Source organism: Lontra canadensis, unplaced genomic scaffold, assembly GCF_010015895.1.
Source record: "Lontra canadensis isolate GAN:19392208 unplaced genomic scaffold, GSC_riverotter_1.0 scaffold3, whole genome shotgun sequence".
Taxonomy (NCBI): Eukaryota; Metazoa; Chordata; class Mammalia; order Carnivora; family Mustelidae; genus Lontra; species Lontra canadensis.
In genome coordinates, this window is record NW_022630997.1 from 29,573,888 (window position 1) to 29,644,396 (window position 70,509).

A 70,509-nucleotide genomic window follows, 5' to 3' on the forward strand; every position below is an offset into this window, starting at 1 on the left:
CCGCTTCCAGCCGATCCCGGCGTGAGGACCGGAGGCGGTCACGCTCCGGCCTTCCTCGTCCGCAGCCCGCCGAGGTACGCACGGCTCCCGACCCACTCACCCGGCCCCGCGCGCCCGGCCTTCGGGCTCCGATGCCTTCCCGGCCCCAGGCTGCCGCTCGCACAGATGGCCTGGCGCGCTTGCTGGACCCGGCTGCGGCGGCCTGGGTGCCCGGCTTGCGGCGGGGACCCCAGAGAGCCGGGAGCCAGATTGCCTGGGTTTGGTGTTGGGGCCAAGGTGGGGGCTTCGCTATCTGGGAGGTGGACACGAACCGAAGGGCTGTCCCACGGGGACCGGGCTTGAGACGGCGTTGCCCTGTCGCCTCCAGTCCGCACAGTGGGTTTAAGGCATGGCGTGGGGGGGGGTGGCTTCCGGGAGGAGGGCGCCCAGTGCTCACTAGGGCCAGTCTGGGGCGCGGGCAGAGGGAGACTTAGACTCTATCGCTGTTTGTTTTGCAGCCAGGCCGGAGCTACGCGCGCCTTGTCGGTCCAACGGGCACCCTCCCCAGGCCCCGCCGTCCAGCTGACCCGGCCGTCGGCGATGTTTTATTTCCACTGTCCGCCGCAGCTAGAGGGTGAGTAAGCGCCGCTCCTGGGGCTGCTCCGAACCGACCGGCGCTGGCCAGAAATCTCCCGGGCTGCTGCGTGGCGGGTGGATGGTTGGGTTCCCGTTCCGTGAGGGTTGCAGCCGCCAGGCAGTGGACGGGTGCCCGTGGCCTCCTTCCTACATCCCACTCCAGCCTTCCGCCCTGTCGCCACCTGCCTCCCACCTCCCTCCCCGCCTGGGCCGGTTGGCCCCAGGCTATTTTTCACAGCAGGGACCCGTCGGGTCCTCCCAGCACAGATGCTGGTGTCACGCCTCTAATCGGGTCTCCCCCGCCCTGGGGGCCGCATCAATCTTTCACGGTGTTTTGCAAACATCCCGAAAAGCCAAGCTGGACTAGGGAGTTGGGCCTCATCGTCCTGTCACCGACCATGAACTATGAAGGACCCATGGCTAGGCTGCTCTGGTTTGGAGGACGGAGCTGTCCTGCTCAGGAAAGCTTTAACATCTGTTCTGGGCCACCACTGCCCTCTGGAACTAGGTGGCCCTGCCCACCACCACCCCAAGTGCCCTGGCCTGGCTCCTCCCCTGTGATTCACTGGGTTTCTTGAGCCCAGTGGCCAACCACTCCCCAATCCCAGGGGAAGCCCCATGGCCAGGGTTTGATACTTTGAGGGTCCCCAGGCCTTAGAAGGCATTTTTGCCTCAAGATCCCTCATGTGGTGTTGGCACTGGATTGTTAGGTGGGAGTAGGTTTGTGAGAAGGGGACAGCTTGTCTCTCTGGTGCACCCCACCCCAGGACCTGGAGGGACCCCCTGCATGGGCATCAGACAAATGCAAAACCACACCTTCTGGACTTTTAGTAGCATCTTCCTCAGAGCAGGCATCTCAGCAGTGGGATATTAGAACTTTTATACCTGGGAGCCATACCAGGACTCAGCTTTGATAACCTACTCCTTTGATTTATTTGTGGGGTGGGAGAATTTGGGAGACCAGGAAATTGAGGGAGGCATGTGGGGGGCAAAGGCGGTGAAGCACTGTCTACGTTGTCTCCATTTACCAGGAGTAGTCGCTGAGCCTCGGCTGGCCAGCATGCCCAGGGATCTCAGGAAGTTTGTTTTTGTCTTAACCATGGAAGCTTTTAAGAGTTCAGTAGAATTTTCTAAAGGAGGCTAAGGATCCGTGTTTAAGCCCTACTAGCTCAGTCAGCACTCCGAAGAAGGCAAGACCAGATATTTGCCTGCACTTTACCTCCTTTAATCTCCAAGGACCCGTGCTGCCCCGTTTTATGAGGCACATGTCCTGAGAACACCCCAGGCCCAGAGGGACCTTTGCATGTGTGGAGGACACACCATCTCTGTGCTTCTGAACCTGGGGTTTGGACTGATGGGTACGACATAGCCCACTCTTTAAGTTAAAGGGCTGGGGCGAGGCCAAGATGTGAGTATTTAGTAGGCGGTGGGCTGCTTAGATAACTTAGGGGAAAAGCCTGTCTGCAGGGTGGGTTTGTAGAAGTCACTTAGGATGAGTCCTGGCTTGGCTAATAATGGTCCCAGGGCACTGAGCTGTTGGCTGCCCACCTTTCCTTCCCACGCCCCAGGCACGTTCACCCCTCAGTGCAGATTCTGAGCGCTAGGACCAGAAGAAAAGGAGATGGATCTTTAAGAACCTTTTTATCCCTCTGCAAATGTGTTTCTGAGCTAGTTTTGCAGAAAGGGTTTTTTTGTTGTTGTTTTTTTGTATCAGTTTAGTGGTGCTGAGGAGGAGGTGGTCTGCTGCACATGGAAAGGCTGAGAACAGCCCTTTGGAATATGACATCTCCCTCAGCCCAGGAGCTTTTTAATTTTTATTTGTTATTAATCTAGAGAGACATAAAGAAGAAAGCAAAGCATGGTTCATCATCTCACTTCTCAGATAATTGTACTAATATTGAATTAAAAAGTACTACCTATACCTGCTTAGGAAATTCAAATAGAACAGAGACCGACACATTGAAAAGTGAAATCCTCCTTCCTTTCCCCTTTTTTTCTAAAGATACTCACTATTGTTGGTCTCTTGTGATTCCTTCAAGAAAAACACACTTTTTCTTTCTATATATTATGCATTTTTTTCTGCTGAGATCATACTGCCATGTCCTTTAGGACTTTGCTTTTTTTACCTTGTAACATAGGTTTTGAAAATTATTCCATATCTATATATATGTATATATATACACAGATATACTGATTTCTTTTAAACAGTTGTGTAATATTCCATTATATGTTGTACTGGTGGGAACTACGGCTGTTTCCAGTTTTTTCTTCTTCTTATCATGTTGCCAGGAATGTTCTTTTTTTTCTATTTCGGCACACTTTATCTACTTCATAGATTAAATATGTATATGTGCACTTAAATCTTTGATGAATATTGTCAAATCACCCTCTAATAAGGCCGCACCCATTAATGTGCCTACAAAAGGTTAATGGACACACACATTTTCTTACACTCTTAACTGTATTAGGTATCATTATGTACCTTATTTATTTATTTATTTTTTGGTTAAAATGTTGAAAATAATAGTTCATTGTTGTGTTCTGTTTAATTATTGGCAGGGTTTAACATTTTCATACTATCAACATTTCTACTTATTTTTTAATTTTTTTTTAAATTTTCTACTTATTTTTAAGTAAAAAGCCTCTTCTCGTGTTTTTTTTTTTTTCTCTTTTCTGTTTGTTCTTATTAATTTGATGGCCCATCAGCCTTTTTTAGGATTCAGTTTGGCTCACAGTGTTTCAATTACAGATATTATATCCACACATTGTAGAAAAATTTCGGACCAGCAGATGTAAGTTAGAAGGCTGAGGCAGATAGAATGTTTGGAGCATCTCAGAGTCTGCATTCCATCCTCACCAATCAAAGGGAGACAGTTTGGTTTCCTGCAAAATAATGGAAATAAGGCTGCTTTGAGGCTATCCCTTTGAAGCTGCCAACAGCTGGAGAGAAATCTTTGTAACTAGGGTTTTGAAGAAGAGTGCAATTTGGACAAGAAGCTGGAGGGAAAGGCTTCAGGAGAGACTGGGATATTGTGGCAAAAGATGGGGCAGTGGAGAGCAGAATAATAAGCAGGAGGGACCCCCTTAGTAGACAGAATTTTTAAAAGCCCAGAGGACTCTGCTTCTTTGGGACTGAGGTCTTTCTGAGGGAGTTTGCCTGTGTGGCTTGCCAGGTCCTAATGCCGAACCTATAGTCCTTCTGAGACCAGAGCGCATGGCAGGTACAGCATTCACTGGTTAATGGGAACTTGCTCATTTGTTTTTCTCAGAAGCCATTGCACACTATTGAGTAAATGGTGCATATTCGGAAAACGACCTGAATGCACATTTGGGGCCAAACTCTGTTCTGGCTTTATAGGAGGTTTGGAGGCTGCTGGGGAGGACGGTGGAAAGGATGCCTTTCTTTTCAGGGAATCGAGAGCAATGGATCTTTTATGAGCCTGGCCAGAGAGTGGGGGGTGCCTTTTGAGAGTGGCCCTGCCTAAGTCTGCTTGGAATTCAGGACACTAGCTTCTTGGTGCAGACCTCTTGTTAATTGACATCTATATAACAGATCCACTATGGTGCTGATGAGCTGTGACCAACAGTAATTAATATTCATTTATAAACTTCTTACCTCCTTGTGTCCTGAAGTTCTAGGAGAAATGTACAGTGAAAGCTCTTGGCATTTTCTTTTCTCCCCTCCCCCAGCCATCCAGCTTTGTTGTTTATAGAAACAAGGGAAAGCAAACGAACAGGTGAGCAAACAGGAGACGTGAAGGTTTCTATGAAAGAATCCGGGACAGGGGATGGGATCAAGGCACACTGGACGCAGGTGCAGCTGGAAGTCAAAGGACAGGGGAACGCACTGCCCCAAGCCAGTGATGTTTCCTGGCCCAGAGCCCAGAATTTCACAAGAAGCAGATTTGGCCTTCTTAGGGGAGAAGGTTGCCACCTGCCCAACAAAATAAGCATAGTTGGGCCTAAAGTCAAAGGTTACTGGAGGAGAGAGAGCATGAGAGAGTGGAAAAGGAGGGGCTCCCAGGACTACAGCAGAGGAAAATGCTCTGGGAGAGACAGGACTCTCCCTGGAGATGCTTCCCAACAAACGTGTGTGTCCAGGGTCAGTGTGAGGCCAGGGAGGCCCTCTGATCAGGCTGACTGAGTTTACTCCCAGTAGGCACTGCACCCTTTGGCAACCACTCTCCAGGAGATTTCGATGATGGGTTTCTGCGCAGAAAACAGCGCCGGAACCGGACGACGTTTACTCTTCAGCAGGTAATGACAGCGCTTCCTTTCTGAGAGTCAGCTCTGTCCTGCCTCCCAAAATATCAGAGTTTGAGCAGCTCTTCTTTGTCTTTTAAAATAAAGCCAACTATGGAAACTGGATCTTTCCGTTTTGTTGCACACTTTATGTGTTAAGAAATCTGTTTGGGGAGAGAGCAGATGACTTGGACCTTTTGATCCCAGATAGGAAGGGAAGGGGCAATAGTGATCACTCACATTTGCCAGCAATATCATCTGAACCTTGGGAAATGCAGGCAGGACATTCTTAATCCCAGTAGATAAATGGGAAGACTGGGGCCCAAGAAACTGACTGACTTGTAGAAGGTATCGCCATCCATAAATGGAAGGGCTACAAGGGGGACCCTCCTACTGTGTTTCCTGGACCTGGGCTCTTTCCCTTAGATCTGTGCAAACTAGAGGAGTCATGAAGGTGGCTCAAATACCTCTTGGTAGTTTCTGTGGGACTGACACAATGAGGGCGTCTGCAAGTTGTTTCTTTTCTCCTACGTTCTCTGGGAGAAAGCTGTGTGGATTGCTCCGTCTCATAAGGCCACCCTTAGAGCCTTTGATTCCTAGGAATCTGTTTAAATGCAAAAGCACATAAATATTTGTGCTTCTCTTCTTATTCTTATTTCTTGGGGGAGCACCAATGTGGATGGATGTCTGGCTATCGATGGCGTTAGCGAGTCTTAACATCTAAGTCATCCGTCGTTATAATTTGAATTCCGTGGGATCTTCTCAAAGAGCTCTCTTCTCCCTCTTCCTCCCCCATTTGATCTGTGAAGCTACTTCCTCAACTCCTGCTCATTGCAAATTCGAAATAGGCATCTGCTTCCTCTCACCTCACCGCAGCCTCTCACCAGTAAATATTTTTCCCTTTTACTAGCTGGAAGCTCTTGAGGCAGTCTTTGCCCAAACACACTACCCTGATGTCTTCACCAGAGAAGAGCTAGCCATGAAAATAAACCTCACAGAAGCCAGAGTGCAGGTAAACCTTCTTTTTAATTATTTAACTCTCTAATATTAAAACTGGCAAACTTTTTTTTTTTGACATCATGACTGCAGAGTGCACATTTGGCCAAAGAAAGCAAATGAAGACTATCTGTCATTTTCATGATGCACTTTAATAACATCAACATAATGTGGAATATTAGATTAGGTTGATTAATCGGTCATTCATAATTAACTAGTGATAATGTTCTACACTAATTTGTCCGCGTCTCTAAGGTACTAAATTACATCAATGCACATCCATTTCCTTGCTTTGGAAAAAAAAAAAAAAAAGAGCTGAGATGCTATTCTCAAAGCAGCTCTGACCGCTCTGGGGTAAGGCCGGTCAATTGCAGAGAACTATGTTTTCAGATGGGAACAGGATAGGATCTACTTTCCAGAAATTGCATCATGTCCAACTTTTCCCCTGGACACGGACTCTTTCAGTGAAGTGGATCCGAAGAACGTGTGCAATTTAAAAATCTTTAAAGGGCAGCGGCAAGAGGGCTGCCTCCGAGCCGAGCATGGCCCGCGGTGACCGTCTCTAAGCAGGAGTTCTTTTTAGAAGCCACACGGTGATTACGTTTAAGTGCACAAACCCGTCGAGCCCAGCAGATGTGCCCGCGTGTGGGAGGAACAGATTCACAGCACCGCCTCTCCGGGAGAGCTATTCTTTGAGCACAATTATATATTCATTTTATTTATGGGGTTTCCTCCATGCTGTTTCTGTTGTTTTTTATGTAGGGGCTTGGGGTTAAGACTATGCAAAGATCTAATTGTAGGAAATATAATAGTTTGCTTTCGGTTCCCCTGGGTCATGTTAGTATCTCTTAAAAACCAATGGCTGAAGAGAGATAATGGAATTCTGAGCAGTAAATTGGGGGTTGTAAACAAATTATTTCCCCTATAATCAGATTATGTGATCCTGATTATTAAATCTGAACATGAATCATTGGTCATATGCGGGCAAATTAAACTGATTATTATTTGGAAATGAAAATCTCCTTTGGCCAGGATGTTGTCTATCCCTTCTTTTTTTAATGCCAGCTTGCCAATAGCTGCCTAAAGACCGAACTGCAAATTGAGATAAATGACACAATTATTGAGCATTCAGAAGTGGAAGATCATAACTTCTCCCTGAAAGGTGCAAGGGTGAGATAGGGGTGGTAACAATTAAGTCTGGGAATTGTTGTTCAGGCTGTTGTTGGCTATTATGCAAACAGACAATGGCTGTGAAGCATTTGTTTAGTGAGCCTCCGTGTGGGGACACGGGCTTCGGTGGCGGGAAGGGAGATGTGTTTACATTTATACCCCTTGCTCATTCAAATATGATTAATGTTCTATAAAGCAGGGTCTTAATCGAAGCTGATGTTGTCAAACAATAACTAAATAGGGAAATAAACGACTCCATCATGCTCTTTCCTCAGAAGCAGGCGAACTGTCAGTGCAAAGTCATTAAAATATGATAATGAAAAATAGCTCAATTAAATGTTGTTATAGCTGTGACCTTCATTCAATTAAGACACAAGAAAGTGTCTGCATTTTGCTTTGCATTTAACTGCCCTAAATTTAGAATATAGATAAAATCATTATTCAATGGTTGCTGATATGTGCAATTAAAAGCCAACTAGATTAAAAAAGAAAGAAACCCAGTTAAAGGAGAATGAAAATTCAGAAGTGGGGTGGGCTGGTGGAGGGCTCAGCCCCGGGACCCAGGTTTTCTCCTGGGCCAATGTGAGGCAGGAGGAGGAGAGGCTACCCCGGGGGAGTGGGAGGCAATCTAGCCCAGCCTTTTTTGAAAGCCAAGAATTATCTCCCAGGAGCGGAGGGATGGGGTTCTGCTGGGTAAAGAGCAGTAGGATTTCACTGACCTCTGGGAGCACCTTGGGCCCCGTTGTGCGGCTGTCATGCGGGTGTCCTTCTGCAGATGCCGTCCTGATTGCCAAGGCTTGAGGAAATCTACACCAGGCTCTAAGAAGGCACTTAGGGCAGGTGAATTGTAAGCGTCCTCCTAAGCTGAGGGTGGCAGGGATAAGGCTGCTTAATGTTGACCGAGGGACTGATGGCTGTGTGTCAGGAGACAGTGCGCCGCATTTTTTGTGTGTCTCTGTGCTGACAGTGCTTGGGGGTGGCCATCGTTATTACTCCCTAGGAGTTTGGATTTGGTTCCTAGCCAGGCCACCGGTCTTCAAATCGTGGGTCTGCCACTTACCACCTGAATGACCTTGGGCTGTTTAATTAACCTGTCTGTGCTTAGCAGTCTCATCTGTAAAGCAGGGATAGACCCACCTGCCTTACAGGGTCGGGGTGGATTCTAAACCAGGCCAGGCTGACTCCAGAGGCGTCGTGCCTCATGGGTGCACTGGGCTGCCAGTCACGAGCTTCATGACATGTCAGAGATGATTTCATGAGTCTCAGGCCAGACACATTCCCCGGCTAAGGCAAACCTTTGAGAATAGGGAATGAGTATTTTTGATGAGGAAACCCCAGGACAGTGTTTTACAAACTGCTGCGATGATGAGTCCACCTCCCTCCAACCATAGCAAATATGTTTCACATCAAATAAACGCACTTGGATACGTCAAAAATTTCCATGCTTGTACCTTTACTGTGGGCGATACATTTGGATACTTTCTATGATTTAACGTTTATTTAAGAAAAATGCCTGTCATGCCTTCTACACTGATCTTCTGACCCATCTTTGGGTTTGAAGCTGTAGTCCAGAGGGCACGGCTTTGGGAGATCTTTGGAAGAGAGGAGGCTGGTCCCCCACGCAGCTGCTGCAAGGTGAGCCGTGAGCATGGGGGCCGGAACCCAGGCGTTTGGGTTTTTGCTCCTGTCTGATTTTCTGCCTCCCTGGGATGTGCATTTCCATGGGCGACTCAGGTGTGGTTCCAGAACCGAAGGGCCAAATGGAGGAAAACAGAGAGAGGGGCTTCCGACCAAGAGCCAGGAGCCAAGGAGCCCATGGCAGAGGTGACGCCACCGCCCGTGAGAAACATCAACTCCCCGCCCCCGGGGGACCAGGCCCGGAGCAAGAAGGAGGCCCTGGAAGCCCAGCAGAGGTGAGGCGGGTGAGTCCCCCGGGGTCTGGAGGCTTGGCGTCTACACAGGATTGGGAACTCAGTGTGATTTTTATCTCCAGCAGCCTGGGGAGAACTGTGGGTCCCACAGGACCTTTCTTCCCCTCTTGCTTGCCGGGAACCCTCCTGAACACGGCCACCTATGCCCAGGCCCTGTCCCACGTTGCCTCCCTGAAAGGTATGTTTTGCTTCTGCTGGCTGGTGGGGTGGAGCTGGGGTTTCTCGGGCGTGGGCCTGTCCCTAAGGTGTCGCGGAGATGGTCCGGCAGTCCTGGTTTCTCAGTTCTGCCCATCCTTGTACCTTGGGCAGTGCTGCTCCTTCTCCCCTTCTGTCGGTTGCAGCCAGGGGCATGAACGGTCTCAGTGCCCCCACACGCTGTCCTGGGTGACTTCCACATGGCCTAAGATTGTAGGCGTCCCCGCACCAGCCAAGGGCTTCTCAGAAGTGGTTGTGCCACGAGGGACTACTCTGCCTTCGCAGGTGGCTTCTTCTCATTGGTAACGGTTTCCGAGAGGCCTTGATGGAGGACCCTCTCCATCTGTGCAGCGTGCCCACCTGCCTCCCTGGGGACTCCTGACGTCAGAGGTCTGAAGGGCTAGGATTGGTGATTTTCCAGGGTTTGTGCTCTTCTTAATTGCTGTTGTTGTCTGAAGGCTGCAAACCATTAGGGTTGTTTGGTCAGGCCCAGAAAGAGGAACTCCCTGGGGACTTCTGGGGCATTCCCCAGTGGATGAATCTGTCCATCCACCGTCTCTGCGTCTTGGCCTTGAACTCACTCCTTCTGGGATGAGGCCAGGCGCTGTGCTGGCCGGGAGCGGGGCTGGCGTCTGCATGGGGTCTGGGGCATTGAGGGGCAGTGCTGTGCTTCTTAGGGCCTGTCACATGGGGTCTGGGAGGGGAGACACAGGTGTAGGCTGTAGGCTTTTGCCTGATAATAGGCAGTGGGAGAGGCCCCTCCTAGAGGGTCCCCTGCTTGTTCTGCATTAGGATCTGGGGTCTCCTTCCTTTGAGGGGTCTCCCTCCAGCTAGTAAGGCAGACACACACACACACACACACAGTGCCAATCCATGGCACAAATGTGGTTTCTGGAGGCTGAATGAGGCCATGAAGTAGCTTCCCTGTGGAGCCTCCAGAAGGGAGAGAAGGGCATTTTAGGCCTAGGGAACAGCACATGCAGGGTTCCAGGAGAGGGCAGGAGAACCAGGTTTGTCTGGAGATTGGCTGGTATGGTGGGTGTCCATGGGAGAATGCCCAGAGATAAGGTGGAGATGCTTGGCAGGGGCCAAGGCTCTGGAAGCTCTGCTCCTGGGGTTGGATTTTCCCCTGTAGGAGGTGGGGCCTTGAGGCCCAGAACACTTCTGAGCTGTCCAGGTAGCTGAGCAAGTCCCCTCGCTTAGACAGCTGGCATGAGTGGATGAGGCTCCCTTCTGTCCATCTCTGGGCCCAGGCCCTTCCTCCTGCTTCCTTCAGCTCCAGGCCCCGGGTGCTCCAGAGGCCAAGTAGAGCCGCGCCCCACCCCCGCCAAGAGTGGCCTTAGAACACGCTCTCAGGACACAGTAGGCTGATCGGGAACAACAGAGGTGGAGTCCCAATTGGAAGAGGCTTCTGGAAGGAGATTACCACTGGGACTTGGGTATCATTTAAGGAACTAGTCTGGGCAGAGGAGCAATTCCGTGTCTAAATCCTCTGCTGTGGTGGGGGCCAGCTCGGTTCCTGAGAGCAACCATCTCTTTTAGAAATGTTCTTGCTTGCCCCACTCCAGCCTCATGGGTTGTACGTGACTCCCATGTCTCTGCCGTGGCCGCCTGTGGCCGGGCTCTCTGGCCAGCCAAGCTGGAGGAGGACTGCAGTGGCTCCAGGAAGGGTGAGGGGGCAGCTGACTGAGCAGGGAGGGCACAGTGCCTGCAGCTGGGAGGCCCAGGGCGGTGGTGAGAGCGAGACAGAGCAGAGTCTTGTGTCTTCTGAGTTATGACCCAGGACAGAGGCAGGGGCTGGTGGCAGGGGTTGGTAAACGTAAATGTGTCACCCCTCTTCGTCTGTCCCTGGTGTGTACTCCCCTCCAGCGCTTGCCTAGACTTTTCCGGCTGGACTGTGACCCCTGGGCCTGTCCTGTGTCTGCCTCATTAGAAACAGGCTTTCCTTCGATGCTGCCCTTGCTGAGGGGGCCGAGGGAGTGGAGCTTGGGGTGAGCGAGGGCTCGTGGCTGTGACAGAAATCGCAGTGTGCTCACCAAACTCGGGTGTGTCCTTGCCCGTTGTGGTAGCACTAGCTCGGGCAGCCTGTGTATGCCATGGGAAGTCTTCCTGACTGTGGTCACGTGCTGGGGCGGGTGGCAAGCTCAGATGTCGGGCAGACAGCGAGCGAGGTGACTGGGTGTTGGCACTGTCTTCATGTCACCATATACTAACGAGCTATTGCTCCCTTCTCTTGAGGTACAGAGCCCTCTTGGTCTGTCTGTCATTTTGAGATTTTTGAGAAAGACACGGGGAAAGGACCCATTTCTCTACTGTCAGAGACAGTGGGGCTGGGGGAGGATTCGCTCACTCAGGGGTCAGCGGCTGCTCAGGCCGGCTGATGGTGGCTAAGAGGGTGTGTGGACGCAGCATTGCCAGCACTGCTGAAATTTCTGGAGAAGCTGGGAAGCTGGCTTTTCATTTGAGATAGTCCCATCTTTTAAATGTGGGCTCTCAGTCTTCAGGCCACACCGGCACACAGTTGATCAGAGCAATCCATGGCCTGCCCTTCTGCTCTGAGAAAACAGCTGGTTTTGGTGGGGGCGTCTACGCCTTCTGAAGGGGCCTAACCCCATCTGGTGGCCCTTCTGGGAGCCGGGTGTTCTGAGCTGGAAGTCTCAGAGTCAGAATGCCCGGCTCCAGTCCAGGTGGGCTCAGCTTTCCCTGGGGGTGTGCTCGGGGCTTGGGACCTGCATCATAAGTGTCTGCCCACAAGTCAGTTTCTATTTACAGTGGGGTTCAACATCTGACTGTTCTGTGGAACATTTGTTAAGTGGTTTAGGGATGGGACAGGTTTTTTTTTTAAACATTTTTTAAAAAATATTTTATTTATTTATTTGACAGACAGAGATCAACAAGTAGGCAGAGAGGCAGGCAGAGAGAGAGGAGGAAGCAGGCTCCCTGCTGAGCAGAGAGCCGATGTGGGGCTCAATCCCAGGATCCTGAGATCATGACCTGAGCTGAAGGCAGAGGCTTTAACCCACTGAGCCACCCAGGCACCCCAGGATGGGACAGCTTTTTGTCTTTTGCAACCCACCTTTTCTTCCCAGGCTCCCCTAGGCTGCAGAAATTAAGTCCATGGGCCCCAGAGGGGAGCGGCCCCATTTCCTATCGCCTGGCTCAATGCAGGGACTTCTGGGCCGTGACCTTGCCTCCCTTACTTTTGTGAATCCCCACAGGTGACTGGGTAAGCGATGCTGGCAGAGCTGGTGGCCTGAGCCTGGCTTCCCAGGGGGGTGCTGGCCAACCTGGGGATGGGCCTCACGTAAGTGGGAGGACCTTTGTGTCTGTTGGTGCTTGAAGTCACCTGTCTGGGCTTCTAGGCCCATCCCTCTGGTCACAAATGAGAAACTGAAGCTCAGAGGAGAAGTCAGTTGCTCAGACATGACTTATTCAGCTAGGTTTCTCCTTCAGGGTCTGGACTGCCCTCCACAGGATCCTGAGGTGCCCTTTCCTCCAGACACCATGTAGTCATGCATTCCTCTGCATGGACACCTGTTCTTGGTAGGGCCTTGGACCCCTACTCTCCTTTTTTCCTCACAAGAGAGGACAGCTATGAGTCTGCTGGGTGTGAGCCCTGGTGAGGGGTCTGGACTCACCCAAGACTATCAGAGACTAGGACCACTATGAGCTGAACACCACTGTCTCTTCTAGCCCGGAGATCCCAGCCCACTTCTCCAGGGCTGTGGCAACAGGCAAATAATCCAGAAGAAAGAAATCAAACTCAGTGTCAGCTCCTAGACTCAAACCAGTGCTTGTGTCTCCTTCCCTAGGCTCTGTGGTCCTAGTGGGGTCATATGGCCCCGGGCTGAAGACAGCAAGTATCCTGTGTAGGCCACCGAGGTTCTGGCCCAACCCTAGACAGCACCAGGTTGCTCCCTCCCCAGACCAGGGCCTGAGGACCTAAGCCCAAGCTGCCGTGTGCCACAGCCAACAACTGGCCCAACTGGCAGGGCTCCCAGTGCTCCAGGGCAGGATCGGTTCTCCCATGGGGCATATGGAGCACCTCAGCCACTGCTCCCAGGGCTAACAAGCTGAGAAGGCCAAGGACTCTGAGCGGGGGTCCTTGTCTTTTGGTTCCAGGCATTGTTGTGACAGAGGCGGAGTCCTTGCCTGGGAAATGTTAAGCACCCCTCCAGGGGTGTTTGTGGGAGAGCTTGGGGGTTGCTAAGGTACAGTTTGCTCAGTTCCTCTAAGTAGTGGCTCTTGAGGGCTCTTTGTCCTTGAACGTAGCTTTATGGCTATTCCCTTGCCTGGAAATTCTTTGACTTGGGATGTGCTCTGAGAACAGGAGTGCTCTTGGATACTGGCTGTTAGCTCCTGGAGCAGGCTGCACTAGGGGAAGGAAAAGGGCATGCAGGGATGTCAGTTGTACAGGGAATGAGCTCCCGGGGCCCCTGCAGTGCTGGAACGCAGAGCTGTGTGGTAACACCCAGCCCGGTCCCCAGCGGGAGTGGGGAGGACAGGCTGGGCCCTAGAAGCTCTGTGGCTTTGGCCCAGAACATGCCAGTGATTGTAGACTGCTTTTTCATCTGTGGATTATGGGGGGAAGTGGCCCAGAAAAGGGGAGGGGGAGCTGGTCTCTCCGTCCCTTTGCTGAGCTTTGGCCACAGACTGAGAAGTCAGTAGCAGAAAACTCTGAAATATGGTTTTCTTAGAAAATTAGAAGGACTAGTTGTCATTCCTTGGAGATGCCTGTTGAAAGCAGGGGTCTGGGTTTTGGAAGCACCTAGAGAGCCAGGGAAACCAAGATGAGATTGAAAATTACCCCAGTATGTGGACAATCCACACGGCTCGCTAACAGCCACGGCCCTGAACCTCGACTTGGTGCTTCTGCCTCAGGCCTGGGAGAGGGCAGAGATCTTCCAGAGCTTCCAGAGCATCCAACATAGGATGATGGGGGTGGGGAGGGCTCTTCTGCCAGCCAGGTCCAGGGCTGGGGTCCTGGGGGTGCTTGTTCAGCGGGCTCAGTGTTGGGAGCGTGTGAGGTGCCGTGTGCAAGGAGGGCTGTGTCTGGAGAGGTCAGCAGGCTGCTCAGGCACTAGGGAGCCAGGAGAGTGGGAGGTGGGGGTGGCCCCCTCGAAGGGTGGGAGGTCACGGCCTTCTGGGGTTTCTGGGGTGGCTGATCAAGCAGAGCGTCCGTAGGTGGACCAGTGGCTGACTAGCCTCCAGGTTGCTGGGCAGGGTCCCGAACAGTCAGGGGACTGTGCCCATCAGGGAGTGGGGCAGCTGGCTACCTCAGGCCCGGAAACTGCGCACCGGGGACAGGGCGACGTCACTGAAAACCAGGCATTTGTGGGGGTTTCCTCCTTTAATTATCCTTTAATTATCAAGCAGCTGACCAGCACAGTGGCCTCAAGCAAGGACTCTGGGGTGGCCTGCCTGGTGTGAACCCTCATCCTTCTGTTCCCAGGCTGTGTTAAGTCTTGAGTACTGCACTGGGGGTCTCTCTCTCAGATCTTGATCGTAACAAGACTGAAGTCAGAGAACTGGATGAGGGGCACAGGAGCTAGAACATCTGAGGCTCTTGGAACAGTGTGTGGCACGTGAGAGGGGCTCAGCAAATACCGTCGTCATGAACCAGATCCCTTCGTTCCCGTTTCCAAGTCCCTGGGTCCCACTCACCTTTAAAGGAGCCCGTGATACGTCCGCATCTCCCAAACGTCTCCCATCTCCCTGACCTTTACGGAAGCTGTTACTTATCTTTCCCTTGCACCCTTTGTCGTTCCATATTTGGCCATGACGAGGGGGTTCCTTCCTGTCCCTGGGAGGATTTCCCTGGGCAGGACACCCATTCCTTCTCTGGGGCTTCAGGGGGCGGTGATGCATTTTGTACTTCGGGATGGTCAGAGAGGACCCCTCATGGCCAAGCATGCCGTTTGTTCGTGTGTTTCCTTATTGAGTATTCCAGGGACACTCTCGAATAAAAAGGCAGCAGGACCCTCCCTACCCCAGCAGGGAGGGTTTGCATCACAGTAATGGGTGTCCAGAGAAAGAGCCTTTGCAACACAAAGAATTTTCCTGCTCTGTCTTAATGGCCAGGCTTGTGTTCACAATTCATTAATGCAGAGGAGGTTATTAATGGCTGAGGGAGGCGCTTGGGTTTGTTCTGGGGAAGTGCTGGCCACACGAGGAGCGTGATGGGGGCAGGCGAGCCACAGTCCACGGAGGCCCCCTCTCCCTGGTGCACTTAGCCGGGCTCCCTCTAACCTGTGATCGGGAGAGCGGGTGTGTGGTGGAAGCTAATTACAGCCGCCAGCGGAGAGCTTTCATAATTCAGGCTGTGCTCACGCTTGGGGCTCACAGTCACTCTCCTGCACTGGGTGGGGGTATCCCGCCCAACTTTTCTGAAACTCAAGGGGGCAGGTGGGAGGGTGGGGAAGCCTGAGGGCAAGGCAGGCCCTTGGTCCTTAGAGTCAGACCTGAGGGGTGGGCATAGCAGCAGAGCAAGGGAAGGAGGTCTGACCTCCTCTTACCCTGCCATCCCATCCCCTCCTGGGAAGCTGAGGTGGCCCCATCCGTCCCATGCTGGAGGGGCTGGAGGCAGACAGCCCGGCTCCCACCTCCCCAGTGGAGCTGCTGCATTCAGGCCTCACAGGCTGGGAGATTTGGGAGCTGTTATGTGCCAGGGACTTGCTCCGTGTTGGCACGAGGCGGGCACTCAGAAGCTGCTAGCAGTTGGAGTAGCAGTTCTGGTCCCGCATTGTGTGTACGAGGAATAGGGGAAGGCGAGGGGCAGGGTGTCCCCTGTGGGGGACAGGGTCTGGCCATATCCTTCCAGAGAGCAAGGCACCTTCATTAGTCAAGAATGTGCCTTCCCTGCCTCATACTGGCCTTGGCCTTGGGCTCAAGCCAAGACAAAATGTCTGGATTCTGGGACTGCAGGGGCTTTATGGCCCAGTATACATCTGTCCACCAAGGCTGAACTCCGGGCCAGAGGCCGTCTCTTCCCTCTCCAGCATCTCCCCACTATTCCTCCTTAATCTCTTTTCCCTTTGGGTTGTGGCAATGAAAAAACATTAAAATTTGTTTTATTATGAAATGTAATATTCATGAGAAAAATTCATAAAACACGCAGCTAGAGTTTAGTGACCTATTTCAAGCACCTATGTAGGGACCCTCCGGGACTTTGCCTGCACCCCAGAAGCTCTCCAATCCTGGACCTCTTTTCCTCCCCCAAATGAGAGCACTATGCTGACTTTTGCCAACCACCTAAGCAGGCATCCTGAAACATTACTATTTAGCTGGACTTTTTTGAACTTTACATATAAATGAAATCATAGAGAACAGATTCTTTGCGTCTCCTTCTTTGGCTCCACGTAATGTTTGGGAGATTTATTCTTGTAATTAGGCTTAGTGGTAGATTCTTTATGATATGTGTATGATGAGGCCATCTGCAGATAAAGACAGCTGGTCTCTTCCTTTCAAATCCTTACGCCTTTTATCTCTTTCTCTTGTCTGTGCCAGCCAGAACCCCTAGCACAGTACTGAATAGAAGTGGTGACAACGGGCATCCTTGCCTTATTCCATTTCTTTTGTAAGTTTTATTGCGATATAATTCACACACCGTCCCATTCATCCGCTGAAGTGTTTGGCTTAATGAATCTTAGTATATTCAGGGAGTGGTGCAGCCGTCGCTAAGGTCAACCTCTGAACATTTCCATCACCCTGTATCTGTTAGCAGTTACTTTCCCCTGCTCCCAATGTCCCCAGCCTTGGGACACCATGGATCTCGCTGTCTCTATCGGTCGTGAACATTTTTGCAATTGCTACCGTGGACTTTTTGTAGGAACAGAATCATACCATATGTGGTCTTCAGGACCGACCCTGGCCTGTTCTTGATCTCAGGGTTTCACAGTCACGTTTGTTGTCTTTTCGTTTTGTTTTGTTTTCGATATCTTTTATCAAGTAAGGATAGTTTCTTCTCTCCTCGGTTTCCTAAGAGTTGTATTTTAATTATTATTTAAAAAATCACGAATGTGAATGAACGTTGAATTTCATTGAATACTTTTTCTGCTGCTGTTGAGGGGATCACGTGATTTTTTTCTTTCTCAAATGTATTAAGACAGTAAGTTACACTGATTGATTTTTTTAGTGTTAATCCAACTGTGCCTTCCTGGAATAAACCCACATAAGATGTGACATGTCGTCCTTCTTAGATAGAGCTGGATTCTGTTTGCTGGTTCTTTGCTCAGGAGTTTTGTATCTATGATCTTGGGGAGATTGGCTTGGGATTTTCTTAGAATTTCCATTCCAGATGTCAGTGTTGTTTTCCTTTGCCCCCAAACCAAGTATAATGAAAGCAGCAGTAGGGCTGCCTGGTTATTTTACGCTCTGTCCTGATTCCGAGGACTGGCTGGACTCAGCCAGGTGGTTCTGCTTCTGCTTTGGTCGGGCCTCTCTCATGAGTCTGTGCTCACATGGCCGCTGGGGCTGGCACCTGAAACATGGGGTCACCCTTCCCTGTCTGGGGCCTTGGCGGGGATTCTGGGAGGCTGGACGCTCTTTTTCTCTCTCCACGTGAGCTTGGAGTGGGGTTGAATGGTGGTTGATTCTCAAGCATGGAAAAGCAGAAGATGCCAGACTTTGTTGAGGCTTACACCCACAACAGGCACAGAGTTGTTTCTGATGCATTCTGTTGATTTAAGCTGGTCCCAGGGCCAACACAGGCTTGAGTGGAGGGGCCTGCACAAAGGTGTGAATGCTAGCAGGTCGCTTCCTTGAAGATCCTCTTTGGAGACTGAGTGACACAAAGATCAAGGATACTCTGGTATCGTGATATGAATTGGGGTGTTTGTTTTTGAGCCTACCTTGCTTCCAATTCTGACTATAAGCACTTTAAAGGCGATGGCCCTATCTGACTCACCTCTAGGTCCTTCCAAGCCACTCACCTCGGCCCAAATATAGAGTCTGGTGCAGAGTAAATGGTAGAGAGGTTTGGCTACAGAAGGAAAGCAGGTGAGGCTGCTCCAGGTGTGGGAGACTGACCTCACCAGCCTGCAGGGCTGGCCATCTGTTGGACCCCAGAAATAACTGGGCCCTCCTGTTCTTCATTCAGCACCCACTGAGTACCCCACTTTGTCAGACTCTAAAGCAGAGGCCAAACCTCTGGTGATGAATTAGACTCATACTGACTTCAAGGGAGTGACAGGCCAAGTGTGGGCTTGGAGAGACAGTCAACAAAGAATTTCATCTCATGTGACACAGTCATATGCTCTCATAGAGACCAATAAGGGCTGGGAAGATATGGGGGAAGCCATAAGGGGAGAGGACATTTTTCCCTGTAGGAATGAGGAAGACTTTCCAGAAGCAATGTTTCAGTCGGGCTTGAAGGAAGCATAGGAGTTGCCCAGTGGGTGAAAGGACCCCAGGCAAGAGAACAGCATGAGCAAAGGCACGGAGGTAAGTAGGCCTAGTGTGTTGAGAAAAGGGCAAAGCATGAGGTTGGATGGGGCCACATTCCCAGGAGAGGATGGCATGGCCTCAAGGTGAGCCCAAGTTCTGGAGTCAGACTGGCCATGGACCAGAACTGCTCAGGATTGTTCCTCAATGGGAGAGCCTCTCAGCCTCCAAGGCACAGTTAATGAGTTCTGAGGTGTGTGCAGCTCCAAGAAAGCAGCACAGCCTTCTGGGGCCCTTGGCTTGTTTGTAAGGATATAGGTATTTGGGGAGCAGGGAACCCAAGGGGCAGAAGGTAGCCACTTCTTATGGGGAAACTGGTTGGTTCAGCCCTAGCCTTCTCTGTGCCTGGTTGATGTCAGGAAGACAGGGGTAGAGAACCCCAGCACTAAGATTTGTAAGGAATCTTCTTAAAGAGTATGTTACCTTTCCTGAGTATAGTGGGGAAACTGAGGCCCAGAGAGGGGACAGGACTGTCCAAGGTCACGTAGTATATCTATAAGAAGTAGGACAAGTCAGGGACCCAGGTGTCCCATCGTCCAGCTCCCCACACCCTGTATCGATTCTGTTCCTTTTACAGGCACCTGCTGTCATTCTCTGGCTTTAAAAGCTGCAACTCACTTTCCAGAAGCCATTTCCTATGGGTGCTGATGGGTTTGCCCTTCCTGCTAATCAATGGGGCCCTGGAGTGCAGGGAGCTGAGCAGAAGGTTTCTGGCTTGTGCCCAGAGGCAGCGGGAGAAGCAGCCTGCCCGTGTTGGGTTCTGGCTGCCACTCGGAGGAGGGAGGGCTAACTGGCATTGGGCTGCCCAGAACGCATGTCCCTCTGCTCCTTGGGCTGTGCCAGGCTTCTTGGATCTTGGTGTTGTCATTTTTTGTTTGCCCCTACAAAGACGTCCAAATGGAAAGGGGACCCTGGTGCTGGGCCCTGAGACTGTCCGAGTGCAAGGAATGTTTGGCTGTAGTGCCTCCCGTCAAGGAGCATTTGCTGAACAGATGAGCAGATGTCAAGAGAGTGGGTGTACAAGTGCTAGGTGGAGTTCAGGCAGGGGTGGGACTGGGCGTCAGTTCTAGCAGAATAACCTGCAAAATTAACCTGGGGATTTTGACATGAATCAGATTGAGCAACTTTGCCATGAGCACCGTTTCTCTCCACGAGGTACCGAGGAAGTTTAGAACCTGCGGGTTGGTAACTCTGAGGACCTAAGGTATGCCAGCTCAGTCAGGAAGACTCCTCCTCCTTTTCTGCCTTCCCCAACTATTCAGTCTTTACTTTGTACCCAAATGGTACATTTCAGTTCTGGCCTCAGGAGTATGGGGGTGAGTGTGGGGGAAGGGCGCTTATGGCAAGTTTGGGAGGTGAGCTGGGTACAAAACTCAACATAATAATAATAATAAAAGTAATAAAATAAACACAACTCATGGTGAAAGGCAATATAAACCATAAAATGGGGATGGGACAAAGCATGTCAGGCCTTCTGAGGTAGAAGATATGGGGGTATGAATTTGACCTTGTGCACTTAATTATCGGTGAGCACGCATAGCTACAACATCTAAAAATCTGTGTTTAAATGTGGTAGGCATCTACCAACACTGCACTCATGCCCAGGGGCTGTTATTACAAATCACAAAATATATTTACTATCTATCTATCTATCTATCTATCTATCTATCAAAAGATATCAACTACGATATTGTGTTAAAGCTGTCATAAATCCACACACTCAGTTCCTTGTTCAATTCTGTTACCCTTAACCTGAACTTTCATCAAGAAATCAGTGTGCGAGAGCTTTACTTGTAACCAACATTGTAGTTCACGTGCCTTTATGAGGAAAATGTGCTATCGACAGAGACGAGACAGAACTAACTTAATTTTTCCTGTCAGTCTCTATAGTAGATCAATTAAACTGCCAAGGAGATCAAATATTTCAGACTGTATTTATTACATTAAGTATTTATGTTCAGGCCAAGCCTTTAAAGCATGATGTCATGTAGGAATGTAGGCCGATTAGATCAATTCAGCAGAATTTGCTGTAACTTAATGGAAATCTAATTGTGTGTTTTAATTTAGTGTCCAGGAGGTAGTATGTTCTCCAAACAAAATCATTTTCAGGCTGTGTTTTAGGGTCAGATGCTCTCACGCAGACGCCGGCCATGGCACATGTTGGTAGGGCCAGAGGGGAGAGGTTGTGGTCTTTGAGGGGGTTCATCTGCTGGTGGGTTGGTTGTACCCCATGCTTGGGGTGCTTACGGACTTGCTAACCTTGGACCACACAGGACGGGAGACTGACCAAGTGTTCCTCCAAGGCACTTCGTCCACCCCAGTTTCACCGGTCAGTGTAGATCCAGGCCATTAATAGTTATGGAGCTGCACCTGGGTGCCGAGGCCATGGCCCTTATTCCTTGACAATTTCAGTGGGACTCCATCCTAAAGAAGAGCATCCATTCTCATCATCTGAATGGAAGAAGGCTGGAAATCACAAGGCACAGAAGGATACACCATTTTCATGACCTTAATACCTGGCCAGGCTAGAAAGAGTGGAAAATACGATAAAACACAAAGAAACATATAAAATCACTCATACCCTTAGTACCCAGAATCAACTGCTATGAATATTTGGTATTGGTACATTTGTTGTCTTCCCATCTATAAATATATATCTCTAATGAATTCATGTATTTTATAACTTATTTAGAAATTAAAAATTTTAAACCAAAAAGTTTAAACTTATCAGTATTTTCTGCTTATAAATTTTCACATGTGTTATACCTACAATCCTACATGGATACAACATATGGTTGTACATGGATGTGTACATATATACACATAATGTGTATATATGTATGTATTATGTACACATGGATATGTACAATAACACATACATATGTGTACCAAAATGGAATCCTATTGACTTAGTTGTTTCTTAACCTACTTTTTAAACTTAATATTTCATTATTATATGTCATTATGATTAATTTTTTCATGGTGCTAAGTATCTTCCTATAATATAATTTTGTCATAGCTTTAGCGTGTTCTCTGTGGGTGACTCCAACTTACTCAGCTCCCTATTGTTGGGCCATGAGGTTGGTCACAGTTACCATCACCGAATGCCACACTGGACTGACTTACATTGTAGCTAATTTAATTTTTAGCCCATTCATGATTTATACCTTTTTGAAAGATTAAAAAAAAGGGGGGGAACCTAGAGCCCCAACTCTGGAAATCCAGTAGTTAAAAAAAAGGACACTTTTAAAGTTCATCTTTGTCCTCAAGATTCTGTTGGCAGAATAAATTATTTTGGTTTTTGGTCTGATGGGAAAGGCTCCGCTGAGGACACAGGACATCTGAGGACAGTGTGGTGGTCGGTTGGGCATGTTTCAGGCCTGGGAGCGGAGCTGGTGGGATGGCCCCCCCACACTCCCCAACTGTGGCAGAGCTCATGGCTCATCCTGGGTGTCCCGGGGGAATGCTCACAAGGTCAGTTCCTCAGCGGGTGACTAAAACGGATCGATAATTGGAATAAGTTGTGAATTGTGATGTAGATTTACCCTTCAGTTTGTATGAGGTGAGGGAAATAGTAATTGTCAGAGGCCTTAGTACTAGGTGTGCTATGGAATGTCTCCCAAAGGTGGGTGTATCACCTCCCCTCACAGACGAGGAACCTGAAGTGTGGACGGATGGCGAGAAACCCCATGACAGGTGAACAGTGGGGCTAGGGGCGCCAAACTTCAAATCCCCCTTTCTTCTGCCTCAGATACAGGCTGCATCCAGCTTTCAGGTCCCAGAGAAGGCCTGTTGTGGTTCTCATTTTATGGAAACTTGATAATGGATGACTTGATTTTGGGGTAGACATTTTCTTGAGGGTCTTGGTTACCTCCCTGACATAATAAAGGGGTGCACCTGGTCCTTCTCGTGGTTGGCTCAGTGTCTCCCCATCCCTCACAGTCACAGGAAGTTGTCAATACAGTTTCAGATGTCATGTCTCTGTGGCGGTTCCTGCTGTGTGGGTCAGAGCTGTCAGGCCATCCTGAGGTGTTCCGCTTTGCTTGCTTGCCCCGGTACTGGCTGGCTCCAGGTTACTCTGCATTTTGAGTTTTTTGGCTGTCATAAGTTTGTGTGCCTTTTCTCAATATTACCAGTGTGTCTGCCATTAGCAGGCACATTTCTCTCTAGTTTGTGGTAGTCTTTCAAACCGAACCATTTATGTCAGAAGTGCACTTGAAAGGATCGTTAAATACTCTAGTGAGGGCCTTGAGTATGGCTTTTCAGGGACAAGGTGCATGCGCTTTGGGGCCTGGGGTTTTACTTGGTAACTATTGGTTCATCTGCCGTCCTGCCATCCTGAGCATGCCAGATGACAAATCTCCATTTTGTTACTTCTGGTTTTCAGTCAGGGTCCGGGTCGCTGAAGTTATTTGGGCACGAGGCATTTGGGGAAATCTGGTGATGCCATTGGTACTGTGGAATCATGAAGAAATCAATAGTTAGTTTTATGAGAATCCTATTTGTGGAAATCGTTTTTTTCTTTGTTAAAAAAAGGGTGATAGGAGTTAAGGGAGATGGTGGTGGTTGGACAATTTAAGTTCTATCACCATGAACTGAAATTCTGAAAACATGTTAAAGTTGGAAGGACTCAACTTTATAATTCACCTTCCATTCTAAAACCACTTATTTTTTGTTGAAAGGGATTTAAAGCTTTTTCTTGTCCAATAGCCCATATTGTGCATGAAGATTCTCTAACGTCCTGTCGGGGGCTTCAGGGTCTGATGACCAGGAACCTAGCAAGCCCTCTGCATATGTACAGAATCTGATGGTAAAGAAAGAAAAACTTCGTTTTTCTCATACTTTTGGCCATTTCTTCTCTTTCACCCCCGTCACTAAGAGAGATAGTTAGAGACAGTTACTTCATGTCCATTGTGCCCTGAGGTCAGCTCAGCTAAGTAGCCGCATTTCTTCCATTTTTTACTTCTCCCTCCTCTCTTTTTTCCTTCCCTTCTCCCCTCCCTCTAGTCTGATGGTCTGACCATGACAGAGAAGAGAAAGAATTTATCCTCCTTTTCCCCACAGTTTCTGCCTCTGTGAAGGCAACCCATAACCATATGGTGTCACATTGAGCTTACTGAGAAGTCATATTGACCACATGTTCCACTGAGCCCCACCCTCTCGTACAGTTGGACCCTTGGGCACAGATCATAGACTTTACACCTTTCCCTGATAAAACTTGGCACATTAGATTTGTCTCTTTGTTTGATTTTGATCTCGTTCTGTTGTACAGATTGCCTCTCTGTCTTGCCCATATCTACATTCTGGATTGGCACATCTTCCAAGTTGTCTTCCAAGTAAGGGTAGGGCAAAGAGAGTGATTTCCATTGGTTCCTCTGCCTCTGTTGGTGTTCCTCGATGTGGCTGTTTGGATGGGTAGGAGTTTACCTATAAACATCGACCCCTTTGGAAGGACACTTTTGCTATAGTTCAGGCTTGGGGTATAGATGAGGAAGGAGAATGACATCTGCCAAAGAATCTTGTTGGCCTGAATGCCTGTCTCAGGGTCTGCCGCCCTGCTGTGGAAATGCCCACCCAATAGGCATGAAGCGGAGTCTGGGGCAGAAGCCCAGCTTAAGGAGGTTGTATAAGCCATGAATTGCTTCCTTAGCCAAAGACATTGAGGGCATTAGCCCATGGATGTGAGGTGATATGTGGCTGGTGTGGGAGTGCTTGGCCCGAGGGACTTTGGAGGTCCTCATTCACTGGAGGAGCCATAAAGAAGCTCGATAGCCACGGGCAGTCCTCGTGATCCTGATGACCTTGACCCAAACTCTCTTTTGGCTCTTACAGTTTTATTTATAACAATGTATTTTACTTTATTTTATCTTTAATTGTGATAAAATATGTAGAAGATAAAATTTATCATCTTAACTCTTTCTAAGTGATAATTCAAAAGAATTCAATACATTCCTCTTGTTGGGCAACGATCACCACCATCCATCTCCAGAACCTTTTCATCTTCCAAAATTGCAACTCTGCCCACTGATAAAGAACTTCTTATTTTCTCCTTTTCTCAACCCCTGATGACCACCGTTCTGTTTTCCGTCTCTATGAATATGCCTACTCTGGGCATCTCATGGAAAGAGACTCATGCGGGATTTGTCTTCTCATGACCGTCTTATTCACTCAGCATAACGTCCTTGAGGTCCATCTATGTTACAGATGTGTCAGAGTTTCCTTCCTTTTTAAGATTCAACATTTCTCCTTTGTATGCATAGCCCTGAGAGCTAACCACAGAGCGTCCCAGAGTCATTGGGTTCCTGGTCCTCAGTTTCCCCATCCATCTGGTGTGGGGGGTGAACTAGATCATGGGCACAGACTCTGCCCCTTCCCATAGCCTTGGTTCTATGAGTTAATGTATTTCTCTTATGGCTGAGTCTGCGTTTCGAGGACCAAGAATGTAGTTATTGGTGGCTTTCTTGGGAGCCCACCGTGTGACCTTGTAGGCTGTGGATCCCAGGGAGAGAGGCTCTGTTTTGTCCCAGTGGCCCTTCTTCGTTCCATAGGTGGCATGTTCCGCACCGAGTCACAGACTGTTTAACTCCCTGCTTGATGCTTACATTGGAGCAAAGCCTCGCTGGAGGCAAGAAGCAGCCTGACCCTCTTGGGTTGCTCTGACACGAGGCAAGCTGCCTAGGGTAGATCCTGAGGACTGTGGTCCCTCCCAGGTTGCTGACGGTCCACAGCTCCAGGCAAGCTCCCCTCAGACTTTTAGTACAGACCCGGCTCAGGCTCCCCAGCCTCCTCCTGGGCCCTCCTCAAATATGCCTCTTCTTAACATTCATTTACAATTGAAAGTAGTGTTTCTGATTTTTAAAGAACTTCACATTTCTTGTAGAAAAATGAGAAGGATTCTAAACTGACACAGAGAGGAAAATGCCCAGTATTCCCATCATTCTTTGTGTATGGTCCCCTCACACATGAGCTCCCTCTGGGAAGGAGAACTGAGGGGACCCCAGTTCTTGCATGGGTCCTGGGGCTCATGGCACAGACACTGTCCCCGCAAAGGCTGCCCCTCCCCTGCTGAGCCGTCACTGGTGTTATCTGTGCGTGGCTGTGCTGAGTGAGGGCCGATGGGAAAACGGACTCGGGACTTGACCCAGCGTGACTTTCTGTTTGTTTCCTGCTGCTGGAAATAACGCGAGGCTAGAAGCCCACCAGGGGTGTGGGGGCTGTGACCTGGGATCTCAGAATTCCCTTTGTAAAGTTGGCCTTTGTGATTTGTCCTATGCTCGTCCTAGGGTCTGCTACCGGCTGTATTGACCCCCAGTCAGAACTGAGGTAGGAGGCCGCAGCTCTGTTTCCACCTCCTGTTATTGTGCCGGGGGACTGAAACACCACCAGAAGGTTATGGTCCCACCTCTCAGTAAACTGTACAAACTCAGGCCGGTTAGTCCTGGAGCCTCAGTGTCCTTACCTGGAGAGTGGGGATGAGTAACACACACCCCTCAGGGTGGCCAGGATGGGGACAGGGGGCCACCGTGGGGGCTGGTAAAGGTGAGCGTCCTTCTGTCTCTGAGCAGGCTTGGAAAGGAAGAGAGAGATGCCCCAGTGTGTTTGAGGGGAGAGGAAGGGGTCTGGCCCTGGCATGGGGAAGCTTGTCCCCAGGAAAGGAGGTGGGAACGTCCCCGCGGATGTTGCCGAGGCTGCCTCATGAGCACTGATCCTACAAACGGGCACTAGGGCTGATGGCCCTCCCTGACTTTTTCCTTCCTTGGTATTTTCCAAGGGCCTGGCCTGTTGCAGGTACTATGCCAGGTGTTGGGGACAGAGTGCTGAACGAGACAGGAAGATACTTAACCTGTTGGGCGTCTGCAGTCTCTTGAGGGGGAGAGACAGACAACAAACAAGTCAAGAAACCATCAACGATCCTCCTACCATTTGTGGCCAATGCTGTGGGATTTGAGCAGCCTGGAACGTGACCGGGAGCTCTAAAGAGAGAGAGAGGTGTGAGGAGACTATTCCAAGGCACAGGGCAGGGCTCTTCAGTCACAGGCTGAGCTCAGGGAAGCGTCCAAGCGGGAGAGGAACGAGCGCTCTTCTCAGACAGAGGGACACAATGGTTGAGGAGGAGGCCCCTTGCCTGGTGAGGTCCCACTTGGCCACTTACTATTCACCCTCAGTCTCCTCATCTGAAAAAGGGGAGAACTCTGGGTAATACAGCTTTCTGTGGGCTCTGCCGTGATGCTCAGGGAGCATGTGAAGGAAGTCCTTGCCAGCACATGGGAAGGAGGAGAACACAATGCCAACCCAGTCAGGCTTGGAGGCCACTGGGAGGAATTCGGATTCATTTGACAAATAGGAATTTTGGTTCCCCGGTACAACCGATCTCTGGGTCTGCTTCTTCCAAAGCCGGTGAGCACTTTCAGAAAGAGGTGAGGGACTGGCTTTGTGGTGCCCTCCCTTGTCAGAAGGTTGCCCCCCCACGTGCAGCCAGTGGGCATGGTGGACCCAGGTCTCAGGCCTTAGGGATAGGCACTAACCGCCAACTGCCCTTGGCAGGGTCATGGTGGTCCATCTCTGGCTCCCCTGGGGGGACTCTGGCTTTGGAGCTGGCCTGGGCAAAGTCTGTGTGACTCCTGCCCCCACACCTGCCTGGAGTCGGCAGATGGAACACACAGGTGTCCCTCTAGGAACAGGGGTGGTGCCAGCCCTGCTGAGCGCTGCTCACTTCTCCCCTCAGAACTCAGATGGGGCAGCAGGCCCATGAGGTTCCAGGCTCTCCCCATCCTCCTCCTCCACAGGCATGCTCCCTCCCCACACACAACATTCTCTGTTTGCCCCCACCTTAGGAATGGTCCCTCTGTTCATTTGGATGTGAAGTTGAGCCAAGCCACTCTCCCCGAGGACTGCTTTACCCCCCAGCCTTCCCACCCTGTCCCCGATGCAGAGAAGCCTGCAGCACTCTCTACTCTGACCTGCTGAGGTTTCCTTACCCTGAATCCTGCAGTCTGGTCTTGATGACCTTGACCTGCCTGCTTCTGCCCTCACCTGTGGTCTCTGGCTTCGGTCAGTCTAAACACCCTGCTATTCCCTGAACTGGTGACTTCTAGTTCTACGTCCGTGCCTTTGCACTGCTCTTCTCCCTGGCTGCGTGCTCTTTCCCGTGGCTGTCACCCTGATGGGTTGCCCTCAGGTCTCTGCCAAGCACCATCTGTATTTTCCATAGCACGTGTCACCACCTGCCTTTGTATCAGGGATTCAGCGCTCCGGTGTGACTCTCCACTAGACCTGCACTCCGTGAGGTCGGGTCCTGCTACGTTGTTCCTGGTGATGGTCACTAGGGTCTAGAAGAGTGCCGGGCACTCACGGAGAGTCACTGAATAAATGCACGATTGAGGGTGGCCCATCAAGAGGGAGGATCCTCAAACTGAGCCTGGCAGAGTGGTGAGCCCATTGTGTTTCTGGGCTGGTTTATACCCTCTGGCCAGCAGGTCGGGGGCCACGCCATTGCTCCCAAGCCCCGTTCCACGCATCGGACCTATGCTAAGCGCTTTCCAAACTGATTCCTTCAGAGGTTCTTAAAACTCAGTTCACAGTGCCCTGAGGGTCTCTGTTAATTTTTCATGACTCTCTTGGGCCCTTGGAAATACCTAACAGTTTTGTTGATTAAATGATTAGGTCTAAGCAGCTCAGTGAGTATTAATGTCCTGGCAACTTGGGAGCCGCTTGAAAAATGGTGGTGCTCCCTTTTGTCTTCAAAGGTTGAAAACGTCCCTGCAATGCCCCTGTGAGGTCTTGGGGGTTTCAGCAACTAGTTTGGGGAGTGTGGGATTTCTTCATTGGCTCCTCATAATGACCCTGGGAGGTAGGTATCTTCCCATTTTGCAGAAGGTGAAGCCTAGACATTGGCCTAAGGCCACCCAGTTGGTCTGTGAGGAAGCAGGACTGGTCAGGTCTCCCCAGTGCACTGATGATTCCTTGGGTTATCAACCAGATTTCTTGCACTGGGCCCATCTCTGGGGTCCTGAGCACTTGTCATGTCACCTCTACCTTTAAGATCCTGAACCAAAACAGAATCGGTTGGCCCCCTCGCCCCCACCTCCTGTCCCGGGAGACAGAATGTGGGCACTGATGGCAGCCTGTTGTTTTTCCTCCTTTCAGGCGGCCCGCTGTGCTCTTGCTGTGTCCCAGACCCCATGGGACTGTCGTTCCTTCCCACCTACGGCTGCCAGAGCAACCGCACGGCCAGCGTGGCCGCCTTGCGCATGAAGGCCCGCGAGCACTCCGAGGCCGTCCTGCAGTCGGCCAATCTCCTGCCCTCTGCCAGCAGCAGCCCCAGCCCCGCGGCCAAGCCGGCGCCCCCTGATGGCAGCCAGGACAAGAATCCTCCCTCCAAGGAACACAGTGAGGGGGACAAGAGTGTATGAGGGTCCCGAGTGTCCAGGCCCGAGGTGCCCTCCCCCCGCCCCCTGCTTCTCCCAGCCTCAGTCCCTGTGGAAAACTCTCCAAAAAGCAAAGGAAGCCTGCAGCCCAGGGCCTCCTCACGGACTCAGGAAGGGAAGTGAGACCCACAGCTCCCTTGGCATCTGGAGAGTGCCTCTGGAGTCCTACCGGTGGGGCTGCGTTGTCCTAGCTTCCGGTGACAAGTCCAGATGGAACTCGTGGGCACTGGAGACCACTCTGTGGTGAGACCCCTGGGGTTTCCATCTGGGCCCAGAAGTGTTGGAAGGAAGTAGAGTTGCTCACCCCCTCACTTTCCTGTCCCTTTCCTGGGCCACCTTTGAAGGTCTTTAACCAACCCAAAGAACTGCGGCGTGGGTCATCCTTGAGAGACGCCCCAGGCTGAGTCTTGTGCTCTGAAGTGGGACTGTGCCCCTTCCATGAAGAACCAGGAAATTGGTGTAATCCCAATGAACTCTTAACGGTCCTCCACCGAGATTAGCAGCAATGCCCCCCCCACCTTTCTTTTGTTGAAGGATATTAGTTGTAGGCTGAGTTAGTTTATAGAGGGTGAGAAGACATAGGGTGCGGAGGGGAAGGCACAGCCTGTCCTGGGGGGCGCCCCACTGGGCACTTCCGGCCAGGGAGGCTGGGCCTATCAGACAGGCCACCAGCTCCGTGAACTGGGGCCACCATCGTGACGAGCAGACACCGAGCCAGTGTGGGCTCCCACAACGAAGTGCCCCTGCTGGCCCCACCTCTCTGGACCAGACCTCTAGGTTGGTGGACAGTTAACCAGTGGAAAGCAGTCCTCTGATCTAGAGAACACCAAGGGTCCTTGGAGCAGGAGAAAGCTCCCACGAACATCTCCGACATCTGTACACATCTGGATGAACAACCTTTCCTCAGGTCCCTGGCACATGGAGGGGCTTCCCCAGTGGTGTTACTTATTGATTTATTTTTTTTACAGAAGAAAAAAAAGGTAGGAAACAAGAGGAGAATGGTGTATGTGGAGAAATGGAGCACGGGGAAGAGGGCTTCCTTGTGGTGCGAAGAGAATTCATTCCAAAGGGCCAAATTTCGTAGAGATTTCAGTTTCGATCTCCTGGGTGTGTTTTCTCTCATGTGGATAGTAAACTAGAAGAGATCCAAGGGAAAATGTGCAATAGCGTGAGCTCTGTCACTCCCTGGCAGGGGGTTTGGTACCTGAAAGGTTGTGGTCTTAAACGGCTTACTGACGGCGTTTCCATGCAAACTGTTATTGGTTTTATGACAATTATTTTCCTCTCAGTTATTATAATCAACATGTTCCACCTTCAGATTGCCCTGCTCCCCTTGTCACCCTCCCCACCTAGAAGCCCCCCACTGGTACTCCCTGAGTGTAGTGTGCCTCGTTTCTGATGACCGCAAAGCATTTGATAAAATACACTGTCTCTTTAAAAGGAAAAAAAAAAAAAGTCAGATCCTTCTTCCTGCTGTATTTTGCTTGTTGAGTACCAAGATGAAACGATTTGCCAAAAAGCGGCAGAATTGCTTCCGTTTCCCTGTAATTACGAATGTTGGGTTGAACGCTGTAAGCTCAAGCCCTTATGTACACTAACTCTTCAATCTAATTGTTTGATTAAACTCGTATTTCCTCCAGAAAGGTACATAAATAAGTGAACTGTTGAGCAAATTAAGAATACTTAACAGCATTGCATCTGAGAAGTAGTTACGCTGATTAAATTTTGTGTCCTTGAGGACTTTCAGGAAATTACTTTTGATCGTCAATAACACAATTAAGTAAACTACACACACATTAGCATGAATAATTGATAAGAAATTATGTATTACCACGAAGCACTGATTTAATAATTCATGAGGCGACACTCTAGTGACTGTGCAAAACTGGATAACATCGAAAAGTCTGCCTGACGTTACTGAAAGAAAGGAGAGAAATCTGCAGACACACCGAGTACTTAGTTTTGTTGTACAAAGGCAAAAAGTAACCATGCATGATGTAGTTTCTGTTTGTTGAAATACCCGAATAAATCTAGAAGAGTTAAAAAGAAAGTCAGAAAGAGCCCAGGGTCTCTCTTTGTTCCTCCTGGCCCTCGGGCTGCAGGCCGGAGTGGAGAATGCGTCTCTGCTTTGGCCTGCACGCAACTGGAGATCTTTCTGAAGCTTCCAGGCGGAGGGCTCTGCGGCCTTGGCTCAGGAACCTTTGAGCAGATGCCAGGACAAGACCTGGGCTCTGTGTGGGCCGGAGCCTCCTCCTGAGTGCCAGTGCCTGGGGGACTCAGTCCTTCTGTCCTGGGACAGACGGACCAATGGATGAACACAGCCTCGCTGGATCCCCTTCCAGACTGTCCTGGGTGAAGTCTCCTTTCTGGCAGTGAGAACGGCCGTCGATAGAGCCCCTGAAGGTTGTCCCATCTGCAGAAGTTCATAACGAGACTACAATAAGGCCATTGGGCTTCAGGCTGGGAAGGAGGCACGGGTCCTAGGGATTGATTGATTGATTGATTATTATTATTCATTTATTAGTTGCAGCCCTTCGAAGAGCTTTCCTTAATGCACTTCAGGTTATGGGAAAGGAATTGAAGTCACGACAGGGTCAGCAGCCCTCCTCGTTGGCAATGATGAACTGCTGGGGTGCGGATCAGCCATGGGGGTGGCAGGGAGTGGGAGGTGGGCAGCCCTGGGATAGGACAGGAGGCTCAGAGGCTCCCTTCTCTGTCCTTCCGTTGCGCTTTATTTAGGAATACCCAGTGCTTGGCCTCTCGATTGCATTGATCTTCCTTATTAATAAATAATCCCCGTTTATTAAATTCTGCCACCATCTCATTGCCTGGGAACTTTTCAGAGGTTCATTCATTTAATCCCAGTGACCAATCCACAAGGGAAGAAGCACTATCCCCGTTTCACAGATGGGCACGGCAAGGTTGGACAAGTTTTCCGAAGTTACATGGGTGGTGGCCTCCAGTGAGAAAAGAGAGAGCTTGGCTTCCTTTCCTGTCACACAGGGAGAGCTAAATCAATGAGTTAAAGAGATTAACTGGGCTCAGTCTTGAAGCCCCCAAGACAGGGTAACTAGGGTCAGTTTGTCTGTGTGGGTTTGACAGGGAGAGTTGAGGTCACTCGGTTTTGCCTTTGCTTGCTGTCTGTGGGCTTTATCCTAGGCTGGCCCGTGGAGGGGAGAACAAGCCACCCTGCATCTCCCTCTCCTGGGTCCATCCTGGCAGGGGCAAAGGCCCCATTTTATCTGCCCCTGTGCTAGCATGCTTGGCCTTTGCCTCTGTACCATCCTGTCTAAGGGCAGGCCCAGCAGGGATTCCCAGTGTTGATGGTGTCCGGAACTTCGGGACCCCTCAAATGGCTTTTCCAGCAAGAAGGGCATCAAGAAGGGACCAACCGTTCCCCATCACAGAAACTTTCTCTTCTTAATTTTCTGGCCTTACCAGGAAAAGAGAAACTTTCATGACTTCAGAACCTGACTGGAGTGCTCTAGAGAGCTCCTACTTGTTCAAAATCCCAGCTCTCTTTGGCTGTGTTATCTGGGCAAGTCATTTAAGCCCTCAGTGCTTTGGTTCTCCCTTATGGAAAATGAGGATGATGATGGAACCAGGCTCGTAGCATTCTTTGATGATGACATGAGTTAATTGCTCAGTGGTCACAGGCACGGAGGAAGTGCAGTATAAATGCTAGCTCCTGTCCCACCAAGCCCGACACATCTCAAGGGCTAGAAGGCCTTTGGCAGGTAGGAAGCTCTAGTTCTCAAGAAGGAAACAGGGCTGGTTGGCTCTTACCTGAGGACATGCCTTCCCCTGGGGGTCTTACCCTCCCACATCCCACAGAATTCACTAAGGAGGTGGGTGTGTATCTTGCTGGCTGGGTCTTGGGTCCTGAGAACTTGGATGGGAACCCGTGGTGCCTGGAGGCAGAGGTAGGGAGCCCGGGGCGGGGGGGTCAAGGGAAAGAGAACGTCTCTGTGAAGGCTCTCTCAGTGCAAGCAATAGGAACCACTGAAGGCAGTTTAAGTCAAAAAGTGATCTTATGAGGAGGATACAAGGTATGCCATGTAGCTCAGGACGGCTCAGGTTCTGGCCCTGGGCTCTAGTGAGCCAGGCGCCAGGGACCACGGGCCATCAGATCCGCCCTTCTGCTTCTCCCTGTCTTTCTCCTGCAGCTCTGCCCTCACTGCTTTGCATCTCACAGAGCACCTCGCTCAGGCTGGCCCTGAGGCGGAGGTTCACTGCGGTTTTGGAGCCTCTGCTAGATCCCCAAGAGAAGGGATCTGCTTGAGCCGGCTTGGGCCAGGCATCCACCTCGGGTCCTAGCAGGTGTGGCTAACTGTGTCTGCTTGGCTGTGCCCTGGGAGTGGGGACAGCATTCTCGGTTGGGAGGTGCATGATCTGAAGCGTGACCGCTTCTGGGAGACTGTGCTGGAGGCACAGAAGGGCACGGGTGTGGCGGAAACAAGCCCGGCGGAGGCAGGTCAAACCCGAGGATGAGACGGGGGCTATCAGAGACTTATAATATTTGTTTTAAAAATGATAACACAGCTCCATTTCTTGGCCCCACTCTTGGACACAGCTAGACCTCAGAGAACCCAGCATGGGTTGGTTTTCTCTCCGGGGCTTGGCCAAGCACCCTGGTCGTGATCTCATGTGCAGCATCGAACACTGCCCAGGCCCATGCCTGGGCCCCATACCCAAGAAGCTCGTGGATCCCAGGGCTGTGAAACATTCCAGGTGTTCCCTTGTGCCTTCTCCAGCTACCTGCCCATGTCTAACCCACCCCCTCCAATCTGCCCTCTCCCCGGCAATGACATCAAAGCTCTGGACTCTAATTCTGGGCCCTGGGGCCCTAACACCCCGCAGTGCTGTACTAGGACAGTGAGCTGAGTGCTGTCTGGTAGGCCCCAGGCATTTCCAGTCTTTGTGTTCAAGAGGAGTAGCTGCTTCCTTCCCCTCAGCCTGAGCGGTTCTCCTGGCCAAGCCAGGCCCAGATGCTCCCTCAGCCCCATGGCAAGAATCAGGATCCATCCCTGATCCCACCAGGAAGGACATTTTAGAAAAGGGCCTGCTCTTGCTTGTACATGGACTTTTTATTTTTTTTAAGATTTTATTTATTTATTTGATAGAGACACAGCGAGAAAGGGAATATAAGCAGAGGGAGTGGGAGAGGGAGAAGCAGGCTCCCCACTGAGCAGGGAGCCTGACATGGTACTCGATCCCAGAACCCTGGGGTCATGACCTGAGCCGAAGGCAGACGCTCAGTGACTAAGCCACCCAGGCACCCCTGTAGATGGACTTTTAAACCACCTTTTTCTGAGTCACCTCAAAACAAAGCAAGGCATGCTGGTGGAAAGCAGCATCATCTAGGTATCCTAGAAGCAGCTAGGGTCTTCTCTTTGCATTCTGTAGGACAGGGCCGGGGAGGCTGGGACTCAAACTTGAGCCTTCTCTTGCTGCTGCTGCCTGCCATCTGCTCTCAGCCTTCTAAGCTGGGAGGTTGGCCCCAGAGGGACCAAACACCTTCTCTTCAGAGCCTGACTCTGTGCAGGAGATGGACTACTGCTCGTTAGTGCTCTTCCTTAGGTCTTGGCGGTCTGCTGCAGGTTCCCTCGACTCTGCTGGCTCCATCTGGGCTCCAGAATTGGGGCAGCGACCTGGGCACATGGCAGTGCTGGGGCTGTGGCTGCAGACCCTGGCCTGGATTGGCTGGGTGCCCCAGATGTCATGGAAACCCGTATCCTGGGATGCCTGTGCTACTGGTGGGAAGAGGTTTGCCAGCTGTTGAATGGCTCTGAAGCCCCGCCTGGGGGCTCCTCCAGCTCCAGCAAAGGATTCAGAGAGTGTGGGAGGTGCAGGATGAATTGACCCAAGCTGGGAACCTACAGGGTCCAGGGCTGCCTGGGCTGTGCCAACAGGGCACGTGTTCCTAAGGGGCAAGGCCGCATCCTCTGGTAGCTTCGTGCCTCCACTCGGCAGAGAGGAGCAGCCCTGGCCCCACCCCCTGGTTCTGGAGACTCTGCTTTGAGGCCCAGTGCCCCATACATGGTAACACCCCAGTGGGGTCATAGCTAACACTATTAGCTGTGTGACATTGGGCAAGCGACCTACCCTCTCTGTGCCTAATTTCTTTATCTGTGTTGTGGAAATAATAATCCTAATTTCAACTTCATGGGGTTGTGTGGGTCAAGGGAGATGATGCTTATGAAGGCCGTCTGCGAACAGCTCTCAGGAGAACAAGGTCATTGGCAGCACAGCGAAACCATACCGCCTGAAGCCTCCTTTTGTTGCAGCAACTCGGGCCTGGCCAAGTGCAGCCTAACGGCGACGGAGAGGAAGCCTGTGGCCAGGAAGTGAATCCCGAGGATCCTCCCCTGAGTTTTGCGTGTCTCGTGGCCCCTCCCTCTCCCAAGGTCTGGATGGGGCAGCGAGAGGGGCTAAGTGATGGTGTAATGGCTGTATCTGTCAGCACTGGCCAAATGGTTTTTCCAAGAGTCAGCGAGCTAATGGCCCTGCAGCGTGGAGAGAGCTTCTCCTAAGTGGAGCACTTTATCTACCAGGGAACATAAGAGCAGCATGGCCCCAGGCCGCCAGGACTCAGAGAACAGCTGCTCCCCTGGCAGCCTTGAATGAGCGCCCCATCCCCACTGGCTTGCCTCGCACCTGCTGCCGCTTGTCAGTCTGTAGGTGGCAGCTGAGGTGGTCGGTGGGGGGAGGGGCGTGGGAACCCAACTGGGGGGCATCATTGGGCCTGGCCTTGGCCTGTCCCTTGCCCTCCCCATGGCTCAGTTTCTTCATCTGTAAAATGGGGGCACTGAAGATTAGGCGGGATGAGGCACCGTGCCTGGCACTTGGGGATTACTGCTACAAAGGGGGTAAAAAAAAAAATTCTTCTAGGTGATGACGATGAAGAGGTTCAGACTGATGAGGGAGAAGAACCCTGTGTTCTGAGGGAGAAGCCCTTGTAGGTGGAAAGGGATGGAAGACCGCCTGCAGGGAGCCCGGGGCACCAAGTGTGCTGTGCAGACCCGCCCTGATTTCTCCCTGGAGGCATCATGGAAGGCCCAAACGTCCTGCCTGCAGAGGTCAAACTGCAACTTAGACCTTATAAAACAGGCTCTGTCTCCAGACAGCTACACTACAGCACAATTTCTTCGAGTACTTTGAGACTTTTAAAAAAGTCTTTTTGTTAAAAACCAATTTTAGAGTTACATGCAAGTTGCCAAAACAGTAGCGTTCCCATGTACCTGTTGCCCATTTTACCCCGGAGACACAGTTTACATAACCCTCGTGCAATGATCAAAACAGGACGTTGATATTGGTACTATATTATTAACTAAATTACAGACCTTGATTTGGATTCCAACAGGTTTTCCATGTACTAGGATTTTTTGAGGGGGTGGCTGCTGAAATCTCATCACATGTGTATTTTCCTGTCACATACTACAGTCCAGTGCAGAACTATCCCATCACCTTGGAGACGGTTCCCACCCCTAACCCCTGTAGCCCCTGATGTTTGGCATTGCTGTACTTTTCTCCTTTCAAAACTGCTGTATACATGGATTCATAGAGTGCATGTGTTTTAAAAACCAAGAGTTAAACATGATGTGCTATTCATGATGATTTAAACATGATGATTTAAAACGTTACACAGAGAGAGTAAACATTAGCTCGATACAACGTGTCCTCTCAGGGGCTCCGTCAGATAACATATAGTGACATTTATGAGACAGAGGAAATGTATTTTTATTAATTTATTTTTATTGTGGTTAAATACATGTAACATAAAATTTATCATCTTAACTATTTTGCAGTGCACAATTCCATCGTCTTAGGTATATCCCCACAGTTTTGACATATACTTGTGCAAATAATCTCTAGAAGTTTTTCATTTCGCACAGCTGGAGCTCTATGTCCATTAAACAACAGCCTCCCACTTCCGCCAGCCCCTGGCAAACCCGGTTCTACTTACTGCCTCTTTTCTAAAGATTTTATTTTATTTAACTTAAAAGATTTTATTTATTTATTTGACAAAGAGAAAGAGAGAGAGCGATCACAAGTAGGCAGAGAGGCAGGCAGAGAGAGAGGAGGAAGCAGGATCCCTGCTGAGCAGAGAGCCCAATGCGGGGCTTGATCCCAGGACCCTGAGATCATGACATGAGCCAAAGGCAGAGGCTTAAACCATTGAGCCACCCAGGTGCCCCTAAAGATTTTATTTTATTTATTTGAGGGGGAGAGAGAGATTGAGAGAACAAGTAGGGGGAGAGGCAGAGGGAGAAGCAGACTCCCCACAGAGTGGGGAGCCTGACATGGGACTCGATCCCAGGACACTGGGATCATGACTTGAACCGAAGGCAGAGGCTTAACTGACTGAGCCACCCAGGCACCCTACTTTCTGTTTCTATGAGTCTGACTACTCTAGGAACCTCATGTAAGTGGAGTCATGTGGTCTGTATCCCTCTGTGGCCAGCTTGCTTCACTGAGCATAATTCCCTCAAGGTTCATCCATATTGTAGATGTAGACATAAGTTCATCCATATCGTAGGTATGTATTGGAATACCCTTCCTTTTAAGGCTGAATAATATTCTGTTGTATGCATACATCACATTTTGTTTGTCCATCCGTTGATGGATGGGTACTTGGATTGCTTCCGCTTTTTGACTACTGTGAATAACACTGCTACCAACACAGGTGTTCAAATGTCAAGACCCTGCTTTCAATCCTTTCAGAGGTATGTCCAGAAGTGGGATTCTGGATCATATGGGAGTGCAAGGTTGGATTTTTTTGAAGAGCCACCATATTGTTTACCACAGTGGCTGCTCCATTTTCCATTCCCTCCAACAGTGTACAGGGGTTCCAATTTCTCCATAGCCTCATCAACACTTATTAATTTGTTTAATTGATGGTGGCCATCCTAATGGGTATGAGGTGGTGGCTCATTGGGGTTCTGATTTGCATTTCCCTAATGATTTGTGATCTTGACCATCTTTTCATGTGCTTGCTGGAGGAAATTGTCTTTGATGTGAAAAAGCCTTGCTGATGGGGATTCTGGAAAGGATTGAGCAGGGGAATGTCAAGTTGACTTTGGTGATGTTTTATTAACTTTTTGGAATAGTTGTCAAGAGGAGATGGAACGCCAGTCTGTTTGTCTGTGGCAAGCTATGGGTGCATGAATTTTCTCTGCATTTGGATCATTATGCTACAACTTACAATCACATGGTAAGAAAAAAAAGAAGCGAGGTATGTTGTATTTCTCCCCCTTGCTGACTTTTCCTCTACAGTTTCTCTCTGTAGAGGTGTCCATTGCTACCTGGTTCTGTGTCTCCACCCAGAGATGTACAGAGATACACAAACCTCTTTTCACATAGTCATGTATCATACACACTGTTTAGTCTGTGCTTTTTTTCTCTTAAATACATATTTTGGGGAGAATCATATATTAGTGTGTATGGTTCAGCTTCTGGAATGTGCTTCTGAAGCTAATTCTCAATCCTTATGTCTGTATTCCCTCCATTGATGTTTCCTTCCAGCATCTGACCAATGCTTTTTTACTAGCTTATTCCTTGCACAGATGGATATCCCGTGCCTTGACTGGCCCAACGAAAACCAGTATGAAAGGTGAGGTTTGTTGGTAGCAGTGTGCCTGGTTTTGATCTTCTCCTGTTTTAATTCCAGTTAGAAACTTGATTTTTCCCCCCTTTACACCTTGTTTTTGGAAGATGATAAGGTCCAGTGCTCCAGTATGACACAAATATTGCTATATTGCTAAATATACTGCTATGAAATCGACTATTTAGACTAAAATATCCACTCATCAACTGATGTTCCAAGGTCCTACCTTGGGCACAAGAAAGTTGATTTGGAGGTTTACCGTATAATGTGTGAAAATTCTGCTCACGGGAATGTTGATGTCTTCATGTCAAGAGCCAATGCAAAGAAGAGCAAAGCCGAGAGGACTAGAGTGTTGGGAGAGGAGTGGGGAACACAGGCTGAGAGTGGATGGGAGGGACAGGTGAGCCAAGGCCAGCTTTACCCTGGGCAGGGAAGTCTTGGCATCTGAAAGTTTGCTGGGTTGACGTTGTCTGTTATTATAAAAATAATGATCACTGGTGGATACTGTCTATGAGCCAGGAAGTCTACCAGATGCTGCCCATATATTATTTCTAATGCTCACATGGATTGACAAATCTTGTCAAGGTTTGTTTGTTTTTCTCGCATGACATTTGAAAAAAGCAAGGAGGTGGGGGAAGGAGAGCATCCTGCCGGCTGCAGAGCTGGTCAGTGGATTGGACGGTGCACTTTCCAGGCAGAGGCGGGCCCTCAGCCCTGCCCACTCCAAGGCAGACAGCTTGATTCCCTGTCAGCTGATGGGGGGACAAGGCACCCCGCTTTCCATCCCTCTGAGGCTACTGCGGGGATCATGCCCCTCCCTGGGAGCAGAATGGGTGTCCGAAGCTTGGATCTGGGGGGCTTCCCAGAGTGTGGGCACTGCATTGGCCCCAGCCTGTGAGGCCACAGGACACGTCTGCACAGCCGTCACATATGCCTGGCTGCCTCAGCCCATGGTCACCAGAGCCTTCCTCTCCTCCGTCCAGTTATCATTCTTGCCCCATGGCCACGAGCTCCCGGCTCTTGGCCAGCTCCAGCCCCTGTCGCAGTCAGGGTCCAGCAGGTACCCTGCCATAGGTGATGGGGGAAATCCGAAGAAAGGGACTGTTTTCAAGCATGTAGGCAGGGTAGAGGGAAGCCAACAAGAGGTGGTGAAGCCTGGAGGGACTGGTCCTGCCCCTGGGCCTGGTGGGATGGGAGGGCACTGGAACCAGTGGGTCCTGTCACTTAGAGAGTGTAGCTGGATAGGAGCACTAGGCCTGGGGCGAGGGGTCCAGATGCTGTCAGCCCTCAGTCTCCCAGTGAGAGAGCCAGGGGTATAAATATTCCTGGCCTACTTTCCTTCTGCTCCCCATCCCTGCTGGTTCTCCATCACTCAAACAGAAGTCAGAGGGCAAAGGAGCTCCTCGATGTAGCTGTGGAAGGATGTTGGAGGGCAGTGGGAGACCAGGCTGCCCGCCATCCCTCTGGTGCCCTTGACATGTGGGTCTGATTCTGTCTTCCACTGTCCTGGCTGGGCCACCTGCTGTTTCCACTGCAACAGGGAGGAAAACTTGACCCTAGCCAACCTTTTCCTGACTTCCTGGGAAGCATATGTATGTAGCAAAATGAGGACAAGATGTGGAAGAGAGTGTGAGATTTCTGGGAGGTCCTGAGCAGAGTAAAAAGGGCCGTTGGGGGCCCCTCTGTCCTATCTTTGGGGCACATGGAAGCTGTCCAGCACCCTGGCTTTGTTGGTTTCCAGACCTCCAGCTCGCCCTGTCCTTCCCTTGCAGTTTAAGTGGTCATCAATTACTCATGGAAATGGATGGTGTGACTATTCTCTCGCTTTCATTAATGTCTATCTCTTTCTCCAGATGTCTCTTCAGAGCTGACTCCCCATTGCTAGTCCTGGGCCAGAGGACCATGTTCCTTCTGAGCTTCTTCCTCCCAGGAACCAGGTAGAGCAACAGTTGCTCTGGGATGAGCCTGGGTAGGGAGGGGGAGCCCTGAGGACAGAGAAGGACCCCAACTGCCATCCAAGTTGGGCTGGCTCATTCTTGTCCTGAAAAATGTGGTCTTTTTCTCTGTTGCTCTATCTCCTCGGGCCAGTCCCTCTTGTGCATGCAGGGATGGGGGCATGGCTGGAGGAATCCTGGGAGAGAAGAAGGTCAGGGGACGATAACAGGACAGGGCTGCTAGCCACACCCACTGCCCCATTTTCTCCAAGGATCTTCTTCACTGTTTTTTTTTTTTTTTTTTTGAATCTATGTTGCCATGTTTATAGGAGAATTAAGGAGCAGATGTGGGGTTGACACAAATTCCTGAATTCCTTGTTACTTTCTGAGCATTTTGTATGGCTGGGGGAAATGGAACACATCTTGGGAGAAAATATTACATCTTGTAAATGAACTTCTTCCATCCCCCTCGCAACCTCCCTTTCTTCCCCTCTCGCTCCCTTCCTTCCTCTCTCCTTTTTCCTTTACCTTCTTGGCTCTCTGGCTTCCTCTCAGTCAGCAGGATCCTCTGCCTGGCAGCCCTGTCTTGTTACCCCCCTCACCCACATGTAGGGGTTATGGCAAGCAGCTTCTAAATAGATCGCCAGGGATCCCCACCTCCCATTTAATCCTCTTCCCTGGAGTGTGGTCTGGATTTTGTAACTCATTTCTAATGGATAGAAGTTATGGGATGTGTTTCGGTTTGTCTCCTTTTTTTCCCATTGTTCATTTGTTTTGTTTCTTAAATTCCACATATGAGTGAAATCATATGGTATTTGTCTTTCTCTGACTGGCTTATTTCACTTAGCGTAATACCCTCTATCCATCCGTGGTGTTGCAAATAGGAAGATTTCATTCTTTCTTATGGCTCAATAATAAACCTGTGTCTGTGTATCACATCTTTATCCATTCGGCTATTGAGGGACACTTGGGCTGGGATGTGGCTTGTCAGATTAGGCTATGAAAAGATGGTGTCTTCCATCTTGGGAACTGCTCACTCAGGGTGTGGGGGGTGTGTGTGAGGAAGCCAGCTGATGAATCATGAAGCCATCCTGTGGAGAGGCCACATGGTGAGGAACTGAGGGAGGCCTCAGGGCAACAGCTACGAGGTTCAGAGACCCCTCTAGTCACCTTGCAAAAACCCTTCCCCAGGAGTCTTCAGATGAGACCACAGCCCAGGTTAACAGTTTGATGGCAACCTCATGGGACACCTTGAGGCAGACACCAGCCAAGCCGTGCCCAATTCCTGTCATACAAAACTGTGAGACAATAAATGTTGTTTTTAGCTGCTAAGTTTTGGGGTAATCTATTACACAGCAATAGTTGGGGAGGCCCATTAAGGCATGGAAAGGAGGACCCAGGTGTGCATTGGCAGCAGGATAGCAGGAGTCCTGCCTGCCTTCAGGAGGGGGACAAGGGAGCCATGTGTCTCTCTCCATGACTGTGGCATCATCTGACAGGCTCCCCTGTCTCAGAGCTGATACCAGCTAGAGCTAAATGCCAAGGCTGAGGGATGGTGGATGACTTTATTGGGCTGGGGGAGGCTGGGGTCCCTCTCCTTTTATTATTGACGGAGCTCAATGTCTATTTTATTAATAATACATGCCTGGTGGTGATGTCTATGAATGAATGTTTTTCTCCCACGTCTAATTGTTCTATCGGGCATCCCTCCTGTAGATTTATCATTCCATCTTTTCTTTATTTGGTCGTTTTCTTGCCAGTGATTAGTAATGGCAGCAGTCGGAGTCCTTCGTTATGGGAAAGATTCATCTCTGTTTACTAACGGGATCAATCTGGAACGAGGAGGCTTGTCTCTATCCCTGCCTCCATTTAGGAGAACCTAGAGTCATAACACCCCTGGGCTAACTTCCCTCCCCTTCTCCCAGCACCATCTTGTAACATCACATTCTTAGGAGACTTTCCAAGCTGGGGAGATATTCCTGTCGCAGACCAGGATTGTGGGCCATTTGCTGGTGTCCCAACACACAGTGTGAGATTCCTTGTTGCCTCTCACCCACAATTGCTGTCTGACCATCCCACGTCCCAGGGAGCATGCTTTCTCACTTTGAGCTAAGCTGACCTTCTGGTGCGGTGCCCTTGATGACAGCCATGCCTCCAGGCATGGCCCAAAACCCGCAGGACTCAAAGCCAGGGTCTGAGGTGGGATTCTCCTCCCTGGCATGACCTGCCTGGGCATGATGCATCTTTCCCAATGCCCTCATTCCCCATCGGATTTCTGAGAGCTGAATGAGTTATGAAGCGAACCTCTTCTGCTTTTCTGGAGGAGGGGGAGAGCTGCAGGTGTGAAGCAGCTTGAAAGGGAGAAGTCTGTGGGGAGAAGCACATTTCTGTGGGTGAATGTAGTTATGTCTGCTTGCAGGGAAAGGGGAGGGGGTTCCCACCGCTGGGCAGCGCACTGACCTTGTCAAGGCTGGTTCCCCAGAGGGCATCCGGATGCCTTTCCGGGTTCCTCCCCGTCGCTTCTGGCGCTGGTGCAGATGGCCCAACATGGCTGGGCTCTTCCTTGCAGATCCACAGTGTTGATGGAGTGGCTCTGGCCTCGGAGCTGGACCAGTCTGGCATTTGGATCCCAGCTCCACTCTGTGCATGCACTGAGAGGTTTGGACCTTAGATTTTTCTTCATCACAATGGAGAGAATAAGAACTTACATGTAAGGGGCTCATTCAGGCTCTTAAAGAGTGAGCCCCGCTCCTCAAGGTAAGGAGGGGTGGCTGGCCAGAGCTTAGCGCTTTAACACCTGCTCCCCAGGATTTCTCCTGCTGCTCTGGTACTGACCAGCCACCTCCTCCATGCTGCCTCCCAGAGATGTGTCTCTAACCCAGTTGCAGATATTCTGCCTTTCCCTGTCTCTATTCCTTTCTTCTTCCCTCCCTCCCTTCTCTCTTCAACACGTATTCCCATCTGTGTACATCCACACATCTGCTATGTTCTAGGTGCTTTGGAAACACCCGAGAACAAAATAGAGATCCCTATTCTGTGGCTTATATTATCAGAGAGGGGAAAGAGACAATAAATAATAAACATGATTTAAACCTAAAGTACATAGTATGTTAGCAGATGAGACACACGAGGAAAAAGTAACAAAGAGGAATAAGGGAGGGGCCCTGGCATGGGGTGGGCACTGGGTAGATTTTGGCGGTCAGCAGGGTAATCAGAGTAGGTCTGATCCAGAAGGTAAAGCCTTGAGGGAAGGGAATGAAGAAGCCAGATGACCTTCTGAGGAAGAACATTCATAGCAAAGGACATTGCCAGTGTTGCTAGTGCAAATGCCCTGGGGCTGCAGCATTAGAGGAGCAGCAAGAGGTCACTGTTGCTGGGGAGGATGGAGGAGTGGAAGGAGACAAAGTCAGAGAGTGACATCAAGGGCTGAGGAGCCCTGGTAGGGGGATGGGGTTTGGTGGGAGACTGAATCCTCCTGGCATCTGGCTTTTCTCACACCAGCCACTGCAAAGTCCAGGGCCTGTGCGAGGAGCTTTGGATACAGCACCGGTCTGCTTCCTCAGTGACTGCTTCTCACAGGGAGCTTAAGGAAGTTCTCTGCCTGGGGCCTGAGCTTGAGGCCAGGACACAATCTCAGGAGAAGAGCTCTGGCGGGATGGCAGATCCCGCAGCATCCACGGTTCTGCGTCGGGAGCAAGGCCACACTGGGAGGTCGTGGCCACCCCTGCCATGCCGGCTTCTCTGATTCTGGTCTTGGGGTTGGTGCAAGGAAGGAGGGAGTGACTTTGTTCCAATTAAGCTGCATTTGCTTTGTCATCTGAATCCAATTCCCCTTCAGTCTCGCAGTCTAGGAATTATCCTTTATTAAACTTGAGCTGTTTCCTGCGTGTGCAAGGCTCGAACTGCAGCCGCAGCAGAATCGGGAGCGGTCCCTCTGGTGCTGTGTGGCCCTGCACTCCTGGAGGTTTTCCTCTCACAGCTTTTTCATGCCTGCTTGATAGGAGGAAGCCAGTCAACGAATGACCACAGCATCCAGGAAGGGGTGCTAGTTCCTGGCCCAGCCTGGTCGGCCCAGCCAGGATCACAGGGGGATGCTTGCTGCCAGGCCACCCCCAGACTGTGGGGTCTCTGCTGAGCAGTGAGGGGTTGTGACAGAGGGAACTGGAAGGGTGAGAACGTAGTAGGGGCTGGCCAATGGGCTAAGTGCTTTATAGGTACTAACTCACTTAATCCTTACTACCATTTTATGAGGCTGGGATTAGAATGATCTCCATCCTATAGATGAAGATACTGAGGGTCAGAGTGACCTGCTCAGTCACTGAATAAGTAGTCCTGTGGGGATGTGAATCCAGGCAGCCTGATTCCTGGCCCTGCCTGAGCACTTCATGGGTTGGGAGGGGGACTCCTCTCAGTAATGCCTTTGATGTGTCTCTATGGGTTGGGGGTAGGTAGTGCTTGGCTACCCTGACATGCTTTCATGGAAGGTCTTCAGGGGTTCCCTCTGAGGTCGGGGGTCGGGGCCTCTACTTTCTCTTAGACTCCTTGACTGAGGAAGGTCAGAGGAGTGTAGCCCTAACGGACATCTTGCTCAATTTCATGAGAGAAATGCCACTAAGCCATGACTTAACTCCTGCATTTGTGACCCATGATCTCAGTGAGAAAATAAACGTTTGTTGTTTTAAGCCACTAAGTCTTGTGGTGTTTTGTTACACATCAACAGATAACTAATACCGTGTTTGTAAGGATTTGTCTTCTCACAAGCTGCGCATGAGAATTCCCATTGCTCTGTGTCCTAGCCAACGCCTGGGATTACTGGAATTTCTTCTTCTGCCAATCTGGTGGGTAGGTCATGCTATTTCACTGTGACTTTAATTTGCTTCATTTACTTAGAGTTCTTTTATTAGAGGCATACACATTTGGGATTGTTATGTCTTCTTGATTAATTGGCCCCTTTATTACTATGAAAGATCCCTATTTATTCCTTATTCTAAAATCTACTTTGATTAAGACGAATATGGCCACTCCAGTTTTCTTTTTTCATTTTTTATTCTTCTGCCACTTGGTTTTATTCCTGTGAACATTAAATCAGTAAGTCATCTGTGTTTCTATGTGTAACTTAAGTTTATTCATGCTTCTTGCATGAATAAGTTTATTCATGCCATACAATATTCATTCATTTTACTCTTCTATTGGCTTATTAACTCTTATTAGCTCTTCTCATTTTATTTTTTAGTGGCTGCTTGAAGACTTGTAATTCAATCTTTAATTCATAATAATAAGGTTATTCCGGGGCGCCTGGGTGGCTCAGTTGGTTAAGCATCCGACTCTTTTTACAATTTTATTAACATACAATGTGTTATTTGTTTCAGGGGTACAAGTCTGTGAATCATCAGTCTTACACAATTCACAGCACTCATCATAGCACATACCCTCCCCAGTGTCCATCACCCAACCACCTTATCCCTCCCACCCTCCTCCACTCCCGCACGCAACCCTCTGTTTCCTGAGATTAGGAATCTCTTATGGTTTGTCTCCCTCCCCAGTCCCATCTTGTTTCATTTTTCCCTCTTTTTTTTCTGTTAAGATTTTGTTTATTCATTTGAGAGAGAGAGAGAGAGAGAGAGACAGAGAGAGCGCAAACAGGGGAGAGGCAGAACAAGAGGGAGAAGCAGACTCCCTGCTGAGCTGGGAGCCCGACAAGGGGCTTGATCCCAGGACCTGGAGATCATGACCTGAGCCTAAGTTTCTCCCTCTCCCTCTGCCTTCCTCCTGCTCATGGGTGCTCTCTTTCTCTCTCTCTCTCAAAAAATGATTATCCTGCTTCTTCTATAACATAAGAACATGACAACAAGATTCTTCCTTTTACCTTCTTTCACTCTTTGTGTTATTGTGGACATGTATTTTACTTCTGCTTATGCTGTGCACTCCACACAACACTGACATTATTTTTGCTTTAAAGAGTTATCTTTTTCAAAAAAAGATTTTATTTATTTATTTGAAAGAGAGAGCGAGCAAGCACAAGTGAAGGGAGGAGCAGAGGGGGAGAGAGAATCTCAAGCAGACTCCCCACTGAGCACAGAGCCCTGCACTCAGTGGGGAGTCTGATCTCAGGACCCTGAGTTCATGACCTGAGCCAGAATGAAGAGTCAACCACTTAACCTAACCTATGGAGCCACCCAAGTTCCCCTTAAATATATTAAATATAAGACAAAAGTCTTTTAAATTTACCCACATATTAATCAGTTATAGGGCTTATAATTCTTTAGTGTAAACCCAGATTCCTAGATGTCCATCTGGCTCCTTTTTTCTTTCCTTTCCTTCCTGGCACCATTTCCCTAAAGATCTTGGTTTTAAAAAATATCTCTTGAGGCATGGACTTCCCAGGGATGAGTTCTCTCAGCTTCTTGTCTGAAAGCCTTTATTCAGCCTTCCCTTTCAAAAGATATTTCTGCTGGGCAAAGAATTCCAAGTTGGGCAGAGTATTTTTGTTGAGAGTTGGAAGATGTTGCTCCACTGTCTTCTTGCTTTCTTAGTTTCTAGTGAAGTTTGTGATCAAAAGGCCTTGATATTTTCAACATAACGTGTCTTTTTCTTGCACAGCTGTTTATTTTTATTTTATTTTATTTTTTAAAGATTTTATTTATTTGACACAGAGGGAGAGAGAGCAAGCAGGGGGAGTGATAGGCAGAAGGAGAGGGAGAAGCAGGTCTCCTGCTGAGCAAGGAGTCCAATGTGGGGCTCAATCCCAGGATCCTGGGACCATGACCTGAGCTGAAGGCAGGTGCTTAACCGACTGAGCCACCCAGACGCCCCATTGCACAGCTGTTTAAAAATTTTTCTCTTTAACATTGGTTGGCATGACTGTGGAAAACAGTATGGGGTTTCCTCAGAAAGCTAAAGATAGAGCTACCCTATGATCCAGCAATTGCCCTGCTGGGTATTTACCCCCCAAAAAACAAGAACATTAGATCAAAGGGATACATGAACCCTTATGTTTATAACAACATTATTTACAATAGCCAAACTATGGAAGCAGCCCAACTGTCCATTGACTGACGAATGGCTGAAGAAGATATGGAGTATATAATGGAATATTACTCAGCCAGAAGAAAAATGAAATCTCACCATGGGTGGAGCTAGAGAATATATTGCCAAGTGAAATAAGTCAGAGAAAGACAAATACCATATGATTTCACTCCTACATGGAATTTAAATAACAAAACAAAGGAACGAAGGAAACAAAGAGAGGGATAAACCAGGAAACAGACTCATAACTGTAGGGAACAAACTGATGGTTATCAGAGGGGTGATGGGTGAAATAGGTGATGGGGATTAAAGAATGTACTTGTGATGAGCTTTGGGGGAAATGTATGGATTCCCTGAATTACTATTGTATGCCTGGAACTAATATAACACTGTATGTTAACTAACTGGAATTAAAATAAAAAAAATTAATTGGCATGGTTTTCTTTAGATTTATTTTGCTTGGGGCTTGATGAAGTTCTTGGATCTTTCCAAATTTGCAAAAAGGCTATTATTATTCCTTCAGTGTTTGTCTTCCCTCTTCTCTTTAAAAAAAAAAACTTGAGATAAATGTAAGCAAACCTCTTGATATTGTCCCACAATTTGCTGATGCTCTGTTAATTTTTAGAAGTTTTTCCTGTGGCTTATTTGGCATAGTTTCCATTGCTATATCTTTTAGTTCACTAATATTTTCTTCTGATTGTATAATCTGCTTTTAATCTCATCCAGTATATTTTTCACTTAAGCTGTTGTATTTTTCAACTCCAGAAGTTCCATTGGATCATTTTTTATATCTTATATCTCTCTCCCCTCATTATGCTTATGTTTTCCTCTGCATTCTGGAATGTGTGTGTGTGTGTGTGTGTGTGTGTGTGTGTGTGTGTCTATTGTCTAGAGGCTTGTCTAGAGGCAATTTCCAGTCTTACAGTTCAGGGAGCAGAAACCCAAACAGAGCCCAACAAAGTGGCTTTGTGGATATGGAGATTAGAGTTTCAAGAGGTCAAGAATATCAGAATTTTCAAGGCAGAGTACTTGGAGGTGCTGTCTCTCTCTCTCTCTCTCTCTCTCTCTCTATATATATATATATATATATATAATTTAGAATAGCTGCTTAGTGCCCTTGTCTGCTCATCCATTAGTCCTTTCATTTCAGAGTCTGTTTCTATTGAATGATGCTTCCCACACCCCTGTTACGAACCATATCTTCCTGTTTTTTGTTTTTGTTTTTGTTTTTTTGCATGCCCAGTAGTATTTGATTGGATAGTGAACATTTTGATTTTTATATTTTCGGCTGCCTGGATTTTGTTGCATTCCTTTAAATAGAGTTGGGTTGTATCTGGTAAACAGCTAAGTTACTTGGAATCCGTTGGATTCTTTAGAATTTACTTTGATGAGGAAGTGTTCTGTAATTTGTGTTCTTCAAAAGGGTAGGCGCTACTCACATGTGGCTCTTAATGCACTTTCTATATGGTTACTGAACAGTAATTTTTGGCTGGTGGCTATCATATTGGACACTGTGGCTTTAGAGGCCTGACTTCTACCTTTTTCTTTTTAAAGATTAATTTATTTATTTTAGAGAGAGAGAGCATACTTGAGAGAGAGAGTGAGAAAGAGAGAGAGAGAGAGAGAGTGAGAGAGTGAGAGCACAGCAGGAGGGGCCAAGGGAGAAGGAGAGAGAATCTTCAAGTAGACTCGCTGCTGAGTGTGGAGCCCAATGCTGGGCTCCATCCCAGGACCTAAGACCATGACCTGAGCCAAAATCAAGAGTCAGCTGCTTAACTGACTGAGCTACCCAGGCACCCGCCTTCCAGAGGGCAAATCTGGTGAGTCTTTATTCTAAGATGTGTTTATCTCCATTACTAAGCTGATGCTCCCCTGAAGATTCTACCTAATGCCCTGTGCACAGGAGGCATTTCTCTTCTAATTAGTGGGAGATAAACTATTCTTGACTTTGCATGAGCTCTGGGAATTGTGCCATCTATGCATTTCTAGTGATTCTGTCCTGGCTTTGGTGGTTTCCCCTCAAACATATGTATATTTATATACAGAAGACTCAAGGGGTTCCCTTTTGCAGATTTCCAGAACTTTCTTTCTGGACACCCTCCCCCCTGGGAAATCTGCCCTGAAAATTCCGATATTCTTGAACTCTTGAAACTCTAATCTGTGTATCCACAAATTCACCCTGCTGGGATCTGTTTGGGTTTCCCCTCCCTGAACTGCTAGCCTGGAAATGGTCTCTAGACAATAGACTGGTGAAATCTTGCGGCTCACCTTACCTGTTTCCCTTCTCTTCAGGATTGCGGTCCTCTGCTGCCTGCTGTCCCATGTCTAAAAACTGCCACTTGTTGTAGAGGAAACCCTGCTATCCAGAAGGGAGGCAGAAGAGGCATGATTTCACAACATGCACTTTAGTAGGGATAGTGGCAGATTTCAATGTTTGGTAAACTCAGGAGCTCACACGTGGAATATGATAAAATAGTTTTTTAGGCAGATTTCTGTTAATACCAAGTTTCTATGAAAAATTCCAAAGATTCTTGGTTTAAATAAAAATGGTCAAATTGGGGGCACCTGGGTGGCTCAGTGGGTTAAAGCCTTTGCCTTTGGCTTAGGTCATGATCCCAGGGTCCTGGGATTGAGCCCTGCATTGGGCTCTCTGCTCAGCAGGGAGCCTGCTTTCCCCTCTTTCTCTTCCTGCCTCTCTGTCTACTTGTGATCTCTCTCTGTGGAATAAATAAATAAAATCTTAAAAAAAAAAACACCAGTCAGATTGGATGGGCCTATGGACCTCACCTTGGAGGACACATCTCTTCAGGTTTGCTGGAGTCCCTCCTCAGGTGGCAGGGAAGGTGGGTGAGAAGAAAGGTGCAAGGAGGGTCATTTTGGACCTTGCAAATCTCCTCCCAGGCTAGAAACAAGGGGGCTTAGATTTACTTAGAAGAACCCTTTTCCTTAGCATCTTCTGCCAAAGCTTGGAGGATTCAGATTAGATTCAAGTATGTTATGGGCATTTGGGGAGGGAATAGCATATGGCTTCTCTCTTCCTTCCTCCAGCTTCTGGCAGCTTCTGCCCTGCTCCCTCCCTCCCTGCTCTGCAGTGCACAGGACAGGGAAATGTCTTTCTCCAGGCTGTGTGGGCCAGCCCTGTCAGCAGGATAATGTGCTCAGGGAAGATGGTGTTCTCGGGGGTCCTTTAACTCATGGTCGTAGTTGGGGTCTTCTAATTTTAACTTCTTGAACCCTCAAGAACACACTCCAAAGAAGCTGTTGAAAATTTTAGGGATATCTTAGTGGCTGATTGGACTTCCCAAGAAACTTCGGGGTCACCCTGTTTCAAAACCTCAGAGAGAAATTGAGACATGAAGATATCTAGCATTGTCTCCTCTAGGACTTTCTAATGCTTTTCCATTCTTGATTATATTCAAATCCTAGTGACAGAGTTAAACTGATATGTGGGCACCTTACGTCATGATGCTATTTAACTTTTAGAGCCATTTTTTTCCCTGTCATAATATTTATTGCTCCCTCTGTGGAACTGAAACTAGATGATTTCATTGGATTGAGGGGAAGTGAGAAGAGGACAACCAGCTGAATTTACCCTCCTTGTCCTGAAGGAGGGCAACCTTGATTTTCCTTGGGGGACTTAAGAGTTAAACTCCATCTAAACCAGCCTGGCCTTCCCACTTGGCAGCCAAACAATGTGAAAGACTTCAGAAGACCAGGGTCTGCCACAGAGTCTTCCCGTGGCAGTAAACACAGAGTTCAGGTCCACTCACTGCTTTCACGTAATGTAATTTGTTTAATGTCCTCCTCATTTCATCATCACCAAACCAAATAAGAGTTGGTTTCTAATTTGGATTTTGGATGTTGTTGTGAGCACGGGGCAAGCCTTGGCCTCCTTTTGTTGGCAGGTGTGAATTTCTCATCAAAGAACATTAGTTAAATGTGAACACTGACTCTTGGGGTCCATTGTGGGACATCTGTTCTTGGACCTCAGGTCACGGAGACCCCATCTGTGGGGCCACGGCCTGCCTGGCTGCCCCTCATACAGGGTCAGGAGAGCAGAGTGACTGCTCTGGTTTGGGATTGGGTTGACTCATCTACATGGTGTCAACAACTAGGTGGGAAAGTCAGGAAAAAAGATAAAAATGGCATGGGTTGTTTTCCCAAAAGTTCCTTCTTATTCAATTCCACTCTTCCAGTATAAAGTAAGAATCCCTGGGGTGGCTTGCCTGGCTGGCTCAGTTGGAGGAGCATGTGACTCTTCATCTCAGGGTCTCGAGTTCAAGCCCCACACTGGGTGTAGAGATTACTTAAGTAAAAAAAATATTAAAACAAAACAAAATAAAAGGAGAATCCCGCTGAGTTCCATGATGTTTACCCGTTGCCTACCTTGGACCTCACACCATGCTAGGCACTGGGGACGCAGTGATGATGTGGATAGGCGAGATTCCTCCCTCCAGAACCAACCATTGGATAGGTGAGGAAGACAGTTAAATAGACAGTTACAGTCTGTGCATGTGATGGGGGAAGCACCTGGGCCTGCAGATGGGGAGAGTGAGGTGCATGGTCAAGAGCAAGGGCATTGGGAACGGCCTCCAAGAGGACACAGGCTAATATGGGGAGACTTAGGGCACAGAGGAGTTAGACAAGAGGAGGCTGGCAGGGACGCGGTGAGAGTGGACAGGGAATGGAGGCTGGCAGAAAGAGAGAGTTCCCGTCATTTCTTGCTGGGTCACAAACCACTCTGAAGCTTAGTGGCTTAAAATAACAGCAGTTAGTTCATTATCTCTCATGGTTTTATGGGTCAGGAATCTGGAAACATCTTAGTGAGGTGGTTGGGGCTCAGGCAGACAAGGCAGGAACTGGAAAAAGAGGGCCAGGGTCTCTCCCTCTCTCTCCATATAGCCTCAGGGCTTCTCTGGACCATCTCTGCATGGTCAGCGTTGGCTTCCTTACAGCAGAGTGAGCCAGGGGATGTGGACTGCTCCATGGGTGCTGGAGACTTGATGACTGCATGTTTCAGGGGACTGGGGAATGTGGCATGGCGTTTTTTGACCTGGCCTTGGCATTCATTGCACACCAACTCTATCCTAAGGCTAATGGACAAGGAGATGCAGACCTGACCTCCTCCACCTCCTGTGGAGGGGTCAGAGAATATGCAAAGGGCTGGAAATGGGCCATTTGGTCAACTCAGAGAAGCCTAGGATGACTGGAGTCCAAGGAGGCAGGTGATGAGACCACTGAGAACGGAGGTCCCAGTATGTGGCAGCCATGCATTTTCTTCCTCTGGAGCAGACTCTGCTAAGGTGAGCAGGAAGTGCTAGAACATTCTGGATCAGGGTGCGGCATTATTCAGGGCTTTGGATTCCCTGTGGGGAGAGTGGAAGGGGATCATACGAGGGGTAGGAGCAGTGGGGGGGGGCTCTAACAGCAGTCAGGGTAGGGGGGTGGTGGGGTGCAGATGAAGGATGCATATTGACTGATGTCTGGAGATAGAATCCACAGGTTTGGGGTCTGATTGAATTGGGGACAAGAGACTGGGAGCAGTGGGAATGGGGACTGTGGCTCGGGCATTGTGGTGCTGAGCTGGGAAGGCCGGAAGCAGAGGAGCTGGCTTGAAAGGAGAATTGTTCCTTCCTCCATGTTTCTCTCTGGAGTCAGGTAGTGCTGCTTTGCCATCACCAGAGTGTGGGTCTGAGTGGGCCCCCACCCCTTCTCGATTTGGCCCAGAACCTGCCTTCCTCTGGCTCCTGTGCCTTTGTCTCCAGGAGAAGATGGAGCCCAGTCTGTTCTTGCTCCCCAGGAGGGGCACTGTTTCCTTTGAACTCCAATGCTTCTCTGAGGCCTTGACATGAATGGGCTGTTTGTGTTGGTTGAAGGCTTTACGTTTCTGTTCTTTTCTTTAAATAGTGACAAAATATACACACTATAAAACTGGCCATTTTAACCATCCTCAAGTGTACATGTAAGTACATTCACCACCAGCCACCTCCAGACTTTTCTGATCTTCCCCAGCTGGAACTCTGCAGCCATGAAACATCAACTCCCCATCCTCCCTGCCCCTGGCTCTGGCAACTGCCATTTTACTTTCTGTCTCTGTGAATTTGACTACTCGGGCACCTCATAAAAGTGGAATCACACAATATTTGTCCTTCTGTGACTGGTTTATTGCACACAGCATAGTGTCCTCAAGGTTCACCCTTGCAGCCTGTGTCTGAATTTGCTTCCTTTTTAAGGCTGAATAATATTCCATTGTATGGATAGATGACATTTGGTTTGTCCATTCATCTGTTGATGACGTTTGGATTGCTTCTAACTTTTGGCTATTTTATGAATAATGCTGCTATGAAAAGGGGCGTGCAAATATCTGCTTGAGTTTCTGTTTTCAGTTCTTTTGTGTATCTACCCAGGCATGGAATTTCTAGCCCCTATGGTAATTCTATGTTTAGCTTTTTGAGTAACTGCCATACTGTTTTTTTACAGTGGCCACGCCATTTTCTATTCCTACAAGCAGTGCGCAAGGGTTCTCCACATTCTTGCCAACACTCGTTATCCTTTTTCTTTCTTTCTTTCTTTTTTTAAATACTAGCCATCCTAATGGCTGTGTTGTGATATATCTTTGTAGTTTTGATTTGCATTTTCTTTATGAATAGTGATGTTGAACATGGGTCCAAAGGTTTCCGTCAGAAGGTATTCACCTTCTGGGAAGTCAGCAAACTTGGCAAAAGAGATATGGTAAATGTGTTTGTGTCAGAACTGATGGGGAAGCCATTGAAATCACATTGCCTGGGGCAGTGGATCAGCCCTCCACATACTCCTCACACAGGTATGCAATAGGCGACCGGTGCAAGGAAGAGCAGGGATGGGTCCCACTATGGTAGTGTTGGCTGAGAATTCCTGCTAGAAGCAGACCACTTGGTCAGTTCTTGACCTGGCTTGCTGGCAGTTTCCATCTTAATCAGCAGGGAAGAATGGGCTGCTGAAAGCACAGGAATGCCAAGTGGGACTGACCATGTCATCTAGAGTTTGTAAATGTGAAAGAAGAGCACATCAGCCTCAAATTTTCCAAATTCAGAGGAAATTGTGGGACTGACCATAGAAGATAGGATGGCAGACACTCACAATGTCACTCAATGCGTTATGATGAAGGGGGACGAGAGAGCTCTAAACAGAGCAAGGCACACTTCTGAGTTTGGGAAGGATGGAACTGAGAGATGGAGGTCAGGGCTGGGACCCAGGAGGAGAATTGATGGCATGGAAGGACCTGGAAAATGGTGTCAGCGTGGCAGTGCCCAGAATAAGCTGAGCTGGAGAACAGTGCTAGGACAGTGAGAGGACTTAAAAACAAAACTGCATTTGGATGAATGATGAACACAGCCAAGACTGGCTTTGCTTGGTGATGATGATGCGCATAGCTCCTTAATCCCCCGTTATCTCCTTGTGTGTTGAGAGCACTGGCTCTGCCTCCTTGGAAGGGAGCCCTAATTCCTCTCTTCTGAGGAAATCCATCCATGGGGTCCTTTCAGTTTCAGGGAATGCCTGGGCCTGGCTCTGGCAGGTCTGGTGACTGTGCAGGACTGTTCTAGAACCTGGCTATGCCTTTGCCTGTCCACAGCTTCCCACCTGGAGAAGGAGTGCCTGCCCATGGGCAAACCCAGATGGGCCCTTCCTCCTCATTTCCCTCTACTGAAGTGACTCTGCTGGTGGGAACTCGGAGCCCAGGCAGTGCTGGGCCATTTGAATGGGAACTTGCTTAGGATGGCATTGATGCATCTGGGTGTCCCTGAGTTCCCCAGGAATCTTTTCCATTTACAGCTGCCCTTTTCCCACACTTGGGGAGGCTGATGAGGTAAACGGGAAGTGGAGCCAGGGCTGTCCTGTTACCAAGAGTGCAGGTGATGGCCAAGCCCAGGCAGGCATGGGCTTCTTGTCTGAGAGCCAGCGGGTGAGGGAGAGAATCCTCCAGAATCAGCTGCAGTTCTGGATCTACACAGAGTCCCGCTCAAAGGTGGAGCCATCTGCTCAGATGTCCTGCTGGGGTGACACTAAGGACACATAAGCAAGCGGTGACAGGCTCTGGAGACACGGTCTGGAGCCCTCTCTGCTTACCTTGGACTTTATATCGGAATAATATAGAAGGCTCACATAAGACAATTGTGCATAATGTCACATTGTTATCTGGGCCCAGATGCTTTCCACCTGCATACAATTTGGGTTTTGCCTCCAGCTCTGCTTTCAATTGCAAATGTTTCATTCATATATTTCACTCCTGTGGCCCTGCCCGTTTAGACTTTGGACCCACAGCATTGTCATACAGGACCTCACGTGCAGCCTGGGGTCTCAGAGATGTAGTTAGGACACACTGAATCCATCCCTGTCTTAGAAAAGGGGTCACTAGGGCGCCTGGGTGGCTCAGTGGGTTAAGCCTCTGCCTTCGACTCAGGTCATGATCTCAGAGTCCTGGGATCGAGGCCCACATCGGGCTCTCTGCTCAGCAAGGAACATGCTTCTCCCTCTCTCTCTGCCTACTTGTGACCTCTCTCTCTCTCTCTGTCAAATAAATAAATAAATAAATAAAATATTAAAAAAAAAAAGAAGAAAGAAAAGGGGTCACTAGTTTCTAGGGCATTTCCAGTAATGGGAAGCTTAGTGCTCCCCAGGCTGCATTAGCCAGGTGGACACAGCTGGGAAGTAATTAGGCAGGTCCTTCTTGTAGTGGGTGTGACTCAGCCTCCCTGCCTCTCTCCCAGCCCCACATGTAAGCCTCTCTTCCTGTGGGTTTGGCTCCTGGAATCTTCTCCCTTCCAGGCCAGAGGCTCTCAGCACTTCTCCAAGTTTACTGCACATGTGAATGAATGGGAGATCTGGTGAAAATGCAGAAGAGAGTCTAGGTTTCTAACAAGCTCCCTGGTGATGTGGAGGCTGATCCATTGACCACATTTCAAGAAGCATGAGGGTGGCGTTGAGGGTGTCGGCTGAGTGAGAGTGAGAGCTGCCTGAGTTCTTGGCATGGCCCTCTCACTCAGTGACTGTGTGACTGTGAGAAGTTACTTAACATCTCAGTGCCTTTGCGAACAAGGATACCTCTCAGAGGTTTGCTGTGAGGGTGGAGGCCAGTCTCAGACCTCCCGGTTCCCAGGCTGGTACATAGCATGTGGACTGCCATGAGCTCTTGGTCACTTTCCACCAAGTAGCACCAGGACCTTTGATTGTACCCTTGAGGTACATTAATGTACTTTCCCCAGGAAACACTTAGAAGGGCCATAACTCATAGAAGGGCTAGTGCACTCAATAGAAGATACAGGTATGGCTTCAATCCACAATTTCCACAAATAATATGTTTTCACAGTTCTCACCACTGTCCTTTTAAACGCAACAGTAGAAATAATGTTTTGTTTTTTTTCGGTGGGGGGGGTAACTTGGAGGAGTGAAATATTAATTCAGAAGCTGAAGGGACATATCAATAAAGGTCTATCCTTTGAGGCTACACTGGTTTCATTCTGGTGCTGATTAAAAATGGTAATTAAAAATTAGTTAAGCCATTATACTTTGACGTGGTAAGACCAAGATATTAGCATTTCACAAACGTCATCTTTGTTTGATAGTAGATTAAAGCTGGGGAATTTCTGGTTTCTTCATAAGCTGATGTACTACTTGGTGTTTCCTAACTCAGCTTAGGTGCCGTCTCCTGTAGGAAGCCCCTTTTCTTCCCGGGCTGAGTCAGGTGCTCCTTAGATAATGCTATTAAATTACTTACCACATGGGACTATAATTGTTTTTCTTCTCTGTTAGATTTTAATTCTTTGGGTGTGGAGACCAGATCTAATTATCATGGCATATCTTTAGTACCCAGTGAGGTGCCCAGTGCAGAACGGGAACTCTGAAAATGTTTGTAATAGGAGGAACAGAGGAAAACAGAAAGAGATAGGGAAAAGGAGAGAAAAGGAGGAAGAGAGGAAAAGAGAGAGGAAAAGAGGGAGGAAGGGAGGAAGGGAAGGAGAACATTATTTGCAGGTAAGTTAGTCTTCATTGGTTTTGTGCCCTTGAAGCATTTTCTGCTTCCTAGGAGCATAGGCACCTTGCTGTAACTGATGGGGGCCTTACTTCAGGCTGACCTGCTGGGGAGCCAGGTGTCAAGGAATCCCTGCTCTCTGGGTGCAAGCTGCATGCTGTCAGCCGCCCTCTTTCTTTTGTGCGTTCACAAAGAAGTTGACCTTGATCTCCAAATATCTACCTTGATGCTTTTAGCTCGATCAATAGTCCAGCGTATATGTTTCTAAGACAGAAGATGACTGCTTCTCATATATAAGCTCCCCTTAAGGAAAGTGTATTTTTCTTTGCGGGGACATCGTTATTATTACTATTATTATTACTTTCATTTAACAGAGGGTTTCTATTTTTGTTAGGCAAATCTTTTCCTGGGCCCTGAGAATTTTGAATGAGCTATCCCTTTTCCTATCTGTTTCTCCTTACTGTTTCGCTTCATCTTTAGTAAGATGAAAGCAAGGTGAGAAGCTGCTTAGCCATGGTGGGAGAGCCAAGATCACAGATTATTCTTCTCACTGGCAGCCTAATGCATGACTCGTGGGAACTGGACTCTTAGAATGGTTGCTGGCCTGTGTTCCTGGCTCTTCGTCTGGTTGTCTCACCATGGCGTCCAGCCAGAGGATTTGTGGAGTATTGTCATAAAGAAATTAAGGTGAGGCTGTGCTTGTTGGGAAAACAAATAGGTAGACAATCCTGAATCCAAATCATGACCAAGACTAAGTTAGAGCCCTCATATGGGTGCGAGTCTGGAACTTGGTGAGTTCTGTGCCTTCCTGTCTTTCCAGCCTGGAAATAGCCTATTCGCCAAAAGAACAAGGCTGATGCAGTTCGTGGGGTCCCTGGGCATGTGGGCAGCACAGTCCCAGCAGCTGCTGTGACAGCTGCCCTTTACAAACAAGGAGGGAGATGTGTTTGCCCCCGTCTTTCCCATAGCACAAGAATTAAGTTGCTTCAGTGGGTGCCCTGGGTGGAAGCCCTTGAAAGCAGCCTGCTTTTCTTCCTAGCACAGTTGCCCACAGTGTGCATGTGCTCATGGACTCCTCTGTTCTTAGAGGTGCAGAGATGGTTATTGCATTTTGCTCCCTTGACCTGTATTAGACATTCCCTCCACATCCCCGAAGGCCTGGGAGTTGGGAAAATACAATTTCCCTTTGAGCACGGGGCATAGGTTAACAGTCATGAAATTGGGACTCCTGGGGCCTGACTCAGTTCTCTGGGCCAGCCACGATGGTGAGCTTGGGTCTCCCTCCTCTTTGTCCCCTGATGTGAATGGAGAGCCCCAACCCGCCAAGGCAGGGACAGTGCCGAAGGCTCTAGGAGGAGTGCCGGGACAGCAGCAGGTGTCGAGGTTACTCCGTTCAGAGTGATGCCCCTGTGTGGCCGGTGGTGATGGAAGGCCTGGACAGCACAAGGCCCTTTACTCACCCATGGAGACCCGCCACTGCCCACTGATGGAAGACCTGTCCTGGACAGAACCACATCTGCAAGCTTGTTTCACTTTTTAAAAGGTAGCCTTTTCTTTATCAGAAAATAGCCTTCAGAGGAAATCTTCCTCAATAAAGAAAACCCATTCTATCCAAATCAGCATTTCTGCAGAGTTGCCTTGGGGCAGTCCTTAGCCATTTCTGCCTGAAGTGAGCTGGAAGTGGTTAGAGCATGGGAGGGAGGGTGGAGGTGCTTCTCTGTGCCATGCTGGACCTGGAGGGGCTGTGCCAGGTGGTCTGCTTGCCCGGCAGGGCTGGGCTCAGTGCAGTGCAGCATTTCTGGGGGCTTGGGAATAGGCTCACTGCAGGAGTTGGCCCTTGAGAAGAAGTAGGTGGGGTGCCTGAGCAGAGTGGCCATTAGGAATCAGGTGGGACTCACTCCCATGGCATGGCCAGAGGAGGACAGGGAGAAAGGGAGGGGAGAAGAAAGGGGGAAGGGGAGCAGATCCAGGATCCAGGAAGGGTTTTGCAAACAGCGCTCTCCCAGGGAGGAGAGCCCCAGGAAGCCCCTCAGGTGGGGTTTTCTCAATCCCCACTTCCTTTGAGACATTAGGGATCCCACATGGCTAAGTACATGTTGATGTCTGTGTGTGTGTGTGTGTGTGTGTGTGTGTGTGTGTGTGTGTGTGTATAAGTGACTGATCATTTGGGGGAAAGGGGAAATAAGTTCTTCTGGGTTTATTTGAGGGGGAGTTATTTTGCTGTAATTCTCAAGAAATGCCTTCTGTGGCGAAGTCCTCTAGGTCATTGGTGGAGATGATGCCCAGGCGTGGAGCATCTCCCCCCTCCTCCCCTGAGCGCCGGGGAGGTGCCATTGGCATGCCAGCCTCACGGGCCCTCTGGGACCCCGGGCCGGCCACCTCGGGGGCGTGTGGGCCCTGCCTGAAGAAGGTGGGGGCGGAGAGCTGAGAGGAGCAGCGCAGCGGCATCAATGGCAGGGCCCGGAAGTGGGGATACAGCATGTAGGGAGAAGCAGGTGTGTTTGGTGGGGGCGGCTCAGGGGAACCCCCCTCAGAGGATGGGATGGGGACCTTGACATATTTGCCTGTCTCTGGGTCATAGAAGGTCTTGATTTTCACCTGGAGTGGCAGGTCGAAGACAAAGTACTCTCCAGATTGGGGGTCTTGGAGGACCTTCTGGGTGGCAGGGTAAGGGACCAGAGGCATAAGGGACTGGGACCCCCCAGGCTGCCTCCTGAGTGGCTCTGAGAAGGCAGACACTGAGTGACGGTGGGTGGGAGGGGGCACGGAACGGACCTCGGGGAACCTGGGTCGGGGCCTCTCTCCAGGCGATGGTGGCCTGCGCTCCCAGTCCTCCAGGAAGGGCTTTTCTTCATCGGGTTCGCCATGCTTCTCTTGCAGTTGGTCGGTCTTTCTCCTCTTGCTTGCCAGCTTTTTTGCCCGCCGCAGGGCCTTCTCTGTTTTGGGTGGGACCGCCGGTGGCTTGCCGACCGCCCTCTCTAGTGGAGCAGGGGGCTCTGGTTTCTCAGGGAGGCCTGCGGAGCTGCTGGCCATGTCCAGCACTGAACCTCTTGGAGAAAGGGTCCTGAGGTCTTCCGCGGATGGCTCAAGTTGGGGGTCTGAGCCAGCCTCCCACGTGAGGGCGTGTGTCAGGTCCTCCCGCCGGGCGACCCTGGCCGGGTAGAGGCCGGCCCAGGGACTGGGGTGAGGAGACAGCCCTGGCAGCGGGCCCGGCTCAGTGGGGGCCTGGGAAGCATCATCCCAGATGCTGCTGGCGGCAGGAGAGCACGCGCTGCTCTCATCCAGGGAGCTGGCATTAGGAGAAACAGCCATCTCCCCCGGCACCAGTCTTCTCCCTGGGGGCCCTGCTCTGGGTGTAGACAATAAGTGACTTTTGAAATCTTGTGTGTGTTCTTCCCAACACATTCCCAGCTGCCGTGGGGGTGGCTGGTCTTCTGCCTTGCCTTGGGGCAAAGCGATGGTGGGGATACCCCTTGGAGCATCCAGCTTCCCCTGGTCCGTGGAACTGTTCTTGCCTTTGTTTGCCACAAGGTGACGTGCATCCTCTGGGGGTGGCTTCAGCCCTTCGCCCTCTCCCATGAGTGGAGGAGATGGGCCAATTCTGGTTGGGACTGGCTGGGAAATCTCCATCTGGGCCATGCCGGGTACTCGCCCATGGTGCTCCGTGCCCTCCCAGGCTGTGTGCTTCGAGTGTGTGTCTTGCATGCTAGCGGGGGTTGGGATGTTGGCCATTTCCTTGCTCTCAGAGCCACCAAGACCAGCCTCTTCTCCCCAGCCTGGCTTTGGCAAGTCGTCCTCTTTGTGGCTGCCGCCCAGTGAGTCCTCTGATGACATGGTCCTCAGGAGGGGCAGCATGATGGGTTTTATCACGGGGGTGGCCCTGAGGGTGTTGTCTTTAATCACAAACAGTATGTGCTTGTTTGAAGTGGAAGATGGCGAGGGGGTAAATTCTTTGGCTGTATCCTTACTTCCCCCCATCCAAGTGTCTCTGAAGTTAGCCTCCTCTCCCGATGCTCCCCTGGGTCTACATCCAGACAAACCTTCCCCTTCTCCTTGCAATGATTCCCCCTTGCTGTGCTCCTGCACACAGGCGGGCGCATTACTCAGGGCACCGTGCTGGAGCTCCTCGCTCCCCATCACTTTCTCCTTCTCGTCCTTCCGACTGTCTCCTGCACTTCCGTCATTCCTCCTGTCTTCCTGCTGGCTCTCGGTGAACCACGTTTTCTGCTGATCCTCAAATGAGGCAAAGGACTGGTCTGAAGAGCTGGTGCTGAATTTGGCCTTACTTTTGAAGCCTGGCATGAAATCTGATTGGGTGTCACTGTAGAACACATCTTCTTCTTCGGGAGAGAGGGGTCCTGGGGAGAATTTCTGGTTCAAGTTGGGATTCTGCAGTCCTGCGTCTCTCTCAGGTTCTGTCTCTTGAGACACGGATCTCAGGAACCCCTTCTCAAGGCTGGGGGTGTTAGGTTTCTCTGTAGCCTTCCCTGCCTCAGGCTCTCTGCTGCAAAGCCTCAGGGACAGACGCTTCCTGGGGCAGGGTTTGCCGGCGTCTGGACTCTTGCCCGACCTGATGATGCCCATCTCTGGGTCTCCATCGTCTTTCTCGTAGCTGTTTCTGTCAGCTCCCTCCCCATTGATGCAGAAAGGGGCTTGGGTGGTAGCTGGGGGTGAGCCAAGAGTTAGACAGGTCTCTGAAGAGGATACACCGGGGTCAGCGTCAGGGTCCTTCTGGGTACTCATGTGCGACCCACAAGAGCCATCAGCTGGTCTCTCCTTAGGAAGCTCATTTGAAGGGCTCTCCTCCAGCCCGTTGGGAAGGAGGATGCCATTGCTCACGGGTTCTTGCTTGCCTCTGGTTTTCTCTTCAAGGCCCTTCAGGAGTGGTGAGGGGCTGTACGTGCTCTTCACACGCTTCCGCACGTCCTTGAGGTTGAACAGCAGGCTGGGGGCTTTGGATCTGTAGCTATCCCGAGACTGACCTTCACTGGGCTCCTTCTCTTGGTATCCATTCAGCTGTCCTGGGGGTGATGGGGTCATCTCCACTGGCTGGCTATCGGATGGCTCCAGGACATGCTTGGTGGGGATGACGGGAGTCAGAAGCTTACTGATGTTAAAAGGAGGACTATAATGCTCGTTGGGATCCATGGGCAGGTCAAGAGCCTCGTTTTCTGGAAATTGATCCTGGGGATTGTGCTTTGTATACAAGGCTGGGCCCCTTCTGGTGGCCTGCTTCTTCTCTTCCGAAGCATCTGGTAGACTTTCTTTCCTTCCTTTGCCAGGCTTTGGTTTCCTCCATGGGGCCTGGGTCGGCTTCATCTGAGGGTCAGGCTGTGAGCTTGAAGCTTTTCCCTCCACAGCGAATGCCTGGGCTCCTGGATCCCTAGCTCCCCAGGGTCCAGACGTGGTGAGAGCCCCTGCTGCCAACCTCTTCTCCTCCTGGCTGCAGCTGGCCTGGGCTTGGCAGGGGGAGACTCTGTGTTCAGGGGCAGGGGGCTCTCTTAACATGGGTGCATCCTCGTAATTCTTGGGAGTTTTGCTTTCTGGGACAGGGTCAGCGACCTCCTTTCTCTCGGGCAGCCTCGGTTGGTGGGCGTTCCACGACTCAAAAGCACTGTTTTCACTATGAAGAAAGGTTCCCTTGCGGGGCCACTCCTTACCTCTTCCGGGCTCACCCTGGGCTGGCTTGTGGGGCGGGGATGGGAACTTGGACTCAAACGAGCTGGCCGCATTATCAGGTGTTGTGAGGAAGCTGCTGGAGCCATGACAGGCCATTTCGGGATTCTTGGGGGACTCCTGCTCTCCGTGCTTCCTTCCAGACTGGTGGCTAATCTGATGGGCGCTAGAGACTTCAGCAGGCACCCTCCTGACGGTCAGAAATGCAGAATCGAAGCAGAAGTTGACACCACTTTCTGGAAGAGGAGCAAATTTAGGGGGATTTTTGAGAGCTGGGGGCTTACTGGTCGGAGGCCTGCTGTCACAACGTTGGCTCTCAGTCCTGTCAAAAGATTTAATTAGTGATGACACTTTCGAAGCCGGCTTGCTGCTGCTCCTCAGGCCGGAAAGGGGCACTTCCAGTCTCCTCTGGGCTGGTGTCAGTGGGGGGCTGCTCTTGGGGTACTTCTCCTCCCCTTGAACGTACTTGGGTAGCTGTTGGAACGTGGCCGCCCAGCCCGCATGCTCGGTGCCTTGCGACGGTAACTGGCTCCAGATGCTGCTTTTCCTGTGGGTGTGGCTTACCGTTCCCTGGTGAAAAGTCCCCAGCACCTGGCGGGTGATGTCCGGGGACAGGGTCAGGTCAGAGTCGTTGAAGGATGTGTCCTCTGAGATGCACAAGCTCCGGAAGGCCCGGTCTGTGAGGCTGCTAACCTCCCTGTCGGCATCGTCCAGCACGCTGCCGATGCTCGAGGAGTCACTGAACCCGTCCGTGCACTTCTTATTGCCCTGCATTATCCGCCAGCTGGGAGGGCTGTCCCTGGTCAGCCGGTGGGTGCCTCCGTGGGACGATTCTGGAACAGCAGTCCTCTTCCCACAAAACTAGAGCTTCCTGTTGACCAGATGCAATTGCAAAGTGGGATTTTTTTTTTTTTTTCTCTGCAAAAGAAACACGTGCGGGGTATGAATGGGATATCCAATTTAGTGGCTCCATGTGAGAACAACACGCTGGTCCAGATGGGTAATGGTGTCCATGACGGTTGATTTTATGTGTCAGCCTGGCTGGGCCCTAGTGGCCAGTGTTTGCTCAAACACACCTAGCTGTGGCTACGAAAGTATTTTGTAGACGTGATTAACATTCAAATCAATGGGCTTTGAGTAAAGCAGATCACACCCCCCCCCCCCATAATGTGGATGGGCCGAATCTCAGAGGAAGGGAGAATTCTGCCCTAGGTCCCTCTGGGTGTGCAGTCTGTTCGGCAGATGTCAGACACGCCAGCCCCCATAACTGCACGAGCCAATTCCTTAGGATCAGTCTCTTACTGTATCTACACATCCTGTTGGCTCTGGCACGCTGGAGAACGCTGCCTGATACAGGGTTTAAGGTTCTGATGTGCCATTTTTGCAGAGAGGTCTTCCCTGACATTTCAGGGGGTGTCCCCTCCCTGCTTTCTCTCACTGTGTTTGGTTTATTTTCTTTGTGGTATGGAGCATACTCTAAAATTAAGGTGACTTCTTTGTTGCCTATTCCATCACGAGACTGTTAAGAGCCATGAGCTCAGGAGCCACAAGGCTGTCTGTCTGCTGCTTGAGCTCGTCCCAGAGCCACCTCAAGAGAGCACAGTCCCCCAGAGCCTGCAGCGCCTGGGGGTCCTGAACTTTCTGACTTGCCCTTGGGTGTGACCAGTGGGATATGCCGGGAGGAGCCAGATTCCCTGGCATTTCTCCCCCACCCCTGCCCCTGGTGTGGTGTGGGGTCTTGGCAATGCTGCAGTCCTCTCTAAGGACGGCCCCTCCCCTGGGCTTGGGCTCTCACAGCTCCCCTTGTCCCCTGGGACTATGGGCAGGATGGCTCCCACTCTTCCTGAGTGGCTCCACTTGCAGGGGTCTCCCTAATGCTTATACTCCCGTTATGGTCCCTTCATTTCATTTCATTTCATTTCATTATTTCATTTCATTTCATTTCATTTCATTTCATTTCATTTCTTCATTTCATTTCATTTCATTTCTTTCTTTCTTTCTTTTTTTTTAAATTGTGGTGAAATGGACATGAAATAAAATTTACCAGCTGAACCTTGTAAGTGTACAGTTCAGGAGCGTTAAGTGTATTCATATTGGTGCAACCGTGGCTGCCATCCATCTCCAGAACTCTTACAGCATCCCAGACGGAAACTCTGTACCCATCAGGTATCAGCTCCACTCCTCCCGCCCCCTGCCAACCCCAGGCCCAGGCAGCCACTGTCTACTTTCTGTCTCTATGAATTGGATTATTCTAGGTCCCTCATATGAGTGGAATCACACAGCATATGTCTTTTTGTGACTGGCTGGTTCACTTAGCATGATGTCTTCAAGGATCATCCACTTCCATCCAGTTTCTTTCCTATTTAAGACTGAGTAATAGTCCACTGTATGTTTATTCTACATTTTGTTTATCCATTTTTCTGTCAATGAACATTTAGGCTGCTTCCACTTTTGGCTACTGTGACTAACGCTCTTATATGAAATGGGTATATAGACCCTTTAAATGGGTCTATAAATATCTGTTCAAGATCCTGCTGTGTTCAGTTCTTTTGGGCATATACCTAGAGGAGGACTTGCTGGATCATATGATAATTCCACTTTAAATTTCTTTGGGAAACACCATCCTGTTTTTCACGGGGGTTGTATCATTTTATATTCCCACCAGTAGTGCACGGGGTTCATCTCTCCACATCCCTGCTGGCACTTGTTATTTTACGTGTTTCTTTGTTTTTTGTTTTTTTAATGGTAGCCATCCAAATGGGTGTGAGGTGGGGCACTGCCTTTCCTTCTGGGTCCTGTCTGCAGGCTGCTGCTTCTGCTGGGACCTTGACCACTACTGCTGGGGTACATACTTCCACTGCCTAGAACGTGCTGGGCACAGACAGAGGATAGGTCCACGAGTGCATGAAAAGTTAGATAAAATAGCAACTATAGACCCCCGAGTGGGCCCAAGTGGTGGACATTTGGGACAGTGAACATCTGGCAGGTGCTCTGGGTCCTTAGCTGATAAAAGACGTTGTCACCCAGTGGCCCCGGTCACGGCAGCAGCAGAAGCCAGCAAGACTGCATTCTTCCCTCCTTGCCTGGCTGGCCAGTGCAACAACACTGCTGGGGCTTTAGGGGATGGAGGACAAAGAGGTTCCCATCAGGGAGTAGGGACTGCACATCAGGTGTCCCAGGTCCTATCCTGGCCCGCACCGGGGATGGTGCAGGAGGTGTTCTGCCCAGGTTGGCTGCTATTGGGTTAGTGGCGTTGTGTTTGGGTCCTGGAAGCCAGCCTTCTTTGGGGTTGTTTGTTTCCTGTGTCTTGACCACAGCTTGACAGTGAGTTTCCAGTGCTGACTCGTTGGCAGGCTGACCTGATTTTATGAATGGGAGAACTGAGCAGGATATGCCGGGGAAAGGAGGGACCCCGAGTTCTAGTAACTGGATAAGCTTGTTCCGTGAAAGTCTCTACTTACGTGCTCCTCAGCCCTACCTTGAATAGCAGGGCTGCATCTCCCCAGAGAGTACCGAGCAGCCTTTTTAGAAGGCCGAGGGTATCTGCCTCAGCTCTCTGACCCTGCTGGCTGGCCAGCAAGCCACATGCCTTTCCCCACAGGTTTCTCTTTCCATGTGGCATAGGGCCAGTCACAGGGACAGAAGCGTTCAGATGTTGGGGAAAGTCCTGGCCTTTCTGATCAAAGGAGTAATCCCTGTTGTCTCCACTCTGTTGGTCTTGTTTCTTCCTGCTTCGAAGGCAGACACCAAGCCTGAGACGGAGTGTTTGCATTTGCTCGGGCTAGAGAAGTGCCACAGGGTGCCAGCTTACATAACGGACGGACATTTAGTATCTCACAGTCCTGTAGGCTGGAAGTCCCAAATCGGGTGTCAGAGGGGTTAGTTCCTTCTTGAGGCTGTGAGGGAAGGGTCTGTTCCAGGCCATTGTCCTTGGCTGGTAGATGGCCACCTTCTCCTGTGTCTTCATATTGTCTTTCTTGCATCTGTGTCTCTGTGTCCAAATTTCCCCCTTTTAGAAGAGAGCCAGTCCTCTTGGATTAGAGCCCACCCTAATGAGCTCCCCTTAACTGATTACATCTGCGACGACTCTATTTCCAAAGAAAATCACATTCTGAGGCCCCGGGGTTAGGACTTCAACATACGAAAAATTGGGGGATACAACTCAACTCATAACACCAAGGCATTTACTCTGCAGTCTTGGAGAACAAGCAATGACAGTTGGAAGTCCATTTGCTGAGGATGGCCTCATGGGCAGAAGAGCCCTGGGTCCTTGATGGCATTGCTGAGCTCTGAGCCTGTGCCTGAGTTCCCGGTCCTGGAATTTGTGTTATTGGGGTCACCTTAGTGACCCCAATAACACAAATTAGTGGGGGACCTTAGTGACTTCAACCACTGTGAGTCAAATTTTCTGAATCTTGAGGTCTTACGGATACAGTCAGGGAGGTTTCTGGTGTCCTGAGTGCTGGGGTCTTGATCTTGGCAATGATTGTATTTGGTAATGGTAGAACGAGGGTTTCTATACTTCCACATTTAGATGAAAATAGCATAATTGGAGATTTAAATTTAGAATCTTAGAGTTAAGTAAATGACCTCCAGCTGATTAAATCCCTCCCACTGTTAGCAGATACTTGTCATTGTCTTGAACACAAAGCTTTGAACACTTGAGAACTTTGGGACATTTCTTCTCCCTCCTGTGTTTAGTCTTGGTGGGGCTGAAAGTCCCAGTGCCTGCCGAGACCTCGCTGGGCCAAGTGCAGTTGTGAGAACCAGGCCAGGCCCTTTGTAGTTTCTTCTGGGAGTATGTTAGGATGGAAACGTGCTCGGGTGTTCTTTCCAGGGGCAGGGCTGTCTGCTTACCCTTTCCCAGCCTGGAACTTCAAACTTCACCTTGAGTCTGCAAGGGCTCCAATTTCCTTTTAATACTTACCTATTTCAGTTGAATTCGTCCAGTTTCTGTTTCTTTTGTGCATGGCCAAAGAACCCTAACTGATCTGAGGTTTGCGTCATAATTCCTGACAGTCATAAAAGATGTTCACCATATTGGGTATTCAGAAAATATAGTAGTCCCCCTTTATTCTAGGGGATACCCCTAGTGGATGGCTGACACCACAGACAGTAGTATTGAATCATATACATACTGTGTTTCACCTACAATAGAGTTCAATTTACGAGTTAGACCCAGTAAGAGATGACCAATACCCAATAGTAAATAGAATAACAATAACAGTATACTATAATAAAAGTTATGTGACTGTAGTCTCTCTCTCTCAAAATCTTATTGTACTGTACTCACCCTTCTTGTAATGATGTGAGATGATAGAATGTCTGTGTGATGAGATGATGTGGGATGAATGACGTGGGCACGGCGATGGAGCGTTAGGCTACTACTGACTTCTGACCGTACATCAGAGGGAGGAGCACGGGCTTCTGGACCGCGGCTGACCGTTGGTAACTAAAACTGCAAAAAGCAAAACCAAGAATAAGGGGAAGTACTTGAACCACATTTCTGTGCCCTGGGAAAGAGACCTTTATTCAGATGGCTTCTTCAACTCTGATTTGATTTTCCTGTGTTCAGATGGGATGGTCCATAGAAGTTGGCTCCACATCTAGTCCCATGCCCTAGACCCCCCATGCCCAGTGGAGCTCTTCAGCACGGTAGATGACAATGGAAGGTGTTTCCTTGGGTTGGTTCCATACCTGTTAGAGCAATGGGGGCTGCAGGTGCCTGCCTTGCTAGGTTTTAGAGTCCGTAGTTTAAAAACTTCTTCTCATGCTTATATTTGCTATCATCACTGCCCATCTAGAAAGAAGAGGAAAAATAGTATCAATGGACCCAACGGGCCAACTGGTCAAGCACGTGCCAGGAGCAGAAGATGTCTTTGAATGTCAGTAATACAGTGGGCTTTAAGATATATTTCTTTTTTTGTTTTGTTTTGTTTTAAAGATTTTATTTATTTATTTGACACAAAGAGAGAGATCACAAATAGGCATTGAGAGAAGGGGAAGCAGGCTCCCTGCTGAGCAGAGAGCCTGATGTGGGGCTCGATCCCAGGACCCTGAGACCATGACCTGAGCCAAAGGCAGAATCTTAACCCTTTGAGCCACCCAGGCACCACGATATATTTCTTTTAAATCTGCAATTGAACTCAACAAAATTCCAGACATAAGCATTTTTGGTGAAAACCAATATGGAGCCAGTATCTATCCCTCGTAATATTTGTTAATTCTCCTCTGGTTCTAGAAATCTTTAGGAACCTGTATTAAGACTTTGGGATTTCTAATATGGTTGGCCCCATTGTGAATTAGTTTTTGCTAGTCAAATCCAACCAAAGGCCCTTTGCCACATGGATTAATAACTCAAGTTTTGCAGTAAAGAGAATGGGCAGAACTTGAATCCACTCAGCATGAGGTAGCCCAATGTTTGATTTATTGTTGGCAGGAGGATTGAGTTTCTATTTTGACAGCTAAAAGAACCAAAAAGCTGCCCAGGAGAATTTTAAGACTACTCAGAATTAAGTGTAAACTAATTAAAATAAATCCATTATGCAAATTTTAAATGCTGACCATTGGGGCTTCCTCAAAACCTTCCTCATCTCATAGCGCCTGGATATTAATCTAGTTCATGGTAGTTTATTACTAATATTAATAATAATACGAACTCAGATTTGTGGAGTACATTTCTTTGGAGGCCCACAGAGGGCTTTGTGTCTACCACCATTGGGTTGGCCTCGTCCCTGACTCCCAGGCTGTCCCTTGTCCTCACACCACCCTGGGTTTCCCTTTTCCAGAGCTCATGCCATATTGTCATGGTCACCTATCAAAATCCGTAGGTCTTGGGAATTGATGGTTGCTTCATTTTCTCCTCAACTAGAAAGAAAATTCCTTGACCCTGAAAAGAAGTCTCATTTGCCTTTCTAGAGTTAACTCACCAACACAGAAACTGAATAAATGTGGGAATGCTCTAAATTGGGTTTCTTTATGCTCCATTTTTGTGGAGGGCAAACTGAGGCAGAGAAAAGAAGGAGAAATTCTGTTGAGAAGCAACTCTGTTGAGAAGCATCTTGGGGATTAAGACCATCTGAGAAATTCAGGCTGATCCTTTTCGTGTCACTAAATAGGGGGCCCCTTCCCCTGCCTGTGGCCCCATGGAGGTGGAGCTCGGGGCTAAGGATGAAATCAATTCGAGTCGCCCACGGTCGAGACATGGGTGCAGAAGGATGTGGTGGCATTTATATTGTGA

The 70,509-nt window shown here is 49.5% G+C and overlaps 2 protein-coding genes across 2 annotated transcripts; one reads left to right on the plus strand and one right to left on the minus strand.

Annotated features, from left to right (window-relative positions):
• Nucleotides 1-579: 579 nt before the first annotated feature.
• On the plus strand, nucleotides 580-29,002 carry DRGX (dorsal root ganglia homeobox). Its single transcript, XM_032877790.1, has 6 exons — nucleotides 580-613; nucleotides 4,775-4,872; nucleotides 5,768-5,869; nucleotides 8,758-8,936; nucleotides 9,020-9,132; nucleotides 28,737-29,002. Exons 1-6 carry the CDS (start codon nucleotides 580-582, stop codon nucleotides 29,000-29,002), a joined length of 792 nt encoding a protein of 263 aa, XP_032733681.1.
• A 30,000-nt stretch (nucleotides 29,003-59,002) lies between these two features.
• CUNH10orf71 (chromosome unknown C10orf71 homolog) lies at nucleotides 59,003-64,181 on the minus strand. The gene has a single exon (XM_032837778.1). It carries the CDS (start codon nucleotides 64,041-64,043, stop codon nucleotides 59,823-59,825), a length of 4,221 nt encoding a protein of 1,406 aa, XP_032693669.1. The 5' UTR covers nucleotides 64,044-64,181; the 3' UTR covers nucleotides 59,003-59,822.
• Between the last annotated feature and the right edge of the window lie 6,328 nt (nucleotides 64,182-70,509).

Bases quoted from the DNA above. Each gene is read 5' to 3' on its own strand.
- DRGX (XM_032877790.1), top strand. From the start codon at position 580: ATGTTTTATTTCCACTGTCCGCCGCAGCTAGAGG. The intron at 4,873-5,767 runs GTAATGACAGCG...CCCTTTTACTAG, and splicing joins CGACGTTTACTCTTCAGCAG to CTGGAAGCTCTTGAGGCAGT. The intron at 8,937-9,019 runs GTGAGGCGGGTG...TATCTCCAGCAG, and splicing joins GCCCTGGAAGCCCAGCAGAG to CCTGGGGAGAACTGTGGGTC.
- CUNH10orf71 (XM_032837778.1), bottom strand. From the start codon at position 64,043: ATGCAGGGCAATAAGAAGTGCACGGACGGGTTCAGTGACTCCTCGAGC.